This window comes from Aythya fuligula, chromosome 2 (genome assembly GCF_009819795.1).
Source record: "Aythya fuligula isolate bAytFul2 chromosome 2, bAytFul2.pri, whole genome shotgun sequence".
NCBI lineage: Eukaryota > Metazoa > Chordata > Aves > Anseriformes > Anatidae > Aythya > Aythya fuligula.
In genome coordinates this window covers 68,026,328-68,081,881 of record NC_045560.1, presented here as the reverse complement: position 1 = coordinate 68,081,881, position 55,554 = coordinate 68,026,328, and the positions used below count along the sequence as shown (strand labels likewise).

The window sequence follows — 55,554 nt, the reverse complement described above, 5'->3', positions numbered from 1 at the left end:
GGTTATAGAAAGAACCCAGAAAAAAATCAAAGGTGGTTAGTCTACTGAGAGACCTTGATTTCAAGTTTGTTATTGTTGTTTTTAAATGAATGCTACTCTTTTTCATGTTTTTCTTGAAATAAATCATTTTGTTTTCATTGTGTGACTGATTTTTGGGTGCAAATCATCAGCTTCTTTTCTTTTTAAATGAAGACAGGCTGAGGGAGTTGGTGTTGTTCCTCCTGGAGAAGAGAAGGCTCCAGTGAGACCTTACAGTGGCCTTCCAATACCTAAAGGGGGCCTACAGGAAAGTTGGGGAGAGACTCTTTGTTACGGAGGGTAGGGATAGGACAAATGGGAATGGTTTAAACTAAGAGAGGGTAAGTTTAGATTAGACGTTAGGAAGAAATTCTTCATTCAGAGGGCATTGAGGCGCTGGAACAGGTTACCCAGAGAAGCTGTGGATGCCCCATCCCTGGAAGTGTTCAAGGCCAGGCTGGATGGGGCCTTGGGCAACCTCGTCTGATGGGAAGTGTCCCTGTCTATGGCGGGGGAGTGGAACTGGCTGGGCTTTGAGGTCGCTTCCAAACCAAGCCATTCTGTGATTCTATGATTCTAAAATAAAAGGTTCTGACAGCTGACCTCAATAAATACATCTAAATCAGTGTGACCTGACAGTATTAGCAGTGCTATTGAATATCAATAACAGACATTGCCCCTTTTTTTTTTTCTACAGATACAGTGATAAAAAGCAAACAAACAAAAAATTCTTTCAAATACTACTTTTGACTGCCTTTCTGAATCAGTATGAACAACAGAGCAAAGTTTTCCATGCTGTTTCCCCCCCCTCAAAAGCTGACTGGGCCTGTATCGATGCTGTATGAGCTGCTTCATTCCCACACAAAATTCTGTGCTTTTTCTAGATACTGCATCATTCTTTCTTCATTCCCTAGCATCTCAGATGTCCAGTCAATTAAAAAAAAAAAAAAAAGAGAGAAGCAGCATGCATTCTTTTTTTTTTTTTTTTTTTTTTTTTTTGGTCACTCAATACATGAACTAGGAAGGAGAGGAAGCGAGGAGGTTTGGAGGAGCTGATGGCATGCTCTATCAGAGAGGTAGGGAAGAGATATCACCACTGCATCACGCCGTGCTTGCTGTCATCTTAGTCTAGGACAAATCTTGGACTCATCGCCAGGGTTTGTTGAACTAGTCTGTTAATGCAGGTAGGTGGTGGTGCAAGACTTGGAGCGCTCTGGTGCACAGTTGTACAGCACCATAGTCAGTCCTGCAATGGGATGTATGAGCTGACAGGGCTGCTTCTTATGGAATTTTCTCCTACAGGGTTCTGAAGTACCTCTTTGATGTGAGAACTAAGAGTTCCTTCCCAGGCTTTCACCTTGCTAAGAGACAGCATTTCTCCAGTCCCCGTAGGCACTGTCAGGGTCTCACTTCCCACCCCGCAATGCAGCACCGTGGCCTTAACAGCGGAGCTGTGGCGTTATTAGCTCGCACGGCCTGGCACAAGGCAGCAGAAGGGGCAAGCAGCACTGGGTGTGCGATGGCGAGCAGTTACCCCAGGCTGAGACCTGACGGCAGCACACCCCCGGGGCCAGCCCGTGCTGGCCGGAGCCGCACCTTCAGCCCTACGCCATGTGCGTGGCTGCAGGTACCGTGCTGCCAGTTGTGCCTAACGCGTGGCTTCCACGCTGTTTCGGGGCACCATCACGCACCGCTTTATTGAACATCGGGCATCCTCACAAGCCCCTTCACCGAAGCTCGGGAGCCCTCAGAAACACCTCTCTGACAGTCGCCCGCCCCCAGGGGCGGGAACGCCGGGAAGGCGCCGCCCGGCCCGGCGGCAAGGTCGGCGGGGCTCTGCCCAGCGGCCGTTCCGTTCCCTGCGCTCCGCTCCGCTCCGCCCGCCCGGCCGGGGGTAGCCGCGGGCCCGCCGATGGCCTACGACTGGGTCGGCCTCGGCTACGCCGCGCTGGTGGCCTCGGGGGGCATCATCGGCTACGTCCGGGCAGGTGGGGGCGGGCCGGGGGCCACACGGCGCCTCGGGGGAGTTGTATTTGTACATTTGGTTGTTGATTTATGCGTGTATTCGGGGGGCGGGGGCGGCTCGCTTGGCGTGTGCGCGCCCGCTAACGGCTTTCTCCTTCCTTCACCCAAGGCAGCGTCCCGTCTCTGGCCGCCGGGCTCCTCTTCGGTGGTTTAGCAGGGTTGGGGGCCTACCAGCAGGCCCAAGATCCAAAGAATATCTGGCTTTCTCTCGGTAGGTGTGATCTGTGTTTCTGTACCAGGCGTGCCTGGTAGCGGTGCGAGTGGCAGCGCTTTTTCTAGCAGGTATCTTTATTTGTGCAGGTGTTGTAAATGGCGGCAGGGCCTCCTGCCCATAGCAGGAGGTGTCTGTGTAAGGTTTGTAGGCTCTGAAACCCCTCGAAGCTGGAAATTCAGTGAGAAACACCTCTCTCTGCTGCCAGACTTGATGCCACGTTAGACTGATGCGGGTGCATGGAATGCACGTGAGCCGTGGCTGCAGAGGGGTGCACAGGCATCTCGGGACAGCGTGTGCTTCAGTGTGTCCCACGCTAGGGGAGAAAGCCTGAAGCCTCCAAAGGGAAGGAGGGAACGGCGATGTACTCTCCTTGTTTACAACAGATGGTAGGAGAAGTTGTGGGTTTAGCTGGTAGTAAACCCCTCAGGTGAAACAAAAGGCTGCAGGTGTGGCTCCAGCTGAGCTTAGATTGGTCACACTACCTCATAAGTAAATCTCTGAGAAAAGAACCTCCTTTTTAGAGGAGAAATGTACCTTGAGGATATACTTTACCCTGTCTGATAGAAACTAATGTGAAGCTTTTATAACACCTGCCTTTATTCTTCAAATAAATGGCAGCCCTGTAACTTTTTATGTGAGTATTGACTGGATTTGTTCCAGAGTTAACAATCAAATAATTAGGAATCGTGTTTAAAACATTAGTTGCTCTTTCAGGTTGATCCTTTGGCTTGTTGTTATTTGCTAATTCGTATTTCAAGTGGGGTTTTATGTCTCAAGTTATTGTTGTTAAGCCATTAAAAAAATGAAATGTACTGTAGCTCATACTTACTGTCGACTCTTAATCTTGTTCAAAGCTAACTTCTATTGCATGAATGTATGTAGGAATGTGGCATTCAAATCTAATGTCAAAAGGCAACTATTAATTTAGTTCCACCTTTCAGTTCCGAAGGTCACCAAGAAAGGGGCAGTGTAATAATATTTGGCTCCCCCATAGTGATCTTTGTCACTGTCCCACCTTTTTGGCCATTTTGAGGATATCTGTATTCAAGGAAGTAATCATTCCCCTTGCACAAATAAGGAGAAATTGAAGGGGAGCTAGTAATTTGCACAGGGGATCAGAGTTTTTCGGTGTTTAGGCAGTGGTCTTAACTCATTAGAACTACTCATCTCTAATGAGCAGCAGAGTATGCTTACCAAACTGCTGTAAAGCTTTCAGCTGCTCTGCTACTTAACAGAAACAAGGAAAATGTTTACTTCTGTGGGGAGGAGGGAGGCATTCCTGCCTGTGTATTTGTGCCTGCTTGGCACTGCCAGTTGCCCTGACAGTGCTGTGCTGGTGCTTCAGACCTGCTTCCCTCACGTAGTCCTGACTGCGCTTCTCTTTTATCAGTGGCATCTGGAACCTTGTCTGCTGTTATGGGAATGAGATTTTACAACTCCAGAAAAGCAATGCCTGGGCTGATTGCTGGGGCCAGGTAGTCACCTGTTTTCTGTTCTCATCCACATTTTGAATAAGCATTTTATTTAACATATACATGCTTTAAACAAAAATATTACATGGTGAGTCCTGTGAAAAATGAAATCTTATGTTGGAGTTCAGCTAAATTAAATCATATCAAGTTTTCATGTTGTTTTTTAAGATTTTTTGCTACCCTTGCTTTTTTTTTTTTTTTTTTTTTTTTTAAAAAATATTCTGTTCAACAGTATACTGATGGTTGGACGGCTTGGATTGCAGATGATGGAAAAACCTCTTAAGCCATAAGTCTATCTTCGAGTGACTTGACGCAGATCATTAAGAAGCCTGAAAATGCAACTGCCTGAATGTACCACACAAAATAGAAAAGGCACTGCTGACTGTGCACTGTATTTTTCATATCCTAACGCACATGGGTCTGTCTTTAAAGGACATAAACTGAGAACCTGTGTTGTCTTCCAAACTGGCACTTATCTCAGTATCTAAATTATGAAGCAAGAAAATAAGAGTGTAGTATTAGTTCAGATGCTTGTTCTGCAGATGACTGTAGAAAGAGGCCTCTTGCTGCTTTTGCGTGCTGATAGGAATGAAGCTTAAATATACATGTGGACTTAAAATCTGAAATCCTTTGTACTTCTGAAACAATGGGAGACAAGTTGCCAACTTGTTGCTAATACTGCCAATAACAAATGTGTTTGTTCTGTCACCTTTCCCCTCCTACTTCCCTGACAGCTTATCTGCTCATCACGTTTGTCAGTCAGGGTCTTTTTTCTGCTAGGGCCGTTAGAGCCCACAAAACAATCATGGAGCAGGCTGTCAAGTTGCTATTGTGATACAATGAAAGTAAACCCCTTACTTAGTTTTTCATGAGGAAAAGTGCCCCGCTTAATGTAATTCATTTCACTTTTACATACTATCACTGGTAAGAGAAATAAAATGTGCTTCATTAGATAATGCTGAATTGTAGTCATAGCACTTGCATTTCATGATAATTAAAATGTTATTCTAAATAAATGAAGAAATTATGATTACAAACTTACATTCTCTGCAACGGTTTTCTTTAATCATTCATCTGGATTGATGCAAATTGGTACCTCTTCTGTAGGGTATCTACATGTATTTGTGAATGTGAATTGTAGAAATTATCCTTGTTCCATTCCCTGAATATAGGGACTTTTAAGTTTCCTGAACTGGTTGGGGTGGAGGGGTATAGCCAGAGCAAAAAAGCATCTGCTTTATATATTCATACAAGTATTTAATTGTTGTTGTTGTTTTTTTTTTTTTTTTTTTTTTTTTTTCCTGAGAGAAAATAATCTATTTCAGATTGGAAAAAACTCTCAGTGAAAGTTTATTTAAAGACTAAAGGGCTCAGATGATTCCCTCACAAGTACTCTGTTGCCTGAAATCATTCTAAATATAAACTTGTAGTGCAGCTGGGAGCTATGTGTGGATGGTAATATATCCCTTCCTGGTACTATCTGCCTTATGTCCCTTTCTGCACAGGGCCTGAACTTGATGTTCACAACCTCTCTTCTTTGGTGTATGGTACTGCGAGCAATGGAAGTGGTGGGATTGATCTATTAGGTTAGATAGCTTGTAGGGCCTCATTTGTTCAGAGTTCCCTAAATACTGAGCCAGTACCTCAGCAGGAGGATGACAACATACATATTTTTTTCTTCCCTTTTTCCTTCCTTGTTGGATTATTTTATGCTCTGGATATGGATGGGAGCAGCGGAAGTGGGAAGTCTCTTCCCATAGGAAGAGGTGAGAGTTTCAGCAAAACAGGCAGGGCAGTGACCTCCCTGAGGATGGCATGGCCCCTGCTACCTGAGCAGGTCATGAGATCGCATCCAGTGGCAGTGTCTGGGGTCTGCCACAAGTACGGGGATTTGTCTAGCAGGTTGCAGCAATGAGGCAAGGTCGGGGAGGCCAGGAAATCAGTGGATGGGGTTGCAGTCAGTAGGGCCATGGCTGGGCATGGGCATAGCTGCAGCACAGCTCCCCGAAGGACCAAGGGTTGTGATCACTGCTGCTACAGAGCGCAGCTGCCAGCAGCCTTGTCTTGGGCCACACAGCTTGGGTTACAGCTGGCCTTGAGCACAGGCAGAGATCAGCAGTTTTCTAATTGTGTAATGCTGGTCTCAAATCAGGTAACTTGCAAGTCTAGGCAGCAGTTGTCCTTTAATGGACAACAAGGCAATGAAAAGCAGGGACTTAGACCAAAGAGTTTATGCCTCGCTGCTGTTTCATGTGCTGTGGAAAGCAGTAGCCTGAATTGAGAACTGCTGCTGGAACTCTTTGTTTCTACTTCTCACAGTCAGGAGAAACAGTAAGCCAAACCAAGAGAGGATCAGAGTTTGACAGTTGTGTACTTTTTATCCCCTTTGAGTGTATACTAAACTTCTTAAGCAGTAACTGGCATTTCTGCACTGAAAGGGTTTGTCAGTGGATCAGGGTTAAGGTGGCTGTAGAGAGCCTTATTAGTCTACTACTGGTTGCAAGAAAAACTTAACACTTGTCATGCTTTGATTACGGACAAGTCAAGACCGTTGTGGTTATGTCAAAATAGTTTCAATGTCCATTGGTATATGGTAAGGATGGTGAGCTTCTTCTAGCCATATTTAATACAATAAGTACTACATTTTTCTGTTCTATGTAAATATTAGTGAGCTATGGCCACATAATTAGTTGCTTGCCTAGACTGTGACTGTAACTAACTCACTGGCATCTTGTACTAGAGATGAGTGATGGATTTCTCTTGTTTTTAATTGTAAAACCAGTGCATTTATAAAACAGCACTTCTACAGATAAATTAAGGTACATTTAAATAGCATATGAACGCCTGCTAGCAGTAAGGGAATAACAAATACTTGAGAGTAGACCCATGGCAAATGAATTAAAGTTTCTAGTGTGTTACTAACTAGATACTCCTATCCCTGTACATTTCTTCCAGTATTAGTTTTGTTTAGGTGCTGCTTTTATAACAAACCATATAATTTTTTGGTACAACAGCTTAAGATTAAATTGACATACATTAAGTGATGTAGCTCATATTATGGCACATTAGGTCAACAGTAGAAATTGAAATTTTATATGTAGTTATAAAAATCATACAAATACTTCTCTTTTTACAATGCCTAAAGTAATCATTAACAGCTGTACATCTTTAAAGAACATACTAATTTTGCACTTGAAATTGGCAGGGTTTATGTAATTACTAATTATGTAATGACAGTCCAAAGCATCTATTCTGAATGCAATCGTTAACAGAATTAGCCTAGGTCAACATGTGAAAAAAATTATTGTACACTGCAAGGTCTTTTGCAGGATGTTACTGTAAAACTTACCATAGAAGCCAGGGAAGGTATGGCATGAGCATATACATTGAGGTATTGCATTAGTAAAGTTTGTGTGTGTTTCCAGGGACTTAAGTTAGCCTTTGAGAGCTAAAGCAGAAAGTAACCTCTTTGAAGAACAGTCTGATTCAACTTCTTTAAAATAAGGGGAAGTCTGTAAGATGTAAAAACAGGAGTTTATGGATCACTTAAGCCTTTTTGGCTAATTCAACATTAAAAGAGCTGGTGAGACTGCAGTGATTCATGCTCCTTTAAACATCACTGTGACACACCTTTGACAGGGGAGATGTAAATCTCCACAGATCTTCAACTGAAAACAATCATAATTTAATTTTAACAGTAGAGTCTAATTTTAAGCTTCACTACAGCTCAACAAGTGTAGCATTTGATAGTAGTTTAGCTATTTTCCAGTCTTGCTGTATCATCCTGGGCCAGGTTTTCAGACCTTGTATAGTACTTGTCAGTGGATAACTTATATCCAACTATACAGAGTTGTCGTTGCTACTATAAACATTTAGATGTCACAGACCATAAGTACCTCTTAGGTGAGTTCTGAAATCCTTGTATGACACTGTGTTCTTCCAAGCCCACTCTGTACTTTCACTCTCATCTGCCTAGTAAGGAACAAGCATTTCACCTGGAAGCCTGGTGCTGCTCAGATTTAGCCCTGCTTCTAGCTGCTTGTGTATGTGAAAACAGCATATGTCAGTGGTAGACATCGGACCAAGAGTACGCTCCTCTAAGAGTATTCTGTCAGGAAGTGGATCTATAGAGAAATGTCAGGTGAAATCTACTCCTCATTAGCTTAAAATACTCAGATTTGGCAAGATGTTACACAATGCTTCATGACATCCTACTACATAGACAATATTTTAAATAATATTTTGTAAATTATTTTTCTTCCACAGGTAACAGAACCCAAGGTCTTTTTTTCCTTCTTTACTATTGAACAGTCTTAAGAAAAGTTGGAGCAAATATGCAATTCAGGTTTCCAGTGCAGGAGAACTGAACACAGCTCACACAATACCTGCAGAGGATGGCATTTTCTATCTGTGTCCTCCATATTTGGCCACCCAGTCTGTTCTTCCATGTACTGGCTGAACTGTTGGTGCACGAGTTAAAATATTCATGTTTTTTGCTGCTGAATTGTAAGTAGGACCTGGTAATGCACGGGCAGCTTTGTTTTTCCAGGAATAGTCTGAAAGGAACCAGAAGTCAGAATCAAAAAAGCGTTTCACTACTTTCACTACAGATTTGAATGAGAGCTGAAAGCTAATGTGCCATCTTCTTCCTTCCCTCCCTCTCTCCTCAGAAGTTGTTTGCCAGTTCCTAGGTGGGAACAGGTAGCTCAAAAGAGCAAGTCAGCAAAACAGACAGCATGCTTAGGTAGGACCATATCAGATTGGTCTATCATAGGCCCTTCAATTAAACAATTCACTGTCAGTTTAGGGCCTTATTATTTCATCTGAAGTAACTAGAGAAGTATTCTGTTGGGTTTGGACAATGGCGCTAAGTTTTCTACTCACAAACCACAGAAGGATGGTTTAGTCTCTGACATGCTATCTATGCTTGTTTTCTGATAAGGCTAAAGTTTCCTAGCATTTTTGTATCTTACTAGTAATTCTCTTCTACTGGATACCTACCTCTTCTACAACAATCCCTGTAGAAAACACCAAGACAGAAATTCAGTGAAACCTCATGATTACGCCTACAATTCTATCTCCTGTCATAAAGCTGCTACAGAAAGGAAATGTGTTTTTTTTTTTCCCTCTTTATCTCAAATATTTGAAAAAGCATATAATAACAACTTCAATAAACTCATTACATCTCAAACAGCCTGTACTAAAGCACAGATTCTGAAGACCCTCTTGTTCTGAGATTTTATGCATTTTATTTCCTTCCTGCTTAGCTAAGGACTGCTGGTGTATCTGCTGGTAATTTCCATTTCTCTTTTGATTTAATAGGTTCTATTCTAAATGCTCTTCCCTCCCTCTCCCTGCCCCCCCCCCCTTATATTGGCATCCATCGGGTCTCCCGCACTGGTAGTAGCACACTACCACATTCCTGGCCTTCTTCCTCAGACTCTCCTTTTCTGCATTTCAAATAGACACTGCTGCCTCAAGCTTACTAAAGTGATTGCCCTGTTGCAGGGGCTGATAACCCATGTTTTTATTCATGTTCATCACCGATTCTGCTATTTTCCCAAGCTTCTAAAGCTAGTTATTCAGAATCTCTCTTATGCAAACTTTTGCTGTACACTACCATTGTTTCCTTAGCATTCCTAACGTATGTCCTGCCATTCTTTTCCTACTTTCATAGTTCAGTCTTGTTAGTTATTACTGATAGGTTTTGTTTTGTTTTAGTTAAAGTGTTATGAATAAAAATAAATGATTGTTTTTGTGCTTGCATATTCTGTTTCTTGTGGAAAAGCATGTATGGTATTTTTCAACACTGGGTTGAACTTGTTAAAGTACAGGTGAGAATCAAGGCATTTAAGAAAGGGGGAATCTCAAGAATCTGAAACTGAGGGTCAGGTCATCCCCATCTCTTTGAAAACAAACACCTTCTCTAATGTTCTTTTTTATTATAAGCTGGTATTCCCTATCTTTCATCAGTATGATTCTGGCATATCCTCTCTGTTGGCAAGGAAGGTCACTTTTCTTGCGTCTTGCATAAGTTTTCTGAACAAAATGCTATATTTTCTATTTAATATATTTAACTTATTGCATTATAAATCTCTGAACAAACAAAGGGAGCAAAAGCAACCGAGAACCCAGTTTATTTCAATTTGGATAATAGAAAGCAAAGGGTCAACAAAAATGTTAATGTTCAACTATAGGAGAGAGAAACTGCTGTTTGCTTCACCTTTACCTCTCTTCCCATGCAGGCCTGTGGATTTTAGGCTAAACATGATTAGTTTAAGCAACAGGATTCTTGCTCTTTCTCCAGGACATGGAAGACTTTTTTTAACTGACCTCTGTCTGCCAGCCTTTCTGACTTTTACTACATTTCCATTTCTAATTACAGATTAACACTGAATTTATTTCCCTTTGGATCACTTAAGTAATTTCTTTTCATTCTCACTGTTCTCAGCAATCTAGAAGTAGCTGTGGATTTTGTCCTCCTGTGAACTTCCTGGTCCACACAGTGACGAATCAAAACTTGCACTGGTAAATTTCAGATAATTAAGTGTAGTTTTAGTCTTCCCTGGTGGATTCCTGATCAACCCAGGCTCAGAACATTAATTTAGTTAAGTGTATTTTATATCTGCATGCCATCTCCTTTCTTCCCTCCCTCTCTCCTCAGAAGTTGTTTGCCAGTTCCTAGGTGGGAACAAGTAGCTCAAAAGAGCAAGTCAGCAAAACAGACAGCATGCTTAGGTAGGACCATATTAGATTGGTCTATCATAGGCCCTTCAATTAAACAATTCACTGTCAGTTTAGGGCCTTATTATTTCATCTGAAGTAACTAGAGAAGTATTCTGTTGGGTTTGGACAATGGCGCTAAGTTTTCTACTCACAAACCAATTTTTCTTGAGCACTTCTGTTTGTCTTCTCTGAATCAGGAACATATCAACAAAGAAACATTATCCATACCATAGAATATACAAGGTAACTGTTATATTCAGGATAGTTTCCTCCATTCAGTTAAAAACAATATGAAATCTATCTTTTAATGTGTTTAAGGTAATGTACAGCTAGATCACTAGTATATCATAACTATTCAGAACTGGTCACTGCATTCTTGTTTGGCTTTTACCTTGTATAATGTACCAGCGTTGAGATTTTCACTCCAGAAAGCACTCCTGTGATATTTCAAGGGTATAAGAACAGTGTCACCTACTGAGATGACACTCAGACTTGCATAGCTAACATAGTGAAGATGAAGACACAGTGAAAACCTGTCTTAAATCACCACCACAGAAGCTGCTGACCAACCAGAAAGGGCTAGTAAATAAAAGAGCAATTAATTTTAATTTAGTGCTTGTACTGTATCTGGGACATTATTTGTGAATTTATTATTTATTAAATCACCGGAGGAAGGTCTTTGCTTTTTTTTTTTTTCCAAATAGTTGAGGCCATTATAAGCATGGATCAGGATCATCAATTACATTATACTGATGAAATACATGGGTATTTCAAGACAGCCACATGCTACATTAAAGTCACCATCATGAAAAAATCCTGCAAATCGTTAAATAGGAGTGTTGTTGTTTGTTTTATATTTTTTGTTTTTAACTTGCATTTATCTATTTTTCATACTTACTGGTTGGTGACTAATGTTTCCTAATAGCTACATAAATCATGCAGTTATATTTATATCCAGTCTACATGACCACTTACTATTGAGTTGTGGAGTTACTTTTTTTTTTTTTTTTTTTTTAGCAATTTTATTTAGCCTGAATGTCTAATAAAAAGTAGTTTAGCAACTTTTCCACAACTGGAATAACAAAAGGGTTGCGCATTTGTTTACTTTTACCTAACATCTAATAGCAGTTGTTTATTCGGGTATTATATCATGATTCCCTCTAGATACCTGCATTCAAATCATTTAAGAAAAATATGCCTAATAATTTTACTTACAAAACTTGAGGGAAGACTTATTAAAGGATAATAAACATTTTAGGAAGCACACAAAATTAACATTTATCGTTTCCTTAGATATATATGTTAAAAGGATGTTTCTTACCTGATACAGATGGACCAAGAGGAGCTAGCTGTATCCGTTGTCCAGCTGATCCAACTTCTTTTTTATGAAAGGAAGGGATGTATCCTCCTAATGGGTTGTAAGCAGCACCTCCTACAAAGTCAGGATTTCCTGTTGACATCAGAGTTTTAATATTTTCAGTTACATGCAGAAAACCTTGCCTGCTTTTTATAGACACTTCAAAACACCTTTGCATTAACACAAATAACGAGTGTGAGAGTTCTTTAAGAACTCCCTAGTGCTTGCCTATTGGCAAAAGTACTTATTCTTTTCTTTGTATTGTAGTTGGACCCCTTAAGGTGCCTAACAAACTACATTTGCATATACTCTAGTATGTCTGATCCTGTGACGCAGTAGGACTAAAGACAGAAAAACAGTACGAACATTTCATTAGTACTTTCATTAAACTTAGATCGCACAGCAAAGCTTTATACCGAGCTTAGAGAAGATGAGATCTTACCTTTTACTTACAGTTAATTAATTTACTGGAAGCTAGTTTAAGTATTTCCATATTTGAAAATCGGTGCTCAACAGTAGTCTTGCACTCAACATATTTGGCTTAAGTCTATCCAAAATAGAAACAAAATCCTCTTGTGGTAAGTAGTACCCCGTATGAAGGTGACTTAGCCAGGTTCAAAAATCTTGACCCAGTTCCCCTTGCCTTTGGACTCTGGCTGGAATTTTACTGGGCCTGGTTTTGGTCCAGATCTTTTTTAAAGCAGTGCTACCTTGAAAAGATTGACATAATCATCTTCTTTTGGAAGCTGAGAAACGTCATTCATCTGCACACAAAATTAGTACTATGTTATTGTACAATAGCTTTGGATTCTGTTATAATTTAACACTGTGCTCCAAGCAAATTTCTCACCTTCTCCAACTGTATCATTATAGGGACAGACTTAAAGACTGTGCTGGCACAACATCTGAAGAAATGTGCTTTCTCTGGTGTTGAGGTTCCATATTGAGTAGTATTACATTTTATGAATTACTAGATGATAGTAGTTTTGACCTTTATCAAGTGTGAACACTTTTATTAACATTTAGGTTGGTTTCAACCATAGTTTTGGAAAAATACACAATGTGTGAGCTGACAAAGTTTTCCTGTCTCTGGCCCGTGTGCTTGCAAAATGCTCCTCTTCACAAAAACACCCCCAGCTCTCTGTGTTAATATCAGAGCTCAGTGCAGCAGACCTATAAACTGCAAAATTGGTCATCTACCAACCCCCAAAGTATCCTCAGCTAATTACAGCTGTGTTGTGTCATTGTGTACCTTCCTGTTTAAGAACACTAACAAAAAGCATTCAGCTGACTTGATTTCGCCAGTCTCCCCAAGCTGTCTGTTCTGTAAGTCCTGTGAATAGTTGGGTCTCTATGGGACTTCCCTGTGTATAGTTCATGCCAGTCTCCAGTGCAGTAAAGAATGACACAAGAGTCCTGGTGAAAAATAAAACTTTAATAAAGTACTCAATTAAAATATGACTTTCTTGCCGTTTTAAGTTGTTCTTCCTTTTCAGGAATTTGCCTGAAAAACAAAGCAATGCAGTTTTAGGATTACATTCACCTGTCTAAGCACTTCTTAAAATTCTGAAATCTAAAAGTAAGATCATGGCAGGGCTCAGACCTCAAAAAGACTATTCCTGCCTGTTTCTTATCTACAGCTCAGCAAAGTTGCATATCTGTAAACTAAAAAACAAACAAACTGCTGAACCATTTTTTCCCTTCCCCTTACCTCTTAATGCCTGATGTACTTTATGAGCCCTTCTTCAGCAAATAGTAGAGGGCAGCCCAGAAGAAGAGTCTCAGTGAAACTGAGAGGTCTGGAGGTATGATCTTTTTGGATGAGAACAAAGGAAGAAAAGTAGAAGTTCAATACAGAGGAGTAACTACAAATATTTTTAAAAAAATCTTAAAAGCACATACTAAATTGTTCCTTACCTCTGACCACTGCTGTACAAAAGGAGTTCTTGCTATTCATCCTTCAGACATGCAGGAGGCCACGATGACAAGTGCAAGTGTGGCCTGGGCAGTATACCCTACCTCAACACATACCTGGTTCTTCACAAAGAATAAAGCCACTGAATCATCTGAGCTGGGTAGTGAGTTGAAGGAAAAAGAAGAGCTATGAATCATTGCAATGAGATGTACCACAAAGGTACACACCTGAGGTGCCAGAAACTGAGGGAGAGGTGAAACATTCCAGCTTAACACTGCTTGCAGTGGAGAGTGTGTTTAGGCACAAACTAGGCTGTTTGGAAACCTGTTTCTACTCTCTTACACTGAGGTTAACTCCAACAAAATCTATGCAATCACAGTTCTGTAAAATCAGTGTAATAGATAGAAAATTGGAATGCAGTTAGTGGGATCGGTTCTTTGCCATTATCCAGCAACAGTGCAGTTGCATGCTATGCATTACAATTATGGTAATAAAATTTACTTTATCTTTTAAAGTGCTGAGAATCCAGAAGAAAAGTTAGGAAGTCACTTACTGGAACATTCAGATGTTATATAAAAGACTTCAGTAAGTACATACAGTCAGTTTACTCTTTCACATTTCAAAGAGTGTGCTGATGCAATTCAGGTTGGGCTGCACGTAGGGGGAAATCACTTATCCTACTCAGGTAGGACAGCACGCACTTAATTTGGTTTCAAAGCAAATACAAAAGGTGAAACAATTCTGTCAGTATTAAAAACAAAAACAAAACAAAAACACCCAACAACAGAGGGATCTTAAATACATGGATGTGTTTTACTTGAGTTTATCTTACTACTCCAAAGAGTAAAATTCACAGTAGCAGCAGTTTTCCACACTATGTTACATTATGGTAAATGAGATTGACCTCTGCTGTTTACCTGCTTCTGTGTGTCACAGCAAGAGTTGTTAAAACATAGCTCATTGGTAAGTATAGCCTCTGCCTTAACTCCCTCAGCCTAGAGAGGCTTGGTCTAAAGCAGACATAATGAACAGGGCAAAGTTTGACAAAATAGATTACAACTGAAAATGAAGTATGTGATTATTTGGAATCTGCACTGCAAGTGCAATTTTTAGAAGAAAACATAAAACAAATATGAAATGTGCAAAGAACCAGGCTATAGTTGCTATAAATTACCTTTTGGATCCTCTAACTTTTCATTCAACCTTTCTTTGCATGATAGTTTTTCAATTGGTATAATTAAGTTCTCTTCTGTAGAGAAGAAAATGAAAAGGAAGAAAAAGATGGAAAGACAGAACTTTAGAAAAAGTATAGAAAGAATCTGGCTAGATGATATCAAAGAAATGAGGAAGAGCAAAGCAAGAAAATAAACATCTGACATTTTTCTTGTTTCACTTCTATGTTTTTACAAGCAGGAAATGTTACTCTGTCTAGTTATTTTATAAGGGCCATTCTAATAATGGAATGAAAATGTAGTTTACCAACAATGCAGTCATATGCCAATCACATAAATACATAAATTCCAAGTTTAAGCATTCAGGCATATTTGCAAAGCTGACTGATCATAACTTTACCATTCTTCACAAAGCATTTGTAACCATTTGCTTTCATCTTATTTCACCCTAGGGAAATGTCATGGGTAAGAAAAATAAAACACTTAAATAAACTAAATTTAGTTACTAGCATACTACACAGCAGTGTCAGTATTCAATCCTGTCATTATAAAACAAACAAACAAACATGATTGAAGTGCTATATTACCCTGATCTGTGCTCCAACTATTCTTGTTTTCTGTGTGTCTATCTTTAACGTTGCTTCCTGGGTATACGAAATATACTATTATTTAAGATGTTGATGGAAATAATACTAAGAATTTTCAAACACATGAAATTATCAGTTTTAGATTTTTTTTTTAATTTTTTTTAATTATTATTATTTTTGGTAGATACTCAAAGTAACCCAGTAAGACAACAGGGGGATTTTTACCATTAAATTAACTTAGATGAATGCTATGTTCTAATTCAGTAGGTAGCTGTCTAGCTTTCTAATACATAGTTTCAGAAACAGCTCTTGACCTTTTTGTGCCTCTTTCAAATGCAAGAGCATTTTATGAATAAACTAATTAATTCTAAGGCACCCTGACACAATGTTTCTGAAAATAAAAAGGTACATATCATAATTGCTTGGAAAAAAAAAAAAGTCTCTTCTAATCCAGAGGATGCTGTTATTTTTCCATTTCCTGTCTTTCACATAATTTCAGATGAACGATTTATACCTCACCTGACTTCCAGAGGGAGGATCAGTTCTGATGACACTGCAAGATGGCTACTAAAGTTCTGTTAAAAAGAGCTGGGGTGTAGCATCTGCATGTAAAGAAGCTTTCTGAAGTTCTTGTATAAGCACGTTAGGTTAGGTGGTTTATTGGCATCAGTGAAGTTGTGAGTGACAGTGGCTTCGAAGCTGTTAAAGTTACCTCCAATCACAGGGTGGTGGGAGTACATAGATGGTGTGTATGGCTTGGTGGTCAGAAGATAGGTTTTAGTCTCAAGTCAATGAAATCTTAGGTAAGTCATTTAACTTGTAAGTGTTAGTCTTCACACTTTAAAACACTGATAGCAGTGATTTTTAAAAAATGTAGCACAAAAGGCACCTTTCTACAAGTGCCTTCCTGAAAGAAGAGACTTTTCATGCAGCTACAAAGCTGGTAGATTACTGAATAACTTGGTTAGAATATTATACATCATTTTTATTATACGAGCTTACCATTCATCACCTAGTTTCTTTTTATATACGAGACTGCTGTTTTATAGTGTTCCACATGACACTGACCAGGCAGTAATGAGGTCAAACTACTTGCTTGAATTAGCACAGTACAATAATTGGTCTAAGAGGATTACAGAAAAAAATTTGTCTTGACAGAACTTTATTCTAGGAGCTAGTCTATACTCCCTTTGTGCTATGAAATCAAAATAAATCCCTTATGTATGAAAAAGTTTTTAAGAGTCTGTGTTTAAATAAGAAAAAAGAAAAAAGCCTAAAACCTAAGCCTGACAACAGAAGTTAAACTAGAAGGTCTTAAGTAAATTAATTAAATGAAGTATGATGAAATACAACACGACCATTTTTATTACACATTACCTGTATTATTTCTGTTGAAAGGCATTCCTTCTCCAAAATGTGCCAGTGGTTTAGAAAATAACTGGTTGTTCCAGGTTCCATGAGATCCTTCTTTATTGACTGTTACTAAAGAGATGTTCTTAGGGTTTACACCTTAGAAAACAAATCACGGCAAATTTTATTAATTTGAAACATAATTCAACCAATGAAAAACAGTCATTTCTAGAATCATGAAACAACACCAAGTTATTTGTAGCATAATGTAAACACCATAAATGTAAGTCAAAGAACAATGTCCATTGATTAGTTTATATTCCTCTACTATGAAAATTGGAGATGCCGATCAAATAATTCTTTTCATGCTTTCAGAGATGTTTTACTACAGTTATTTGGTTCCTATAAAATCATAAGCTCATTATTGATATTTTTGACTCTCAAACAATTAACAGAAATTAAGTAAATTATTGAAAATTTGAGTTCTCAAGGCTGAAAAACTATATCTTCAAAGAATAAGTTTAAAAGTAGGACAAAGAGGTTCTTGCTACTTCACCATGTTATGAGCTTTACGGGAGTTAATGGGATTACGCAGTAGGAAAGCAGCTCCCAGAGCTAGTGGTGACAGAACTAAAGTAATACGGATAAATACCAAATATGCTCCTTGGAGTTATTATTCTCTTAAGTTCTGGAATTACTACATACATATATATTTTTTTAAAACAATGCCTTTCTAATTGAAAACTAATAAAAACAGATGTATTGGAAGCATACTTAAAAATATAAGGAATATAGATTCATTTTCCATTTGTTACCTCTAGACAAGGAAGCTTTTTTTCCCCCTCCATTTGAACAAACTCTTGAGTCCTAGGGAATCCTATTTAGCATTAAAGAAGTGATTTCATATTTAGAAGGACTGGACATACATTAGCTGGACTAATGAATTCCTGAGAAACTGGGGATACACTGTAATAAAACAACTTGCCTGGCAATCAGGAGCCAACTAAATGCTCACTGTGGATTACCGTAGATGTCATGATACACTTACTGGAATTGTCTATTAATTATCAATGTTATCTTACGGAGAATAAGTGCCTTAGGAAGGGAAGTGACCAGGTGTGAATTCCTACCCATGCAAGTGGCTGGTATTTTTTAGTACCTCCTATCAAGGGTAACTGCACTTAACAGAATTGGAAGTTCAAAAGAAACAAAACCTCCTTGTATTGCAAAACTGAGGAAGGTGCATATGCACTACAGATGGATAGTTTCTTCACTCCTTGGGTACACTTGCTTATGGTCAATCAGGATGTATTCCTAGGCATCCAAGAGATATTGAATTCATATTACTGAGGGTTTCCTATGCTACTGACTATAAGAGGGCCTGTGAATGTTTATGATGTACAAGCAGAGTTGGTTGAGCTCCCTTCCACTTTTACATAGCCAGGACCTTCTGCATCAGTTGTGGTGAGATATGTTCTTGGAAAGGCATTCAGCCCAAAATTTGAAAATTTAGCCTGGGTATGAAAAGCAAAATTATCCAGTGCAAAATCTAAAGTTTAAATGTACTGTAAAAATATTGTTCACTGCCTATGTTTTCCATATTGTGTTGGCTTTTCCCCTTACCAGGTAGATATCTTGATTGTCTTAGATAGTACTGTTTTGCTGATGTATTTGATCTTCCAGAATCATTTCTCATCAAAACCTTATTTTCCCCTCCTGGCTGGATGCAGCATGCAGCATTTGGTTCTGGAATGCTGAAAAATCAAAACATTCAAACTATGTGGCCAGCGACTCCACCTTAGAACAGCACAAGCTGATGCTAGCTTGAAGAATACACTGCTCTTCTCTTAGCCTGATTTCATCATTAGACTTTGGTCCTACAGAAAGTAACAGTCAAGTCTCAAACCTCATGAGAGTTTTAGATGAGGATATGGAGGAAAAAAAAAAAGTGTATCCAATACTACAGAATAAAAAGCAACTGTGGGTAACTTGCAGAACTTTCCCTAGCTCAACTGATAAAGGAAATGAAGTAAATCTAGTTTATATGATTACAGTAAAATGCAGTTTCATAGAAACAGGATGAACATATGAAATGTACAGTGCTTAAACATAAATATGGATATTACTGGTGTCACATAGATACCACACCCAAAGCTGGCCTGTTCATACAGCTCTTTGCATTCTTGCAGAGCTTGAGTGACTTAAATTTTAGCAGATCTGTTTTAACCAACCTATAAATCTACTGGTCATTGTGTACATAAAAAAAAAAAAAAAAAAAAAAAAAAAGTGATTATATAATTAAAGGACTTACCTAAAAAGGCATTCCTTGTTTTTATTTTCTTTTAACAGTGCAATGCTAGGTTTTTTTGAACACGACATTCCAAATTCAGCATTGTCCAAGTCATCCAAACTATCCATAGCCTTTACCAAAGTCTGACCCCATCGCCTCCTGCAGCTTTTAGGACCTACTGTGCCATTCTGAGGGCCACTAGCTGCTTGTTTCTGTTTTGAAAAAAAAAAAAAAAAAAAGCTTTAAATAAATTCTAAAACTTAATATTTTTACATCTAGTTTACTTCAGACTACTACTTAAGAACATTGAAGAATTTTTCCCCATTGTGTTGTGCCTGTTTTGGTCACAACGTTAAGAAAGATTTTAAGCACAAAACATGTAACAAAGTTGGCAGGTATTTTGTGTGTAGCTCTTTTAGACTGTCACCCTTCAATGGCTTAAGTCTAGTTGAAGTAGTTAGGTTAATGTTCTGTATGCAGGCCAGTTCAGCGCTTAGCCTCTGTTGCTGGCATCTTGCTGAAGTCTCTCGCTGGCAGTAGAACAACTGTCAGAAGCAGGGCACAGGGGTGCAAATCATTCACAGCAATCATGCTCAGGGTTCGGAGTACTGATTCCCATAACCCCAGAGCAAATGCAATTTTCAGAAATTAGAGTCAGGTTTTCCCTTAACATTATCTACCAAAGAATTACTACTTTTTAAAGCTATCTTTTCATGCGACTGTAGTTTGCCTTCCACTATTTTCTGGAATACTTGTTATTTTTAGCATACTCGCTCAGGTACTTTCCTGCTTGAGACAACCACAGTTCTCATTTCCTATTTCTTTTTCGTATACCAACAATATTTTTGTGAGTTGTTTCTCAAAGGTCAATAATGATAGCTGTTGTAACTACATTACTGCAGAAGCATGTCAGGAAAGGCTATTGTAAGAGAACTTACATTGTTGTTGTAATTAATGTATTTTCCTAATTTGCTGTAAAATTTTAATAAGTAATTAGCTATATCCCTAGTTAGTTCTGAATTATCAACTTGTATTTTCTGTAATAAAAAGTACAGCTACATTCAGAGAATGACCAGGTTGAATACAGTAAAATCCTGCAATAAAATCACCTGTCTAAGTTAGGTATTTACTGAAGGCAACTTACTGGTGATGAGTTTTTACTGATGGTCGGAAAAAATGGTTGTGCCTGTGGCTGCTGCTGTTTTGGTACTTGCTGGTTAGCTGTATTCTGAGGTAACTGAATTTGCTGAAGTGGCTGGTGGTTAACCTTTGAGAGGGGCTGTGGCTGCATTTGGTCAGGTACATCAGGTGAAGACAGAGGTTCTGGCTTGGATACTGCTTCCAATTTGGGTAAAGTTGGCTTTGGTTCTGTTGGCTGCACTGGCTTAATAGGAGTCTGCTTCTCCAGGTATTGTGGAGGAGGTCCTAACATTTGGCCAACTTGAAAGTAAGGATACTTCAGAGCCTGGAGAAGAAGATATAACTTACTAATTATACTTAATAAAATTGACTTTGGTAATTTCATCAAGAATCTAATTATGTTTCTGAAGCATTCAAGCAATCTCTTCAGCACCAAGGCAAGATGGATGTATAATTAGATCTTATGTATAGCTAGCTCTCAGTTCAGCATTTTAAGTGCTTCCCACCGTTTAACTTAACAAGATGGATCCACTTGGACATGTTATAGCAGTCATGTCCTTTTCTAAATTCTTTTATTTCTAGATTTTTTGGAGTCTGTGTTTTGAGGTACATTTTACATTCAACTCCATTCTACATTCGTGCAGCAACAAATTTCAATTTTAAAAACAGGTAGTTTCCACCACAGTACAAAACCCTCACTGCTTTATTGCATGCTTCCCTGCTAACTATCTTTCATACTTTATTAACACACCAGCTCTCAATATGCTGTCGCTGCCTGCTTTGGATTGAATCATCCACAAGGACTCTTTTGTTAGTTCTCAGCGATGTTTTGCCTCAGCTACACTTGAGAATTGCTGTGTTTGTACACATTTTTGCGAATGTGCATTAAACTCTCCCTTTTGCCTGTGGATCACACAACTACTGCAGCTGCTTCCTTGACAACTCACTTGGGTAAAACCTGGTTATTTGCTTTCATAAAGTGCCATGCAAGAATTCTGAGTACAGATGTATAGCATCAGACTACAGTTAGATCTCAGTGACTGTAACAATAGAAATGCTACATAAAGTGGACAGATATGGTTGCTCTGCTTTGCACCATCTGCTTAACCACTTCTGAATCACTTACATTACATCCACCTATACCTTGCATTATGTTTGTTTCCCGACAAAATTCTCCACATTGCCCTTTTGTACCTTCTAAATAGTATTGCATTAGGTATAAATACTCAAAAATCAGTAGAATGTACACATCTTTGAAAATTGTATACTTTTTTTTTTTTTTTTAGCTAACTTAAAGAAAACCTGTGACCTCTGTGACCTACTGGTATGTTCTTTTCAAAGTTCTTTCTTTATCACTTCATACAGTTTATGTCCCATCTCCTAGTGAAAAGCAATCCCTAGCTCTTCCATATTGCATTCCATCTGCAGCCTTACAAAATCAAAGCTTTACTTTTACTATTCCCCTCCATACAGACAAGTGATGAAAATCAAGTGGGGGAAGTGACTTATAATTACAATTCAGGAAGCTCAGACCTGACTTGCTGTAGGTCTCTTCTTTGGATTCCAGTTCAGCATATCAGTCATAAGCTGTATGGCTTCATTGCTTGCATTTGGAATAAGAGTTTTTAGGCTTATAGGGACACACTGTGGGAAACGGAAATTCATAGTAGAAGCAAGGTGGTATCCTTCTGGCCAGTCACTCTGTTTAAAAGGAAAGAAAAACAGTATAAATAAATAAATAAAAGGACGAAGACTATGCATACTTGAGGTGTTCGATCAAATCAACTTTTCTGCAGTATGGTCTCACTTGGACATACTCTCTTGGAAGGAGAAGAGAATGCAGCACTAACAGGAGCAGTAATGCACATCCCAACTATTACAGAAATAAGCTCTAACAGCTGATTTCAATGCATTTCTCTTCATACTAGAGGTGAAACCCTTGCACCAGCAGACCATGGCTGTGCAGCCACAATGCAGCCTATGCAATGTACCTGCTTCCACCATTAAAACAGTTGATTAAATTACAGCTAGACAGTATTGCAAAAGGAAAAATCATGACCACTAGATTAAAAAAAAAAGTTTTCTTTTTAAGTGTTGCGCTTTCAAAAATTAAAACCTGAAGTCCTTAGTTGCATGAAAATTGCATTATTTGAATACAGAATTGTAGGATTATCAAAGATCTCAAGAGATCATCAAAGATCTCAAAAGAGATCATCAAATCATCATGCCCTTGTCCCTTTCTGACAGTTTAGCCTCAAAAAAGCTTCCAGTTCCTGGTAAAAAAAACAGCTGTTCTAGACAGTGTCTCTCGTAGTTGGATCTCCTCATGATTAGAAGAATGTACGTTTCTCTGGAAGCAATACAAGACCATAACTGAACATGCTCTTGGTATCCAGAGATACCAAGAAAGAATCCTGTTTGTCTATCTAGAACAGCCTTTTTATATATCAGGAGCTGTATTTCTTGTCCTTTTTTTCCAGTCTTCCTTTGTGTAGGCTGAAGAAGCCCAAACAATTGAACTTCTGGTCTTGACTTCTGAAGTTTTTCCTCTTATCCGGACTCTGATTTTCTTCCTTGAAAGGCAAAACTTACAACTGGGCATCACACTGCAAGTGAAATGAAAAGAATAGTTCATATATCCATGGACTGTACTCCTTTCTTTGTACATGGTATGGTATTTGTCTTTGCTGCAACAAAAAGCTGTTGATGTATAATGCAGTATACATCTCCTACATCCTCTTCTGCAGAATTGTTAGCTGGATAGTTATCCACAGATATTTATGCAGCTGTGATTATGCTTGACCAAGTATACCACTCTAAACATAGTTAAAGAATATTTTCTAAGCTGCATCTCTAATTTTATAAGGAATTCTGAATTCTAATCTAACAGACTTCCTAGCCTGCTACCTGCCAGCTTAATAAGGAAAACCTATTCTATCAGAAGGCACTTAGTAGTTTTGTTTTTTTTTTTTTTTAATTATACGCAGAACCACTCAGAGTCCTATTTAATCTACCTATCATTTTGAGTGTGAACCATTAAAAGTTACTCTCTGAGTAAGGTCTTCCAAATAGGTATTCAGGTATATAGGTACATATATATCTACAGTATATGCCTACAAATATACCTACAGTATATAGGTATATATGTAGTATATAGTATATACAGAATATAGGCATATACTATACAGTATATAGGTATAGCTGTTTGTCTAAATATGCTGCTAATAATGTTATAAGGAACAGCATCAAAAGCCTTACTGATGACAATGTATGGTATTATTGCTTCTCTTCTATCCACAAAGCTTGCTACACTGCTAAAACCGTAAATTAGATTGATTTGACAGTTTGGTCTTAAGATACCTTGTTAGCTATTGCTAATCTTGTAGCACAGACCAACAACATTTTTTTAGTTCTTTTATCAGTCTACAGTAATCAAAGAACTCAAATGTAATTATAAGCCAAATCTGGTTAAAATAAGTCTCAAGACTTCAAGTGACATTCTATTCCATCACAAAATTATCTGCTGATTTAAATGAACAAAGGTAAACTATTTCCTCCTCCTCTGCACCTCTGCTTTATTGTAGCTGGTGACATCCCACTGAAAAAGGAACAATTTAAAACTGAGTAGCAAGGGCTAAATGTTGAACTGGTGAAGTACCAAGAGTGAAAATGGTACAATGGAAAAATGAAGAAAACATTTCAATTTCTCAAAAAAAATGAATTTGGAATTAAAGTGCCATTGCCACCTTCAACTTATGAAAATGCATTTCATTCATCTTCTTTTCAGGTTGTCATTACATTTGCATTAGAAGAGGATATTCTTAGAGCACCATCACAACCAATACTTGAATTAGGTAACAGAACTGTATCTGTAGTAATGTTATCCAAGGGTTACAGAACAGAGCAAAGTAGTTACCTGTCAGTATTAAAACAAGCAAACCAACCAACCAACAGAAGTCATAAGCATTGTATTATGGATTTAAACCAATAAAAGGAAGGCAATTTGAAATTAGACCATTTCTGGGCATAATTCCTGTAATTCCTTATTGCAGGTTAATGGAAGAAATTAAAACATATACCTGGAAAAACAACACAACTGTTTATGAAACTTTATCTATAAAAACATACTATAAAAGTAACTCCTTGTGTTTTTCAGAATGCGGAAAAACACTTCAGCATTAACAAAACATTGTTTCTTGTGATAATTCATAATATTTAAATGCTCGTCTTACACAGTGATGTCCCTGAAGAATACCGTAACGTTGTCATAAGAAGATAAAATTCCCAAGTCTGCCCAACAGATGAGAGGGGCACAAAGCTTTAAATTACAGCCTCCTGATTCTAGAGGGCTGATTTACAGCATCTCTAACCCTTAGGGTCTTTAAAAGAGGCTACAGTTTCCTCTGAAATACTCAGCTGGTAATGCTCCCTGCTTCCCCAAGCAACCAGCCATGATATGCTTCTGTTCAGCTACTGGTAAAGTTACAGAACCACACCAGTGACCCCAACGCTGCTCTGCTGCACATCGTGGAAACCTCCTGTGCATGCCAAGAACTTGTTTGTACTGAAAACGTTCCAGAAGCTAGCGTGTTGTTCTCTTGCGCAGCTACACTGACTACACATCAAAACTTTATTCTTACTATCCTAGACTTGTGAGATGCTTAAGAAAATTAAGTTAGTATCTTGGATTGAAAACTCAAGTCTTAAAGTACTCCTACCTATCACACATTATTTCTGATGCACAATTGTCATAGTGAGCACTGTTTTACACCTAACAATTTGCACTTAATCCTCTAGACTCAATTTTAACTTCCGCAAAATGTTGTATATAACTCTCCACCTTTGGCCTTTCACACTCTGCTCTGTCATGAACTCGCACCTGTCTCTCAGTATGTTCTCTTTCATGTTTTCCCACCACTTCAAGCTCTGTATGTCCCTAGCTACACCTACTCTATTTTTTTGTTGTTGTTGTTCCTCACTTCTCCACTGATAGTCCTTGTAGAGGAGAGGAAATGTTATGCTTTATATTTTATTGGTAAAACACCAATGATTCTCCAGTTCTAGAGACTGTGTTCAGTCAGTTATTTCACAAAGATCTGCTTACTCCCATGGGCAAAGTGCTGATATACTTCTGTCATCTCTTACATTAGCTATCACAATTTGCTTCCCCAAAATATATCTCTATTATTTTGTCTTTTTTATTTTTTTTCCAGCTTACTCAATATTCTAACGGAAAACTTCTTTCCCCTCTTTTACTCCATTCAATTCTGACATCTCTTCACAGCTTCATCAGACACCTTAGTTTCAAGGCTTCCTTTCTAGTCCTTGCTTGACTTTTTTTCCATGCTGTGGTGCTGTTTTTCTCATGTTCTAGTTTTGCACTTGTTTTGAGCCACTTCCTAGGAATTCATTTTCTTTTAAACATCCTTTACCTTCTCTTTCAAACTCTCCTTTTCATGAAGCATTTTAATCTGTGTTTCTGTATGTCTCTACCATCTTAATTCAATTAAATTAAGAACTCATAACACTTGTAATTCAAAGGATCAAGCATATTAGTCATTATAGAGAACAACAACACACCTTGATGCTTACTTGTCGGAAGTATTGGTTATTTAAGACATGTTCTTTTACATTCACATATCCACTTCATAAAAACTTTTTAACTGAAGTAAGTATAATTGCATAAATTTGTACATGCATTACCTAATTGTAGATTTTAAACTGTTTAGCCCTCTCAGAAAATAATTGAAAAACGTTTCCCTCCATTACTTCTTATTGCTAAGAATACTATATGACAGGTTTGTGTTTGAGATCGTGTTTCTTTTATGCTTCAAAAACACAAAAAGCATAATTCATCTTATTCAGGATAAATTCCACAAGCTCCAAAATCTGGGCACCAGCCTATAACAATTAAGGTTTCAGGAAAGGAAAACAAATCAGCTGAAGCAAAACTAAATGAAGCCTTAAGAGACTGAATTAATATATATATTTTTAAATTCTCTTGACATGCATGGCTTTAAATAACCAAACAAAACAATTTTATTTAGCTTTCATCATAGAGTAGAGCAGGATTACGCATAATAGTAGGATATAAAACAGATGCTAATATGCAACAAAAGTCCAGCATTCTATGTCTTAATGGATGTCTAGAAAGACATACAGTTGAGAAAGTCTTAACTCCATGGGAAATTTACTAAAACAGCTACTGATATGTATGTTCTGGACATGAGGTAACATAACGTTTTATAATAATTTTATTTCACTTTTGTGTTTTTTTTTTTTTTTAATACTATTGCATGAGTTCTTCTAAAAGTCTTACCTTCTTTGGAGTCCCTAATACTTGGCAAATTTTGAAGATTTCATCTACTTCACTTGTGCCTGGGAAAAGAGGTCTTAGTGTGTATAGTTCAGCCATGATGCTGCCTACTGCCCACATATCAATAGGTGAGCTATAAACAGATGATCTCAGCAAAACTTCAGGAGCACGGTACCTATGAGGATGGAAAGAAGCAACAGATAAATTAAAATGGTAAGCAGAGAAAGGTAATTAAGACAATGATTAACTTCATGATATACTTACCACCTGGTAGAAACATAATCTGTATATGGTGGCTGAGATCTTAGCTCTCTAGCCAAACCAAAATCAGCTATTTTTACAAGTTCTGGACCAATACAAAGGAGGTTTTCAGGCTTCATGTCTCTATGAAAAAATCCTATACAAAAACAGACAGAAAAAAAACGGTAAAGAATTGTGTCATTATTTCTTAAACAGCAAGAGCCATTTCTTAAACAGACATCCAAATTTTACTTTAAGATTATTTTGGAAAAAAAAATCCCTTTAAAAATTAAAAATAAATTAACAGCAAACCCACCCCCAACACACATATTTTCCCTCCAGTGATTATTACATGAAGGATTCTTAAATTAACAAATGTAAACATTCATTAACATGCTGTAGAATATGAATTGGCTATTGCAGCAGTATCAAATAACAACCAATTTAGAATTAAATCTTTTGAAAAACAAGAACAGAACTGTTTTGTCAAATTGACCATCTGATACTTGCTTCATTTATGGAATTAATTGAACAATTTTTCATTATTTTATTTATCATTGTGACAACAATTTGCAGGCACAGACATTTAAAATGTATCCAAATTCTGCTCAGAAATGTTAATATTAGTAAAGCAGGCACATAAAGTTTCTTTAACGGTTAGTGGTGGCTTAAGCAGCTATATACCTGCAGAGGAGCTAAGCAGCTGAGCAAATCAGTTCTGCTGGTTAACTGAAGCTCACAATATGTTATAAATCAATTTGATTGAAATTCACTTACTACAGTAAAGCATTCAATTTCTGCCTGCAGAAACTGGCAACCACTGTAAATAATTGGCTGAAATTATTACAGTGAAATGTAAATGTTCATATTTATCATACCTGTTATTCCCAAATATTTATGTTCAAAACAAAATATTAATACTGTAACTTAGAAGTGTCAGTTTTTAATATATTTTAATGTTCTCATTTATTACATGTAGAAAGGAGGAAGGGAAAGAGGATGCTAAAAATCAGAAAACAATACATGACCTTGATCAGAAAGATACAAAACCAGCAACTTTTGTGTATTTTATAATACTAAATGGAGTAAATTAAAAAAAAAAAAAAAAAAAAATTCTCCAACCCATCAACAGGCCTTATCAGGGTACATGAAAGCTAATCATAGATCACTGGGAACATTGCTGCTTAATTCACTCTAAATGAGCTTTTTACTCTCTTTGGAAAGTTTTAGGGATAGGAATATGATGTGATGGACAAGTACTAAAGAGAGTTAAGCAAGTTAAGCAAAAGATACTATCTTTTGAAATGCAAAGGAGCTTAATGCCAGTAGTTCAGAATGCAGGTTGCAGACACATTAAACATGATAATCTGTAAATGTTGTGAAGCTTTTTGTTTTTGTTGCTAGCACACAGCACCTCATTTTTAGAATGTGCTTGTAATTGCTAGAAAAGTCTCAGCTCAAAGTATTTACATCCAAATTGTATTTGATGAGGAGACTGGATTTCTATAGTGAGCAATTTATTTATTTATTTATTATGACTTAGGGCACCATATTAGTTATGACGCCTGAAGATGAGAGAAACTGCCATCTATAAGGTATTATTGTTTCTTGGATAGATCTCTCCGAGGAAACAGAAACGCACAGCATACAGGCTTCTTTAGCTTATTTATTCATCTGGCATCTACTGATACTAAACAGTGTATGAACAATACCTAGTGCTTTCAAAAAGGAAGAATATCTGCTTATAGAAAAATAAAACGTAACTTCAGATATTGTTTTAAAAATGCACCATACTTGAAGCATATAGGAATAATTTTATTAGAGATAATTGATAGCCTTTGCTATATATTTTTTATTTATGCTATTACTGTGCACTATCTTCTTTTCTTAGAAGAGTACTGTATAGTTAAACTCCAGTATCAAACCTACCGTGTTTGTGGATAAAAGCTAGCCCTTGTAATATCTGATACATCATGTTTCTGATGACTGACTCAGGGAACAACTTGCTTCTGTGAAGAAAGATTAACAACTTTGCATAATTAAAAACAAACAAACAAACAAACAACACTGTATTTTTTGTAGGACAAAATATACATGCTTCCACATTTTGCACAATATGTCCTGAACAGATGAAAACAGACCTGTAGATGAATCTGGCTGGCCTGTAGATGATGTGGCACACACAGTATAGGAATGAACAAGAGACTGCCCTATGTAGCAATGTAGTAGGTGTGCTACCCAGTGGCACCGTTAAGGGAACCCTGACCAAGGACAGTGCTTCTCAGCTCTAGGGTAACAGCGTGCTAACTTTGCTAACAGCTAACTAAGGGCTTTGTGCATAAGGAGATAAATGTGCATGAAGGAAACATTAAACTTGGAAGAATTCAGCAAAGAAAACGGTTACTGAAATGGCAGGTCCTACTCTAAAGTTCACCTTGAAAGTGATGACAAATAGTGCTACATACTGTTTGTCCAAGATTGTAACATCACACAATCCATATCAAGGTTTTCTCATAAACCTGCATGTGTGTATGCACAGATGACTACCCCCACCACCCCAAGCCAAATCTGTAATTCATGCAGAATTAATGATGTTTGTACAATCCTTCATACATTAAAGAAGGCTAACTAAGAAAAAAGAAAGGATTTTGAATTTCTCCATTGGTTCAATACATACCGAAGACATGCAAGTTATCTCATTAACAACTGAGCAAAGACTTTCTCCCAGAGGCATTGAAATGTGCAATCCTGAGCAATGCAGAATTCTACCCTTGCACAAGTAGGTGCAGCAGCTTCTATTCACATCAGTGGGGCTGCAAGAGGGAATTGCAGCACGTTCTACACGATAGCATAAAAATCATTACAGAAAGCATGATAGCAAAGTAGTTGTTCCCTAAAAGGCACATACCTGTCCTTCATTAACTGATAAAGATTTTCCTTCATGTATTCAAACACAAAGTAAAGGTGGTCATTTTCTCGTATGACTTCTTTCAGTTTTATTACATTGGCATGATTTAGCTTCTTCAGGGACTGTAAAAGAGCCAAAACGGTTTCAGATAACTTGACAGTGGCTTTGATTCCTTATCTGAGCTAAGCCTGTAATATGTAAAAGTTTATTGGAAGGAATTTACAAAACAAGTCTGTCTGGAAGCCTGTATTTATCTTGTAAACTCTCTTTGTGTCTAAGAACAAGGAAACAGCATTTTACATTAATTTCAAAACAAAAACAGCGTATTAGTAGCAGTTTAAAACTTCCATTTCTAGGGATATCATAACTGAGATGAAGAATAAAAAAACCTAAATGCCTACGCTGAAAGATAGTTCTGAACATGTAACAGCTTTTGCTTACAGAACTCAGTAAGACAACCCAGCATTTTTTAATGAAAATTTCATGAACAAGTATACTCCCTTATAGGTTTTCTTTTTGGAGATATATGCAATTTCCAGTATCTAAATTATAAATCTAGTGAAACCTAATTTATAGATACCTAATTCCTCTGTTAGGGAGTTTCATATTTACAAAAAATTAGATGCTTGAAACATGGGGTGACTTGAAATTTTAGCCCAGGTTTTCATGTGCCAGGCTTTATTCTATCACTTGGCTAGCCAAAACTCCTGGTGCTTTCTACAGATGCCCCAAAGAAAAGATATGAGGACTAGATATACTGGATGGACTGGAAATCCATCAATAAAGTGAAAGAGCAGACTGCTAAAATACACCCACAAAAGCAAATCAAATCCATCATCTTTTCTCAAAGACAAGAGGCTTGGCTACAAGACATGGCCACAGCTTGAGAATGGCAGGATATTCTGCAAAGCAGAAGCAGCTCCCGGAGTGCCATCAGTTCGTGGCTTTGTGGAACCTGTCACCCCATTTAAAGAGTTCACTAAGTTTGACCTTATTAGGACATGGTAGATGCCCTTCTCTTTCAGGAAAACCTAACCAAACATTTTTAAAATGTGGTATGTCTGCCATTTTACCTTGACTTCTCTCAAATTCATGCATTCATCCCATGAATAGAACTTTCTTTTCATTCTGAAATAAGGTCAGAGAAAAAGTATCTTCAGTGAGTAGCACAGAATACTTTTAGAGCAAACCAGGATGTTGTTTTTTTCTTTTTTTCCTGAATATAGCACTAGCTGTATTTTGAACCAAATTTAAAACATTTTATACTACTCTTCAGCAACATCAAAGTAAACTCAAGTCTTACATGTACTAGAAATTAACGTGCTTGATGATTAATCACTGCAAACATGTCTAGCAGAGTAGATAACCAGAGACCACGATACTACAAAGGTATTTCTAAAAGCATCAGGGACACAGATTCCTGTTGTATCATTTGAATTGTGCCCTTAATAAAGAGGAAAGCAACAGTGACACAGCACATAAAGCATGGATTTTAAAACAAGAAAAATCACTTCCTCATGCCTACCTTGCACATTCTAGGAAAACAAGTAAATGATACTTTTGAAATCTGTGAAGTATCTTAACTGCCTAAAATTATAATTAGCCATCTGACTTGATCAGTCTTTTTTACAAGCCTGTTCAAAAATACTAAATAGTGAATAGAAATTGTTTCATTTTTTCCAAGCAATACCCATACATAAATACAATAATCTCTAAACTAACCACTACATATAGTTGTATAATACATTTATTCAGAAGTCTTAGATACAAATAAGGATAATTAAGTGTTGCTCAGATTTTGGCACTGAGTTGTTAATGTCATATTGTTTATTGTGTTTTTGTAAAGTTCCAGCTCCTAGAGTGAAACTATATAAAACTAAGATTTCATTTAAAATAAATGCATTTTCAACCAAAACTGTTCCTTCCCCAAATCCCAAACTTGACAGTCACACAAAAAAATTCCAAGTCTCGAAATAGTGAAAATAGTTGGTTTTGTTTCTAAACAATAATAATAATAATATCACAAAAATAATCAAATCAGAGATTTTCCTTTGGGTATAGATTCATATTACAAACAGGCAACAGTACTAGCAGAATATGGAGAAAGCTAACACTCTCAGAAATTCTCAAAACAAACAACAAAAAAGAATCAATTACATTCCAATTACCCTTCTGCAGCTTTTACTTTGCAGATAACTCTTTAAAAATATCTTTTCAGAAAGATATCTCCATAAAAGGACATAAGATAAATCCATAAAAGGAGGAAAAAAAATCTCAGCAATCTACAGTTTTTAGTACTTATGTCTTGGATCTTGCTTGTAATTCTGTAGGGAGCATTCTCACTCCTCTAATGTGATTTTTGTTGTTTTGCGATAATCTTTTTAAAGAAGTATAGCAATGCTGATGGATACGCATAACACAACTTTGTTAGCTCCAAGGAGATACCTTATATTTATCTGACCAGACTATTACCTGCTATTTATCGCTGTAGTAGTATCTGACACTTATGTAGTATGTAAAAAGATTTGGGGAGTGGAGAGGTATTTCACATCTACCCATTAAGACGGTTGTTGCCAATTTTTACAATTCATATAAATATAAGAACTCCCTAAACAACCCCCTGCACATTGTTTGTTTTTTCCCTTGGGGTAAAAACAAAACAAAAACCTAGCAACACTTTACAAGGAAGCACATACTAACTGAATAAAGGCAGCATGTAATTTCATATGCCAATATGCCAAGTTATACAAACTGATGTGTCTCACTGTTGACACACCAGCTTAGGAGCCTGACCCACTCTCAATTAGGCATCTGAATTACATAAATAAAATAGAAATCTATTTTATTTATGTAATATTTTGTATTTATGTAAATCTATTTTATGTTCATTTCCATAAAAAGAGACATTCTTTTTTATTGTACACAGCAGACAGCAAAGTCAGCAGGAGTGAAAATGTTCAGCTTGTGCAAGTATCTACTGAATTTAGATGTTACATACCGTTTGATAGCCACAAGTTCTCCTGACTCGTTGCTCTTTCCCATCAACACACTGCCATAGGTGCCATCACCTAGTTGCTTCATGATTGTGTAACGGTTCATATTTTTTAATTATTTTTTGAAGACCAGGGTAGCCAAAAGCTTATAAAATTCTAAATGTTTTAAAGGATGTCTTAAAGGATTTTGTGCTTTTTGGTTTTCTTAGAGAACTCCTCTTCCAGGCTGCTTTAGGTTGCTGGATGTCTTCTCATAACTGTGCAGGATAGTCACTAGTCTCCTCCAAATTTTGAGATGCAGATATAAAGTTTAAGAGAGAGAAGAGCATGGCCATTCTCAACTGATACTTAAAAAAAAAAAAAAAAAAAAAAAGAGAGAGAGAGAGAGAGAGAGAATAGATAAATATGTAATTTCACAGTATTTTAGGCAAAGTCATTGTACAATTTGTGTCTAAGAATAATAACTCCATACCTTTATGCGTTCCTTAAACAGAACGCTTCAATATAAGTAGTTCTTTTCAACCCTTCAAGCCACAGGAGGTGCCTAGTCTAGGATTAGGGTTAGAGTAAGCAGTGAAGAGTCAAGATTACTGCCATAATCCCCTAGAACCACAGAAGCATGTTTAAGGCTGGCGTCCTCTGATGGATCTCCCTAATTTGCAAGCAGAGGTAGGTTCCTAATCTGCAGCAACAGCAGGACTGACGTTTGGGAACACAGGCAACAGAACCCAAATCTTGCACAGGGTGCTACGGTAAATCCAGGACCGGTGCTTGCTGGTCTGAATGCCGCATTATGGATGGGAAGTGCAAGCAGGCTCGCTTAAAGTTAGTGAGGAAAGGACACGAGAAAGCAAGATAAACACAGCATTTGTTGCCAAGGTAAATTGAGTTCTTCTAAATTTACTCGAATATCTCACTCTTAAATTCACAGAATTCTTGGACCCACAGCTAGGGTTCGGCACAGAAATGGTTGAAGATCTAAATTTATTCTTCAATTTCACAAGGCCTGCATAAGTAAGTATAGAACTCACATGCATTGGTATGGAAGACTTGATCTGAATTTTCATTTGGAAAAGAAAGCACATCAAACAATGCTGATTCTTCAAATTTATGTAATTCTTAATTTGAACCCCAATCCAAACTTGAATCCTAACTCTAGCTTTCGTGATACACAATACTATGTCACCAGTGTTTAAGAGTTAGGAATGTTCCCGTTGGTCCTATTCACAAATCCTAACTCTAACCTCAGCTCTGGCTGCCTCCAAGACATAATCCTCAAAGCCAATACTGAGGCGTTTAGACAAACGCCCAGCAATCATTAATTTATTTATATAGTCCTAGGAAAATCTAACAACTGCTCACTGCAGCTTTCATTCTCTGTAACACAAATGCTTAAATGCAAACAAACCACCTGCTGCTAAACAAATTCCAGCATTAGCTCTATCTTTTGCCTCTGCTGTCTGAAAATTCAAAATAACACTCGAATCAGCTGACATTCACTGACAACCTACCTCTGTAGGAGATGCAGAATTCAGCATGCAGCTTTGTAGTCCTTGTGCTTATGCCAGAATTAGCTACAGGCTGGTAAGGCTGTCCAAACAGATTAAGGAGCTCAAATTCAGCCAGTAACAAATCTCAGGCTTGAGATTTACAGGTCTGGCAAAATGCAACAATGAAACTGGTCCCTTAGGAGTGTGAACACAGCATGCTAGAGCAGAAGTCTGCTGCATAAAAGAAGCATCTGTGTGGACTGTGCACTGATGTTTCTGAGCTGTTGTTACTTGAAATGCTGCTTCCCCAGAGAAGTCGTAACATGCACCTCGTTACTTGCTGGTGCTTCTGTTACTGGGGAAGAATCTTGCACTAGCTGTTGTGATGCCAGTAATGAATGGCCCTGTGGACAACCTCAGTTTATAATCTTTGCACCAGACAACAACCAGTTTGGCAGTAAGAAATATAAAAAAATTTGTATCCATCCCAGAAAAAAGCCATTTCTACCATAAAGTGAGGTCACTGGTTAAGAGTATATTCTATAGCAAAGTAAAACAAAAACAAACAAAAACAACAAACAAAAAAACACACACACACAAACAGAAACTTACAATCATAGACAATTAAAATTACGTCTTCATATTAATCCAACTTAAAATGCAAACATATATTTTCTGCCTACTGTGTTTCTCACAATTCAGCTTTTTGTCTTATTCCCCAAAGATCCTACATGCACTCTAATACCTTGAGTGCTATTTCTTCAAGGAGACCATTTGTTGGCTGCAGTAAAAAGCAGATGATCAAGCTGACACATACTAGCTCGTCATCTCTTGCTATTTTCTGATTGTAAGGTTGTATACATACACACACACACAAACTTCCTTAAGATATTCTAATACACATTTTAAAACAGTATCAGCCTCTAAAGCAACCATGTATTGTGCATGCATTTTGTGTATTGTAGTGAAGTTAAATGTAGGAGTTAAATGTAACTGCACTTCTCTGTTAAAACAAACCTAACTGTGGCTCGTTAGGACATGGTTTTCAGGGGGAATTCCACAGTATCTGTCAAAGATGGCCCTAGCCTGGAGCTGTATACATTAGAACTCACATATGTATCTACATTTCATGCCCAACTTTCTGCTCTCTAACAAAGTGAACTAAATACTAAGAAAGAAAACTCTGCATTTGTAAAAAACAAAGACCCAGATCTAGATACACACCTCAGGTTTTGACCTTTAAGTCCTCTGATTTTGGTGCCTAAATCCTGCCTGCGTTCCAAAACTATTTAGGTTTATAAATTAATCACTTGCTTTTACAATTACTCTGTTCGGCCAATTCTTCCTATTGTTTTAGCATGTGCACTGGGAACAGCAGCACATAAATCACTTCTTCCCTCCAAAATTCCTACGTAATGTAACACATCTCAGGCATAATAAGCATGCATTTTGTCTGATCTGGCAAATACTTTATTGCCTTATTCCTTTCCTTATGTATCTTGTATGAATGTATGTACTGTCATACATGCCACACACACTCAACACCACAGATGCAGACCAGGCCACCTCACAAATGACTCTTGTGAACAAGTTTCCTCGAGTACTTTCAGCCAACAAAAAGATGGAAAGGAGGCAACTCACAGTGAGACATCACCAACTGAAAACTAACCAAACGCAGTGGAAAAAAGCCAGCCAAGTGTATCACACTTGACTCCAGGCTCTTCTCTTTTGTACCAGCCCGGGGAAGACCCAATCTATCTTTACTTGGTACTGCAGGCCTCTGACATGTCCTTTGGTATTTCAACACTTATGTGGTATCATTTCCTCACTCGCCTGAAGCTCTAAAATGTAAAATTGTTATAATGGTCTCTTCTACCAAACTGACAACAGAAATCCTATTGTTTTACACCCTTACTGACACACTGTCCATAAGCTCCTCACATGGGATTAAAGAGGGATGAAAGCAGGGGACAAACAGAGGACAGACGCAGCAGAGCCACAGAATCTGGTCACTTGTGTAAATGTAGAACTACTCAATATTCTAAGCTCATTTTTACTTTTCCTGTATTTCTGGTGTTTGATTACTTTATGCAACAGCACTAACCTTAAATGAATGTAGATATTCCATTTTCAAAGGTAATTAATAATGGCAAAGTATCAGGGTGAAACAAAAAGTATAAAATGCAAAATATTTAACACAGCAAGCCGAAGGGATTGCTCAAACTGTTCAACTGTTGTATCAGCCTTACGCAACAAGGCTCAGCTCTAGCCACAAAATCAAGCCTCAAGAAGGCACACGGTGCCCCAAAGTAGAACTCAGACAACTGAGTTGGCTGAGCTGGAAAAAAGCAAAGCTGCCGAAGTGCTAAACAACCACAGAGCACGCGCAACGGGGAAAGGAGCAAAGTCCCAGGGGAAGGAGGCTACAAACCTTCATCGGAAAGGCCCCAAAGTGCCACCGCCAGAGGGCAGTGCGCAGGCGAAAGGAGGAGGGACGCTACGATAGCTGGCCTCAGAAACCAGTAACATAAATCCTGCCCTGTCTCGGCAAAACGCGTGGGTATGTCTATCACCGTACCACAGATACGTCCTCGTTGTCTCGATCAGGTGTACGCGCTGGGCGGAATCATCCCCCGCTTACCCAGCGCTGTTAATAAGGAACACACGCTTCCTAATTCTCCAAAACGAGTCCTGGAAAGTTGCACCGCTCTCTGCGTTTCCAGGGCTTCTGCTGTACCTGAATTACGCGTTAGCGAGCACCTCTGAGCTGCGCGCTCAGCCGGCTACAAAAACTAACGAAGAAACTCAGAAAGGCCAAACCCGCAACAAAAGCAGCGCACGGGACGCGGCCCACCGCGGCGGCGGGGCGAGTGCGCCAGGGGCAGTGCCACCCACCTGCGCCCGGGAGCCGCAGCAGCCAGCAGCCGCCGGGCCGCGCTAACGCGTCGCCGGGGCGACGCCGCGGCGCTGGGCGGGACCTGCCCGCTCCGGGGAGGGGACAGGAGGGAGAGCGGGCAGCGCGCCTGCGTGGCTGCAGGGGCATGGAGGGGAAGGGTTGTTAGTGGTGGGAGAGTTCTCCGAGGTCATCTGGCCCAAGTATCGCCCTGCCGACACTATCACCCACTAAATCATGTCCCTAATGACCAGGTCCAGCCTTTCCTTGAACACCCCCAGGGACGGTGACCCCACCACCTCCCTGGGCAACCCATCCCAATGCCTGACTGCTCTTTCTGAGCAGAAATGTCTCCTCATTACCAACCTGAACCTCCCCCGGTGCAATTTGAGGCCATTCCCTCTAGTCCTATCACTAGTTACCTGTGAGAAGAGGCCGACCACCAGCTCCCTGCACCTTCCTTTCAGGTAGTTGTAGAGAGCAACAAGGTCTCCCCTGAGCTTCCACTTCTCCAGACTGAACAACCCCAGTTCCCTCAGCTGCTCCTCACATGACTTGCGCTCCAGGCCCTTCACCATATTCCTAGTCCTTCACTTGACATGCTTCAGGGCCACGATGTCCTTCATGTAGTGAGGGGCCCAAAACTTTACACAATGCTCGAGGTGCGGCCTCACCAGAGCAGAATACAAGGGGACGATCACCTCTCTGGTCCTGCTGGCTACACTATTCCTGATACAAGCCAGGACGCTGTGGATTTCACTCCATTCACCACCACTCTCTGGGCCCAGCTGTCCAGCCAGCTTTTAAGCCAGCAGAGTGTACCTGTCCAAGCCATGGGTCTCCAGCTTCTCCAGAACACTGTGAGAGACTGTGACTGTATCAAAGGCTTTGTTGAAGTCTAAGTAGACTACATCAACAGCCTTTCCCTCATCCACCAGGCGGGTCACCCAGTCATAGAAGGAGATGAGGTTGGTCAGGCAGAACTTGCCTTTCATGAACCCATGCTGGCTGGGCCTGATCCCCCAGTGCTCCTGTATACATTGCGTGATTGCATTCAAGACGACCTGTTCCATCCCTTTTCCTGGCACCGAGATTAGGCTTGTAGTTGCCCAGTTCCTTCTTATGACCCTTCTTAGAGATGGGCATCATATTAGCAAGTCTCCAGTCATCCAGGACCGTTCTGCTGATAGATGATGGAAAGTGGCCCAGCAATCACATTCACCAGCTCCCTCAGCACACTTGGGTGCATCCCATCTGGGCCCATAGACCTGTGGGTGTCTAGCTTCCCTAAATAACCTCTACCCCAGTCCTCTTCAACCAGGGGAAAGTCTTCCTCTCTCCACATTTTCTCTCTTGTTTCTGGGCTCAGTACTGCATGAGGGCTAGCCTTAGCAGTGAAGAATGAACGTAAGAAGGCATTCAGTAACTCTGCCTTCTCTGTATCTGCTATAACCAAGGCACTCACCTCATTTAGCAGTGCACCCATATTTTCCTAAGATTTCCTTTTGCTGCTGATGTATTTGAAGAAGCCCTTCCTGTTGTCCTTGATGTCTGTTGCTAAATTTCATTCTAACCAGGCCTTGGCCTTCCTCATTGCACGATCGAGTGCATCCTCAGTAAGTTTGCAGACAACCCCAAGTTAAGCACGTGTGTCAATCTGCACGAGGGAAGGAAGGCTCCTCAGGAGGATCTGGATAGGCTGGACCAATGGGCTGAGGCCAACTGCATGAAGTTCAACAAGGCCAAGTGACGGGTCCTGTGCTGGGGCACAACAACCCCAAGCAGAGCTACAGGCTGGGAGAGGAGTGGTTGGAAAGCTGCTTGGCAGAGAAGGACCTGGGAGTATTGGTTGATAGTCGGCTGAATAGGAGCCAGCAGTGTGCTCAGGTGGCCAAGAAGGCCAACAGCATCCTGGCTTGTATAAGAAACAGTGTGGCCAGCAGGTCTAGGGAAGTGATTGTCCCCTTGTCCCCCTGTACTCGGCTCTGGTGAGGCTGCACCAAGAGTACTGTGTTCAGGTTTGGGCCCCTCACTACAAGAAGGGCATCGAGGTGCTCGACCATGTCCAGATGTCCTGGTTTCAGTTAGAACAGAATTTTCTTCCTAGTAGCTGGTGGAATGCTGTGTTTTGGCTTGGGATGAGAAGAGTGCTGATAACACCCCGATGTTTTAATTGTTGCAGAGCAGTGCTTATACCAAGCCAAGGACATCTCAGCCTTTTGCTCTGTCCTGCCAACAGGCAGGCTGGGGGTGCAGTAAGAGCTGGGAGGGGACAGACCCAGAACAGGTGACCCAAACTAGCCAAAGGGGTATTCCATACCATCTGATGTCATGCTAAACAATATATAGGGGTGGCTAGCCGGGGGGAGGGGGCCGGACTGCTCGGGGTTAGGCTGGGCATTGGTCAGCGGGTGGTGAGCAATTGCATTGTGCATCACTTGTTTCTACATATTATTAGTAGTAGTACTATTATCACCATTGTATTATTATTATTATTATTATTATTGTTATTATTATTTTCCTGTCTTATTAAACTGTCTTTATCTCAACTCACAGGCTTCACTTTCCATTTCTCTCCCCCGTCCCAGAGAGGGAGGGGGAGGGTGAGCGAACGGCTGCGTGGTGTTTAGCTGCTGGCCGGGTTAAACCACGACACCAGAGAATGGCAGCGAAGCTGGTGAGGGGTCTGGAGAACAAGTCTTACAAGGAGCATCTGAGGGAGCTGGGGTTGTTCAGCCTGGTGAAGCAGAGGCTCAGGGGTGACCTTATCGCTCTCTACAGGTACCTTACAGGAGGTTGTAGTGAGGTGGGGATTGGTCTATTCTCCCATGTGCCTGGTGACAGGACGAGGGGAAATGGGCTAAAGTTGTACCATGGGAGGTTTAGGTTGGATATTAGGAAGAACTTCTTTACTGAAAGGGTTGTTAGGCATTGGAATGGGCTGCCTGGGGAAGTGGTTGAGTCACCATCCCTGGAGGTCTTTAAAAGACGTTTAGATGTAGAGCTTAGTGATATGGTTTAGTGGAGGATTTGTTAGTGTTAGGTCAGAGGTTGGACTAGGTGGTCTTGGAGATCTCTTCCAACCTAGATGATTCTGTGATTCTGTGATCCACAGCTTCTCTGAGCGACGTGTTTCAGTGCCTTGCTAACCTTACAGGGAAGAATTTCCTCCTAATGTCTAATCTAAATCTATCCTCTTTTAGTTTAAGACTATTCCACCTTGTCCTATCATTTACCTAAGTAAAGAGTGTTTCTCCATGCCGTTTCTTAGTAGTCCTTTATAACATAAATTTCCATAAATTTCCATAATTTTCCGTGTACAGAAGACACGATTAAAAAAATATGTGAATTTAGTTTCTGAGCCAATGGGTAGTTTTGAGAGTGAGGTCTCGCCTGAAGCTTTAAAGCTCAAAGCTTCCTATTCTTTAAATGCTTTTTGAGGTCAAGGGCCAAGAAGAAGAGACAACATGGTAACTACAAGAGATACTTTGGAGGGAGAGGCAGAGAAATGGTGTAGAAGTTCAGATTTGCTCAGCTTCACCAGGCTGTCAGCAAAAAGGGGAAGCTGTCCAGTTACACTTTTTTTCTCCTTGTTTGTCAATGGCCAGGGTGGTGATGAGGTGCTGGGTCAAGCACTGCTGACAGATGAATTGCTTCTGCCTTTAGTCAGCTGTGCAGAACAGGAGGCTGTGGGAAGCAGCACTTTGGAGCCTAGAGGACTCAGCAACTCGAACAGTTTGTTGAAATGACAGCACAAGGATTAATATATATATATATATATATATATATATATTTTTTTTTTTCTTTTTTCCAGAAACAGAATATGTCCCTTTCCTTTACTGAAGTAAAAACATCAGAGGTGCCTCCTGAGTACAATGAAGTGCAAAGATGAGACCTGGACATGAGGAGTGTGAAAGCAGCGTCACCCCACAGGCAAAACTTGGGCCATGGTTCAGTGACATCAGCTGTGTTTTGCGAAGTGTTGTCACTTCTCTGCGGGGACATAAGTGCATGGGCATAGCTAATTTTCTGAGTTTGATCTCATACCAGGAATTACCTGCTGTTTCAGAAAGCTGCTCTTCCGTTTGCTTCTGCATTATGGGGAAAAAAAAAAAAAAAGCCTCTCAAAATAAGAAACATGAGTGTGTTTTTTCCTCTGCTTGAAATAAACTCCAAATAGTGGGACACAGAGGATGGGAGTGGTGAGTGCTGGGAAGCAACCAAAAGTCAAGACTGATATATAAATAATTTCAATACTAGTTTTGCAGAGGTGCAGCAATTGAGTCTAAATTCTGTTAGTGCTGTCCTGCACCTGCTGATTGCCAGTGGTTTCTGTAATGCTCCCTGATGCACGGAGGTGGGAAGACTGCACTGTAGTTATGACAAACTGCAACATGCTTCAGAGCTATATGGCAAGCACTGCAGCCCAGTCACTTAACCCCTCATTTTGTCACAAAGGCATTAAGAGAAGTGCTGGGCTTTGCTCTTTCTGTGAAGCACGAAAACGAAGGAAAGCCATCAGGCTGGAACGGCAGGGGTGTTTGCGAGTCCTGCAGAAGGACCTCTGAGAAGATCCTGGTGCACCTGCTTGCCTGCTCATTTTACACAACAAGATTAGCAGACCCTCTACTAATTTTCTGTTGAAAGAACCCTCTTTGGCTGTGGCCCATAAAGGTATCAGTGCTTTGCTAAAATGCCAGCATAAGCACCTGAAACCAGCTTCTCACAACTGGCAGTACAAGTGACAGCAGGTATGTAGAAGTTAATAGGGGTTGTGTGAACTTTATTTGGTTGCTGTTGCTTTGAACGAGTTTGATCCAAATGAGCAACATTTCTTTGTGATGTTTATTCACACCTGTATCATCCCCCTGATCTCTGTCTTGCATGCGGGCTCCTGCAAGCTTGTGGAGGTGTCATGTTGAAATGTGCTCTCTATTTTGCACAATCCTAACCATAGCACTACATAAACAGCAACTGATCTGCCCTTCCTTTGTTCGAGAGCGATGGGCAGATACTTACTTTATGTGTCTAGAAGACCTCAGGCAGTTGTCCAGACATGGGACAACACCATTCTCTGCTCTTGTTAGTTCTCAGGCAGATGGGTTTTAACACACCTGGACTGACTTTTCACCCTGTGTCTTAGGAGGAACTACACAACGCTGAAGGTCACAGTTCTCCGCTTTTTCTGCATGTGACTGACACTGAGCACAGTAGGAGTGGCACAAAACCCGTGATTCATCTTTTTAGAAGGCCTCCTGCACCTTCAGAAGTGCACCGTGTCTCCTGCTAAATAGTCTGTCTTAAGAGGTGTTATCCATCTTTGTGAATAGGAGTAGCTCAGGTGGATTAGATAACTCAAAAAGACTAAAAAACAGAGCAAAACAAACAAATAACATGAAAAAAAAAAAATCCAGACACCTCCCTCCACCTCCCTCCCCCCCCCAAAAAAAAAAAAAAAAAAAAAAGGTAAAAAGTAGGCTTAGAAATCATATTCTGCTCTGCTGTATCATCACTGTCTCCAGACTGTTTCCCATCCATAGAGCTCAGAGGAACACTTGCCTCTGTCCACAAAGATCATGAAGACCTCCCCAGAGGAGTAGAGACACCAGTGAGCTCAGCAGACCCAAAATGCTGGGCTCCCAGGGTCTGTCCCCTTAGCAGGACCTGCTACTGAGGGCAGGGGGTAGCAGCAGAGGAGACCAGGTGGCATTGCCCGCATACAGGTGCCCACATCGGGTCTGTGACACATGGCCACACCTGGCAGGTACACATGTTGAGAAACATCATCGAGAAGCCTCTTGTCTCTGGAAGGGATCCATTCAACACACTTCTGCTTTTAAACCTTGCCATTGAAAGGCTGCTTTTTTGAGTATAAAGGGCATCCTCAGCCTGGGGACAGCTGGTGCTCTGCCTCAGTAGGGCCCTTGTTGTCCATACGAAGCCGGAGCCACAGGTGGCTGAGCTCTGAAAGCACATTTTTTCCACTCCTCAGCTTTGCTGTGACAACTGGAATTTGCTAGGTGAGGATGCCTGCCATGGCACAGGATGCGGGTGGCCCCTGCACTCCTCTCATGTGCTCGAGGAAGGGCCAGAAACCACATCTGAATGGTACAATGAATGGAAAAACAGCTACTCAAGGACTGAAAGGAGCACATCTTTCTTCAAGGATGCTGCTTTGCCTGGGAAGCACGCTTTTAAAGATAATTCTGCAGCTATATAAAACAGCAGAGACATTTGATTTCAGCTTTTTTTGTGTGAGCACAGAAGCTAACATTGCTTTTAAATTGCTATATTTTAGAGAGAAAACTATGTGCTGCACTAGATTGTATCCATCTGATATTTTAACCACAAAGGTTATTGAACAGACAGGTTGTTGTAGATGCTTGTGCACAAAAGGCACTGGTGTCAGTGTAGAGAAAGGCTGCAATAACCTTCAGGGATTTTTTATTTGCTCGAGTGGATGTGGTGAGGTAATTGCTACCATATCTTTGTACCGTGTTAAACAGCTGTTGCATTTATTAGACAGGAGTCCACACCTAAAAAGTAGCATCCTAACACAGGTGGTACATCAGTTGAGAAAATGCAGCCAAGTTCTGCTTAAAAGGAAGCATTTCAAGAGCATAGCGTAACAATTTAAGCGTATGGGTACAGCAACAAACTTGATACCAGCATATTAACAGCACAAAATCCCCACAGCCTATCCTAGCATTTTAACACATTCAAAGTGTAAGTTGCAGCGGTCTAATTTCTCTAAAATCAATATAAAATGGAGCAGTTTACATCTTTGTTTAAGATTTTCATGAAGTTTGGGATCTGCTGTGAATCTTATCTCAGCTTTTTTAGTCAATTTGCCTCACTTTATTTTTTTTTCTCCTTTTAAGTTTAGAAGGCTTTATATCTTATTTTTTATTCTACAGCCCAAATGACTCAATATATTTTGGAGTACAGAAGAAAAATCTCAGTTCTGTGTACAGGGATAGCATTATATACTTATAAGCTCAAATTTTGGCTCAGCCTTTCTGGGTGGTTACTTGTTATTTTCTTAGCTTAGTATGTGGGCTAATTACCAAACTGACATTGCTCACCTGAATCGGTTCTTTTCTGTAATCTAAAGCCCCTGGAAGAATGGACATAAAATTTTAAATGAGCCCAGTGAGGTAGACAGCAAATATATTACAAGTCAATGCAAGTTTGACAGATACGATAATTTAGTCTTTTGATAAATTCCAGTTGCAAGAGGCCTGAGTTTTCAAAATGCTGAACAACCACCCACTACTGGAACAGGATGCTGTGCATATATTTTTTTCATAAAAATACAAACTTAAAGAAAGAAATACTCATAATCACAGAATTGAAGGGGTTGGAAGGGACCTCGAAAGATGTATGACTTTTTTAAAAACCCAAGAGTTTGTACACCATGTTTTACAAATAAGATTTAGTTACTGATTTATGACAGCACTACAAGGTTCTGCGTGTCGAAGCCAACTAACCAGCTGCTCATGTTAGTTTATGTTATCTTGTTTTTAAACGCATATTTATTAAAAGCACACAGTAGCAGGCTGTTACATAAAACATAGCCAACACGTAATAAAAACAGATTTTTCCAAAATATTTGAGCATCCAAAAAGTTAAAATACTTGGTAACTAATATTAATAATAAATGCTGTCACCCTGACCAAACCCCAGCCTACATAACTTTCTTGCTAGGTATACACTGTTTAGGTATGGCTTTTGTTACACAGCACTATACAGCTTCCAAAATACATAACATTTAAACCAGCAGTATTTATTTTGTGCCCATTGGAGAATTAATTCAATTATCTGAGAACCTGGGGATGCAACCTTTTCTGTTTAGCTCAGGGTCTCTGGAAATTGTTTTTTGGCCTCTCATTTTGTCAGTTGCTTCATTCCCAGTAGACCACCACTGTCATGGGAGGTTGATTGCAGAGAGGAAAAAAAAGTGCTAGGAGAAATCCCTTGGAGGAAAGAAAGACTTAATGGTGAAGCAGAGAGAAGAACAGTAACCAGGAAGGTGCATTCACACTGGCCTGCTGCCGTCAAACAAAATAGCAGTTTCCATGAAGGTTTATCATTTCTTTTTTCAGAAAAAGACAATTAGTTCTTCTATTCATCAGGATTGTGGCAGGTGAATGGATCACTCAGGTGGATTATCCTGCAAGTTGCCTTACTGTCTCTTCTTTCCATTGACCGCAGTCTACACCTCCTTCCTCATCTTTTCCCATTCCCTGGGAACCATTTTCTTTACTGCCGTCCCCCTCCAAGCCCGCAGCCTTTGGCAGGGCTGGTGGCTGTAAGCAGATCGCAGCCTCCAGCAGAGGCCATTTGCTTCCACGTGTGCTGTGCCCCTGCACAACCTTCTCCTGCTTGGGGCTGGACATCTCATACTATTTACTAATATTGAAATTTTGTGGGCAATATGCTTCGCTCAGTGCCAGAAAGGCAAGAAACAACTTATCTGGGGGATAAGTTGTTGTAACACACTGCTTCCTCACTTCTCCTCAATTCCCAAGTCATGTATACGGTCAGTGCAGTCACGCATTTATTTCCCAGTTTGAGTTAATCATTCTGCTGTCATTTATGCAGTGTTTAGCCAATATTCAGCACTTTCAAACCTTAAGTCCTGTCCTTCATGCTCAGCGTAGCTGTTCCCCAGTGGTAGCCCATACCGATAGGTCTCCACGTTCTCGGCTGGTTCGGCCTTTGCAGGGATTGCATCATGCTGGTAGAGCAACGCTGACTTGATCATCCCCAAATCTTCCTGATTCTTCATCCCTGAATAGATAGCGCCTGAGACGTTTTCAGCCACGTGGGTATAGCTCTGAAGGTTGTTCATATCGCAGAGGTTGTTGCTGCATTTCAGCGCAGATGGCTTGTAGGCCCGGTAGGACACTTTTGTGGTAGTCGTGATGACAGTTTGTAACGGTGGGGCTATGGGAGAGGGGCTGGTACCATACCTGCTGGGGTACTCACCACCGTAATAAGGGTGGTTAGCCCTTGTTTGCATCTGACCATAGTCGCTCCTTTCTCTGCTGGCAGTTTTCCCCCAGACTGGTTTCAATCCGTAATGCCTACCAGTATTATCAAAGCTCTTGTCATTGCTGGCCAAAGAACTATAGTGAGATCCATTCAAATTGATGGGGTCAGCGTCAGTGGGAGGATTTGTTAGATCTTTGTATAATGATGGGTAAGCAGTGGAGCTTATAAAAGTAGGAACTCCAAACTCATAGCTGCATGCTCTAGGCACATAGATCCTTGGATTCGGGCACTTCTGGTATGGTGATAGCTGATCTTCTTGGAAGCTGGCTGAGTCATAAGGCGCTTTGTAGAGGTCAGCGTTTTGTGGCCAGGGGTAAGACTGAGTTGGAATTGAAAAACTGGTGTCTGTGATGATGCTGACTCTTTCTGGGCCATCCATGCAGGGCAGACTCTGCATGTTATTGACGTAACCACTGCTATCATGGTATTTTCCCACCTGGAAAGGATGAGATCTTTGAGATTTGGGAATGGATACCACCCACATACACATCCTGACAGTTGCACTATTGCTCATTTCAGTCCCAAGCAAACAGCTGTAGCATGGTATAAAGCTTTGTTTTGCCTTGGGCTTCCCAGTATGCATCTCTGACACCTCTCTAATTGACTGAAAATCTTGACTTACCTCCGAGTTTAGAGGTCTCTTTTTCTGGGAATGGTGAGAAGAGGATATTTGCTTCTTAATTGCACTTCGCCTTGCCTCTGCCTCCAATTTACTCTCTGGCCTAGGGTGGTCGTGAACTCCTTTAGCCTAAATAAGGATAATCAAAGAACTAGATGCAAACTGGAAGGAGGTAAGAGAAAAGAAAATGCAGTAGTAGAACGAGAGAGAGAGTGAGAGAGCCTGCATAACCTGTGGCCTGGCACAAGAGAGCACAGAGAAGAATCTAAAGAACAAGGGGGGATTACATTTTAAAAATGAATAAAGCCCAGCTGTGCCAGCTGTGCCTTGCAGGTAGACAGAAGTAAGAAGTGAGGGAGGAGAAATCAGAGATGACTGCAGACCTGCAAGACTGGGTGATGAAAAAGCAAAGCTGCTACCCATGTCTACGACATTCAGGAACAGCTGATCAGAACCAGGGGAGTGGGGGGATGCATTATAAATTTAGTTTAATTGGTTGACTCTAGGATCCTAGTTCTGCATTATAACATCCGCCACTAAAATGGCAACAACATGCTTGAAAGAGGTTTCATGCTAATGGATGACAAGTATTACTTACTTTGAAAATGATAACCACATTTTGGAAATCTATACCCAGGAAAGCCATCCAGAGATGGTCTGCTATTGAAGCTGCTGTGGATACACAGACTTATGTATACAAAACTGTATTCACATATGACAAAACAACGTATGCTACATGTACTTACCCATTACACTTTCCAACACGGACTTTCAGGTAGTCCCTAATACAAACTAGAAAACTTAAAACTATTTTAAAAATGTCCTCTATCAAATGCAAATTCCAAGTGAGAATTTATCAACAATTTTTATCAAAATCTTTTCAGTTTTTGCATTTTTATGATGCAATGTCTGAATAATAACAATTATAAATAACAGGTGAGAATTAGGGAATGTGGCCCATTTGATTCCATTTACTGATAGGAAAAAATGGAGTTCACTGGAGTCTGGGGAAGAAAAAAAGCCCCAAATCCAGCAGAGAATGTAAGCTCAAAACAGAAGGGTTTGGTGAAATTTTTGTCCTAGTACTGCTAAAAAACAACAACAACAAACACACAGAAACATCATAAAGTTTCAAAATCACCTTCTAAATACCCTTTTTCTGGTGAACTTTTAAAACCTTTTAGAATTCAAAGTTGTTTTTGTTTTGTTTTTTTTTCCATATGTAGCAGAATTTTTGTTTGAAATTATGCAGTTTAAATGATGCTTTCATTTCCCCATTTACTTATCTTAGTAGGAAATAAATCTTTGGTCCTTGGTGAGATTCAGTCAGCAGACGTGCTAAGGTGCAGGACAAGCTTTGTTCATATCTGTTTACTATAAACAAGAGAACTTTAGACCTCTATAATGATGTTATAGCTAAGATGGAAAAAAGTTAGCCCTCAAGTACTGCTTTTTTAAAAGACAGGCAAGTGTTACTGCTTTATGTGTTATGGCCAGGTTCATAATACAGATGAATCCAGGCATGAGTCCAAACTCTACTGTACTCACCATGCTCGGTGGTACACACACACACACACACAAAAAGAGGAAAAAAAAAAAAAAAAAAAAAAAAAAAGGAGATCTTTCTGGATATGGATATCATATATGTGCATGTCTGTGCACATGCATATACATGCTTTTACCTGGAAAAATATTGCTTTGCCATCCAGCCTCCAGAAGTTAGTGACCGGATAGCCACTGTGCCCTCGGCAAGGAATGAGCTCAAGGGCCGCGTTGCAGTTTGGACAGGCTTTCCCTGCAAAAACAGATTGAAAAACTTTTGTAAAACACTTGTTCAAGGCGAGGGTGCAATCAGAGAGTGAATGGAGCACAAGAGCAATAGGACAAGTCCTTCACTGAAATTCAGATTGAGATATGATATTCCAGTAAATGGGATGCAGTCTACCGAGCAGAATTGAATAGTGCAGACTAGAGCTGCACGGGTGATATAAGCTCATGAATGAAAGGACGGTGGGTCCATTTGCCCGTAGCTATTTGCAAGCAGATGTTGACAGAATTTGGGACTAACTTGCTCACACTGCTTGCAACACCACCTTAGTCTGCATGCCAGAAAACAACCTGGCCTCTGCTTAGAAATCAGCCGGCCCCAGCTGACGGTCCCCAGGTGCCCTGTCCCACCCCAAGCCCCCCTCACTTTGCTGCTTCTGTCGAGCCTTGTCACATATGGCGGGGCGCAGCTGCAGCCTGGCACCGCTGGGCAGGGCACAGCTCCTGGCACACACCACCACCCCCAGGCAGGACTTCTTGAGGATCTGGCAGTTGTGGTTGTTGGTGTTGCGCATGGCCCAGCCGCTGAGGTGCCTCTGCGCATTCTTCTCCTCACTGGAGTAGATGAGGCGCACGTAGCCATCCGGCCACTCCTGGAAGGCATCGAAGTGCTTGGGCTCCTACAGCAGGGAGAGCATAAGGATGGGGTATCGCAACACAAGGTTGTCATCCCATTGCAAAACGTACAATAGGAGAGTGAGGGCTCCTTCTGTGACCTCTCATGCAGCAAAAGCCAGAAGCAGCAGAAAATGTTTTTGGAAGAACAGCTTATTCAGAAACAGCCTGTGAAAGGAGAAAGGCAACCTGGGCTTCCATGTCACGAAAGAAAATCAGGTCTCCTTCCCCTTTGGGATCACCATTGGTAATAAGAAGGTCTGTTGTCACCAATGCCTCTTTCCTGTAAGGTGGCCCAGCTGTAGGAAATCAGCCTCACCACGAGCACCTATGGGCTGCCCCACCACACTTGTGCCCAGGCAGGACGGGGGCTGCCCTGTTTCTGCTTACTATTAAGTTCTTCTCACCACAGGGCTATGCACCTGCAGGCTGGAAACTAGAAGTTTTAGCTAAGCAACTGTTGCTTGCAGTGCATCTAACACAAGATGAACAAGGCTCTTGCAAAACAAACAGAAAAAGAAAACATTGCAAAAATGTGCAACTCTGTACATTGCAGTAGATGCGTGGTGGTCCAGAGAAAGACCATTTCCATTAGGGATGTCACTGGCTTTCCAGCATTCCTTATCAAAATGCGATTAACAGAGCAATGAAAGAACGACTGAGATTTTAAACTCCAATTATTTTACAATGCAAATAGAATTCCCACAATGCCCATTTAACATACATATACACCACATGTGAGCAATCCCAGGGAATTCAGGGATTTACAGAGCATTTGCATCCAGAATTTACAGAGTTAATCATTTCTGTAATTGCATGAGATGTGCAATATATTGTGAGATGAAAACTGCTTGGGTTAAAAATGCATTTGGAGCTCACAAACCGAGAAAAAAAAGTGAATGTTCATTGACAAATCTGCTTAATCAGACACATCAGCAGACAGATGCAATATTTAAATGATTTAAATTATAATGGAAAAAGGCCAAACCGAGCTTCCTTTAGCATGCAAATGGGGGAATGAGGGAGAAGGAAGCTGGTCTAACAGTAAGGACTGCTTTAAGAGTTTGTACACAGCTGCCCGAGGTTTTGCATTAAATCCCTGCCTTTATTTCCGGCCATCAGCAGAGTCCCTTAAGAACCCTGTAACTGCACTGGGAAAGATTTTGCAAGGTAAGAGGTGAGCTTGGTAGGAAGCAATGTTGAGGCTCCTGATGTGGGGAAATTAAATAGGCTGTAAAGCACAGCTCCTTGGGAGGACAAAGTCATCCCGGAGGGCTTCAGGCCCTGGGGGAAAACCCCAACAGCATTCTGACCCCGTCACAGGGAGGTTCCCCAGTTTCCTGCTGATTTCTCGTGCTAGTGCCAGTGCCCCCTTCCCCCCATATCCCCCTCTCCCTCTACCAGGTACCTGCGGCAGTTTGGGGTCGTTGATGTCCCAGGTAAGCTTCATGCTGGAAGAGGGGGCAGCGGAAGGCGGCAGCTCCCGTTTTTATGCCCCTGGGGCGTCCCTGCCTGGCCCCGCTTGAGCGGCAGGGGGCTGGCCCTGGAGGGGACTACCGTAGGGAGGGGGGCTCCCAGCTGCTGCACCAGGTGAGGGCTGCCTGCTCTGCACCCCCCGGTATGCTTAGACCAGTTCAGGCTGTGCTGCACCTGCTGAAGGTGTTTTTTCGGGGGGGGGGGGGGGGGGGGGGGGGGGTAGTAGTTGACATGCCTTCTGGTTCTGGGGATTTTCCCAAAAAGTTTGTTTTCAGCTCTCAGGAATAGAAAAGAGTTCGTGATGTGATGCTAGAGACTTAGAATGCTGTGTGTACCTGCAATCCTTTGGCCTCAAGGGTTTTTCTCCTTCCTTTTCATCCTACTGATGCCAGGCAGCCCCTGGGTGGGTAGGTGGGGGGCACCATGGAGCCCCTTGCACCGGGGCTGGGGGACTGCTTTGGAAGCATGGGGTGATTGTGAAACTTTGTTTGGGAGATGACAGAAGAAAACTTGGGAGAGGGAGGGTAAGTAGAACATCCTCAAATTTTGAGCAGAAAAAGTGATTTTCTTATATTACATTTTCTCTTTTAAAGGAAGAAGAAAGCCAAAAATGGAGTAAAGAAATGGATGACAATATGGCAGCTAGAGCAGAAGACTATGTAAATACCTTTTAAATACATCCCTACCTCTGTTTTACAAATTCCAGAGAACATCCAAGTTGGAAGGGACCCAAATATATATGCCTATAATATATATATTTATTTATTTAAAGGTGCGTTCTTAAATGCATGTAGCAGGACCTAGGATTTCTAGTCGTTTAATGTAACTTTGCAAGTGAAGCCAAGACCACTGCCTTTTTCTTAGCAAACATGTAAAAATTACTGTGGGAGCAGTGGGATGGGATAAGAGCAGCTTACTGCTGCCTGTGCCAAAGGAGTTGCTCGCTCCCTTCCTCGGAATCCTTTAAAATAACTCAGTAGCGAAGCTCCTGCAATCCTCTGTCTCTTTTGGAGATTGAGATAACTGTTTCACCTTGAGGTGTAAGAGTGAAATGGAAGTAGGGAAACAGTCAAGTAAGTATAGATGAAGCTATTAACCCCCCAAGCTTTTAGAGTAGCATGGTGAGTGTTTTCTTGTAATCAGCATTGTGATGATTCAAACGCATGCCTTTTTTAGCCTCTGTGGTGTTTGCTTCCCCTCCCTCTGCAGCTCGAATCGCTTCTCACTGATGCTTTCAAGGGGAAGGGATTTCAGAAAATAAGTGATCTGCTTCAAGGGAGAGGAATGGAGCCTCTCCAGAAAATACAGCGAGTCTCTCTTTGTCCAGCTGGACAAAGCACTGCGAAAGGTGAGTACCCTAACTGATCTTAAATGTCCTGGTGCCTGCCTTTGTCACCCATGGCATCAGGCCAGCCAAGTGTGGCACTATGTCTTTCTTCAGGAGTTGGACAAGAACGAATTCCCACAAGTCCTCCTGCTGTTGAAGTGTGTGCAGCTCTACTTGAAAAGCGATCTTCAGCAGGGATGAGTTTGCTCATCGAGCAAGGACTGGTGGACAAGATGAGTATAATGCCTATATAAATTACTAATGTGACTTAGGGTTGCTTGCATCAGGGAAAGACCCTGAAGGAAGTGAGTACTAGAGTATGGCTTGTAAAAGTAAATTTTACTCTTTTTAAATATATTTCTTGAGCTGAGCAGGTGTGGGAGGGTGAGTTGCTTTCTTTGCACTGCTTTCAGTACAGAAGCTAACATCATTGCTGCACCTATGTTTTTAAGCTGATGAGGGAGGCAGAGGATGAGGAGTTTAGATGAGTGTTTTTTGTCAAACAACATAAATACAGTATAAATTCATTTTAAGTAGCACAATGTTTGTAGTAGTAGAATTGATGAGCAATTTCAGCTTTTAAAATCATAAAAGCTAACATACACTTTAAGTAGGTCCCCTTTCAGATATAGTGCAACAGGTGCATTTAATCTGCAATTGTATTTTGTCTTCTAATCAGCACAATACTGATTTCAGCTGGCATTAGTTGTAGTAATGCACTTGTGTCTAAGCTGAATAATGCCTGCATCTGATGTGGTTTGGAGAGAAGAGTTTGCATTTGCTCTCTTGTGTGTCAAGGAGTCCCTCAGCCCAAGTGTTGTAATGATGCTTTACAGGGATATGGGTGATCAAATTCCTTTCTGGAAACATTATTAATGAAGTCTTGCCCATCTAAGCTCTGCACCCAGGTATAGATCTGTAGGTAGCCATAGGTGTGTGGTGCTATGTAGTATGTTGAATAGTGTGCATTCATATAGTAACACTGCAAAGTTGGGAAATATTTTTAAGCATTATTTCACTTTGGAAACTTCAGGAGGAGGTCAGTTCATGGTAGCTACAATGTGTCATGACAAGGAAGTCCTGGGCACCAAGGATGGGTGCCTTGAGACCAGAAAGGGGGAAAAAAAAAATGGGACTGGGGAGGGAAGGGGGGAGAATGAATGCTGCAAGGGCAGCAGCTGGCATGGCCTGCTAGCGAAATTCAAACTCCTTTGTGCCATGTGGCTTTTAACACAGTATGGGGCCTGTGAAGTGCAGAGATTGAAAACATTCCCATGTGTGTGAGGCTTGCTGCAGATGCATCTTATTTAAGTCTTATTACCTCTTGTGAGATTTTAACTTTTTTTTTTTCTTTTACTTGGTATCTTGGTTTGAAAGAACAAGAGGGTTTGTGATCATCATTGATCCAAATGAAAATCATTTTTTGATGGCACTTCTTGAAGACTTCTTTGATTCTGCATTGGTATGTACATGAATGGGGTGGGGGGGTAGAAGGACTGCTGTTGTTACATAAGCTAGCCATCATTCACAAATAATTTTCTAATCAAAAAATAATTATATGGGCCTTGCATTCTAGGATTCAGCTAACTGCTTCTTTTTGCAGGAAAAGTGGGAAGAAATTCAGATGCATTTCTCAAAACTTGAATTGAAGCCCTTCTTTGAAAGCATGAGTTACTGGCACTGAGCTGTACCTCAGGTGCAAATGCTTTTACAAGATGGCCCTGGCTATTTGTGCCTGCAGTCTTTGAAATGACTGACTTAATTTTAAAGGCTAATCAGAGCTACTTGCTGTTATCACTTATCTATTTATTGTCAATGTTTTTAACTAGAAAGTTATCAGAGGCCTAGGAATGTGAATGCTGTGATTGGAAGAATGCTTTTAGCACCTTTCCACAAGCTGTTCCCCTGTTTTTGTTGCCTATAGTGCTATAAAGTTTTCTGGGGGTGAGTGCAATTACATGTCCAACTGGATGTGTGTGCTCTTACTGGAACTGTGTGTATTTTGAGTGTTAGAATGCTTATGACACATTAACAGTTCATGATTGCAGTCTACTTTTTAGGACACTATAAAAGATTTTGAGCAAGATCAGGTTTTCTTGCTCCTCTAACTGCATTGAGATTATCAGAAAGACTCCATAAATTATTTATTTGTCAGAGTTTGATTCTTTTGTCCTACTAACAACTTCTGTAAGCTTTCACTGTGGATGATGAGGTGATTGTTGTATTATTCTCAAGGGACTTGACTGCTCTCCAAATCTCTCCTGTTACAACACTTTTACAGTAGCATGTGAACACAAACTGTTTGCACAGGCCCCTGTATGCACCAAAAGCAGCAGGCAGGTGCCTGGGTGTGGGCTTTGCAGGAAATCTGAGGGTGCTGCTGAAATACCTGTGGGAAGCGGGTGCCTCTCCTTTGTGCTGCCTGTGTAGTGCCAGCATGTATGTTGCACGATGACAGTGTATGATACCTGTCTCAGGTGGCGCTGCTTTTCTGGATGTGGGTGCTGTAATGTTTTAGGTTATTTTAGCCCCTGAATGCTGTGGCAGTAGGGCCATAAACACCTAAGCACTTTGTTGCTGTTCTTGGGTTGTTGTATGTTAACAAAGACATCCTTTTTCCATTAGGTGATATGCAAGTGCAGTAATGAAGGTCAGTATTATTATTTTGTTTTTCTGTTCCTAAGCCTCCTGAATTTCAGTCTTGGGAGTACACTTCTTAATTCTGCCTGAGCTCTATCCCCTCTCTTCTCTCCTCCCTGCAATATTTTCTTTAAAGCCTCCTGATAAGTTTCCCCTCCAGTTCATTTTCCTTAACATTTGCATTATAGAACAAAACACCTTACTATTTATCTTTATTTCTCATATGCTTAAAAAAAAAAAAAGCTAGCTGTGGTATCTTGTTCAAATATACTTGTTAGCATCAAGTATTACAGTTGGTCAGAATAAGCAGAGCTACTGAAAGGATGTCAGCCTGGTCAAGCAGCTCCTGCATGTCTCCTTGTAGTGCCTTCAGGTGCCATTTCTTTTCTGAAGGTGCCCACCTCCACAGGCCAGCATGATAGCTGGACACCCTGAAGTCCACCCAAGAGCAGAGGACTTCAGCCCATTGCTTCCCTAGAGGTGTGCAGCATGGGGTCTGCAGGCATGTGCTGAAGCAAGCTGCTGCTGCCATTGTTCAGGGTGCTGCTGCCTTGTAGCTGAGAAATAGGCTAAGTGCTGCTACAGTCCTGTGTGCTCTTTGCGGCTGAGATGATAGCCCCTTTGTTAGAGGGGATGCCTCTCCTGCCTTCATTTTGGAGCCAAGATGTTATGGCCACAGCTGCTTTTCCCTTATGCTAAGGGAGCAGGTACTGCCAGAGAGCAAGATCTGTGTGCCCAGGGACCTGGCTTCACAAGTCAGATGAGAAAGAAGCTGTGCACTGTGCACCAGGTAGCTTGAGCTTATTCATCCTTGTCCCATGTTTGAGTGGAAGTAGAACGGGCACTGGAGTGTTCTGGCTAACACAATTGGAGTTTGCACTGTTGGC

The 55,554-nt window shown here is 40.3% G+C and overlaps 3 protein-coding genes across 6 annotated transcripts; 1 reads left to right on the top strand and 2 right to left on the bottom strand.

Annotated features, from left to right (window-relative positions):
• The first annotated feature begins 1,825 nt into the window (after nucleotides 1-1,825).
• Nucleotides 1,826-4,770, top strand: LOC116486690 (transmembrane protein 14C-like). The gene is made up of 4 exons (XM_032183120.1): nucleotides 1,826-2,006; nucleotides 2,153-2,254; nucleotides 3,648-3,732; nucleotides 3,962-4,770. Exons 1-4 carry the CDS (start codon nucleotides 1,931-1,933, stop codon nucleotides 4,017-4,019), a joined length of 321 nt encoding a protein of 106 aa, XP_032039011.1. The 5' UTR covers nucleotides 1,826-1,930; the 3' UTR covers nucleotides 4,020-4,770.
• A 2,102-nt stretch (nucleotides 4,771-6,872) lies between these two features.
• On the bottom strand, nucleotides 6,873-36,913 carry MAK (male germ cell associated kinase). 4 transcript variants are annotated; one of them, XM_032182827.1, is made up of 15 exons: nucleotides 36,855-36,913; nucleotides 32,729-33,070; nucleotides 30,804-30,858; nucleotides 29,731-29,852; nucleotides 28,752-28,831; nucleotides 26,847-26,979; nucleotides 26,586-26,757; nucleotides 21,800-21,967; nucleotides 20,271-20,591; nucleotides 19,148-19,338; nucleotides 18,460-18,590; nucleotides 16,864-16,995; nucleotides 14,902-14,976; nucleotides 11,777-11,905; nucleotides 6,873-8,285 (listed from the first exon to the last, which is right to left on the bottom strand). In XM_032182827.1, the coding sequence occupies exons 2-15, from the start codon at nucleotides 32,827-32,829 to the stop codon at nucleotides 8,134-8,136; spliced, it is 1,962 nt and encodes a 653-aa protein (XP_032038718.1). In that variant the 5' UTR covers nucleotides 32,830-33,070; nucleotides 36,855-36,913; the 3' UTR covers nucleotides 6,873-8,133. The 4 variants fall into 4 exon arrangements, with proteins under 4 accessions (XP_032038718.1, XP_032038717.1, XP_032038719.1 ...); XM_032182826.1 differs by having other exon boundaries at nucleotides 36,792-36,906; XM_032182828.1 differs by lacking the exon at nucleotides 14,902-14,976 and having other exon boundaries at nucleotides 36,792-36,906.
• An 8,789-nt stretch (nucleotides 36,914-45,702) lies between these two features.
• On the bottom strand, nucleotides 45,703-50,674 carry GCM2 (glial cells missing transcription factor 2). The gene is made up of 5 exons (XM_032181080.1): nucleotides 50,633-50,674; nucleotides 48,977-49,229; nucleotides 48,465-48,577; nucleotides 46,786-46,911; nucleotides 45,703-46,599 (listed from the first exon to the last, which is right to left on the bottom strand). Exons 1-5 carry the CDS (start codon nucleotides 50,672-50,674, stop codon nucleotides 45,703-45,705), a joined length of 1,431 nt encoding a protein of 476 aa, XP_032036971.1.
• Nucleotides 50,675-55,554: the final 4,880 nt, after the last annotated feature.

Excerpts from the sequence above, each read along its gene's own strand:
- LOC116486690 (XM_032183120.1), top strand. The coding sequence starts at position 1,931 with ATGGCCTACGACTGGGTCGGCCTCGGCTACGCCGCGCTGGTGGCCTCG. Across the intron at positions 2,007-2,152 it reads CATCGGCTACGTCCGGGCAG|GCAGCGTCCCGTCTCTGGCC; the intron begins GTGGGGGCGGGC and ends CCTTCACCCAAG. Across the intron at positions 3,733-3,961 it reads GGGCTGATTGCTGGGGCCAG|TATACTGATGGTTGGACGGC; the intron begins GTAGTCACCTGT and ends TCTGTTCAACAG.
- MAK (XM_032182827.1), bottom strand. The coding sequence starts at position 32,829 with ATGAACCGTTACACAATCATGAAGCAACTAGGTGATGGCACCTATGGC. Across the intron at positions 20,592-21,799 it reads AGAGACCTACAGCAAGTCAG|GCTCTGAAGTATCCTTACTT; the intron begins GTCTGAGCTTCC and ends CTTCTTCTCCAG. Across the intron at positions 8,286-11,776 it reads TCTTGGTCCATCTGTATCAG|ACTATTCCTGGAAAAACAAA; the intron begins GTAAGAAACATC and ends GGTTCCTTTCAG.
- GCM2 (XM_032181080.1), bottom strand. The coding sequence starts at position 50,674 with ATGAAGCTTACCTGGGACATCAACGACCCCAAACTGCCGCAG. Across the intron at positions 49,230-50,632 it reads ACGACCCCAAACTGCCGCAG|GAGCCCAAGCACTTCGATGC; the intron begins GTACCTGGTAGA and ends TCCCTGCTGTAG. Across the intron at positions 46,912-48,464 it reads GCAAAGCAATATTTTTCCAG|GCTAAAGGAGTTCACGACCA; the intron begins GTAAAAGCATGT and ends ATCCTTATTTAG.